This window comes from Myxine glutinosa, chromosome 8 (assembly GCF_964187855.1).
Source record: "Myxine glutinosa chromosome 8, kmMyxGlut1.1, whole genome shotgun sequence".
Lineage (NCBI taxonomy): Eukaryota > Metazoa > Chordata > Myxini > Myxiniformes > Myxinidae > Myxine > Myxine glutinosa.
In genome coordinates, this window is record NC_136268.1 from 64,532,536 (window position 1) to 64,604,624 (window position 72,089).

Here is a 72,089-nt window from a genome sequence, read left to right on the forward strand (position 1 = left end):
CGGCCATTGTGCGCCCGAAATTCCCAGAACCAGCTGTCTGCATCGATGCACCACATTATGGACCACATGCCTGTGGCCGAGCACCACTGATGGACCCCATGGGTTGGGGCATGGCCCCTCTGCTGGAACCGGCCATGAGGGCCCGAAATCTTGCTGGCGGACCTTGGCCACAGGGCACCGATGCCCCACAGGTGAACCACACGTAGTCGGCCCCTGTGGGCCATAAAAAAAACAAAAAAAACGGACACGTTAGGTGCATTCTTTTATTGCAAATAGGCCGCCAGCAAGGGAAGATGACAACACCAGGAAAATAATAATAACCAGCAGAGGGAGCCGAAGAGCAAGAGATCACCTGCAGGGTTAGGGGTTGTTGATTTTATTTTTATGGAACACTGATGAACTATGGTGACTGCACCGATTGGTGCTTGGGTGTGTATTGGTGCGTTTTTGGGTGCTTTAATGGTGCGTCGATGCAGAGCAGACTGTCTCCCCCCCAGAAGGAACAATCACAGGTCCTGGGTTAGTTTTGTAAATAAAAATAGCGTCATTGTAAATAATGCTTCCCACCGTCAGTGTATAGTTTGAAGACCATTCCGCAATTCGGTTAACTGTGGGCGTAAGTCTGTTAGGCAGGGTGCAATGGAGCAGCGGGACACATTTATTTATGTTTTAAAATTGTCGCACTCAGGGTCAGGTTAAAAGTAGAGGGAACTACACCTACGTGTCACACTAAAAATAAAAGTTGTAGGCCCGGGACGTGCCTAAGAGGAGGAGGGTGCAGTGTTGCGGAGATGAGGACTGTATTTTTTTGATTGTGTTGTATTATTATTATTATTGTTTATTCTGCGCCCCCCTACCTCCGGAGCTGTGTAAAGGTGAAAGGGCATCCCATAATTAGTCCACAAGCATACACATCAGCCAAATAATAGAATACCTCTGTTTGATAGTTATCTCTTATTATGTGTTTTTAGAGTAAGGCTGTGTCTCCCATTAATTGAAATACTCCATTGCACCAGTGAAAGAGATAGATTCCTTTCAATCCCACTCCCAACACTTCCATTCCCCCCTTTTCGTCAATTGCAATTCGCATTGCCAACTGCATGTTGGGCGGTTTTCCCTTCATCCGCCATTGACCACGAGGCAGGGTTGGGGAAGAAAGGCGGGTCCCCACCTCGTCAGAGAGGGGAGGAGTGAACCAGCCCCACTCGACCAACCATGAACAAGGGGTTTGGCTTGAGAGGGCGGGGAGAGAACGTTTGGGGGAGGTTCGAAAAGGTTGAGGGGCGGGGCCTATATAACCCACGGCGGGGGTGTTCCCAAGAGAGATGCACTTTGAGTTGAGACAAGGAGGGACGAAAAAGAGCTGGGTCATCAGAGCAACAGCGCGTAAGGAGGAGAGAACCCGTCACGCCAGACCCCCCCACCAGCGCATCGGCTCCACCAAGCAGCTCCGACCCGTGATCCCGCGCACACGACAGGCCCGGTGGCATCAGCGGCCGTCGAGGTCCAGCCCGACGTCTCGTGCGGGATCAAGCTCCAGCCAGCTCCGTGCCGTTTCCCCCCTCCAGCCACACACCTCCTGCCAGCAATCCACTCTGCAATTCCCCGCGTGAGTCAGTGTCTTTGTTTGTTCTGTCCTGGGAATAAGTTAAGTCTGTATAACTATAAGCTAGTATTTGCACTGTGTCACCTGCGTCTTATGTGCTTGTAAATAAACGTGACTGCTTTCTTTTTGCTTATGTGTGTAAATAGTCAATAAATTCAGTAGTATTTCCAAACCTTTCTTTGCCTTCGTTTTCCTCTTTGCAGTCGTCGTTTTAGTCTTTTCCCTCATTGAGCAGCTGCGGTGCGATACGGCCAAAGTTCTGGGTGAATCGGGTGAGTCAGGGATCCTGTAACGGTCGCGGCAATACCACCGCTCGGTAAATAACATCTTAATCCGCGATCAGTAACAATATATATATATATATATATATATATATATATATATATATATATATATATATATATATATATATATATATATATATATATATATATTGTTGCGGAAATGAGGATGGCATTTTTTTTTATTGTGTGTTTTATTATTATTATTGTCTATTCTGCGCCTCCTGCCTCCAGAGTTGTGTAAAGGTATAAAGGGCGTCCCGGTAGTTAATTCCATGAAACACCACATTGAAGGACACGATAAAACCCTTGTTCAGTAGCTTATATCCTTATTATGTGTTTTAGAGTAAGGCCTTGTCTTCCATTAGCATGACACTCCATTGCACCAAACCAAAGAGGTAGATTCCCTTCATTCCCATTCCCAAAAACCTCCATTTCCCCTTTCGTAATGGCCAAGCCTCAATTTGGCAATTACATCCCCTCCAAAGCCGCCATTGACCACGAGGCAGGGTTGGGGAAGAAAGGCGGGTCCCCACCTCGTCAGAGAGGGGAGGAGTGAGTCAGCCCCACTCAACCAACCACGAACAAGGAGTTGGACTTGGAGAGGGTGTGGAGAGAAACATCAAGGAGGTTCGCGAAGGTTGAGGGGCGGGGCCTATATAACCCGCGGCGGGACGTTCCCCAAAGAGAGTTGCAAAAAGGTCCAAGGCTGAGCTGAGCTGCGTGGTGAGGTGCAAAGCAAAGAGCTGGGTCGTCAGCAGATGAGCTTTTACGAGATGAGCTTTTATGAGAAGAGACATGAGATGGGCTGAGAAAGGAGAGGAGCTTTTACGAGAGATGAGCTGAGATCTGAGATGAGCTATGACAAGAGCTGAGTTGTGAGGTCCAAAAGCAGAGGTCATCCAGGGAAGCGCAAAAGCCTGCTATTCGTCACCTTGCTCGCCAGCGGCAGCGTCTACAGCAGCAGCAGCAGCATCCCCAGCAGCCACAACGCTCGCCAGCCATTTGGGGCCTGGACGGCGGTTTGGAGCAGGGGCCGCGGAGGAACGGCGGCTGCCCAACGTGCCGATTCGTGCTGCCGAACCAATTGGACTTTCCTCTCCTTCCAGCCAATTCCTATCATCATTCCCCGTGTGAGTCGTCTTTGTTTGTTCTGTCCTGGGTAGGTAACTAAGTCTGTATAAGCTAGTAATTTGCACTGTGTTACCTGTTTTTTTCATGTCCGCTGTAAATACCCGTGACTGCTCTTTTTGCTTATGTGTGTGTAAATAATAATAAACCCCGTTACTCTTCTGTACGTCTTCTTCTTCTTCCTCTTTGCATTCGTCGTCTTAGTCTTTTCCATATTGAGTAGCTGTGGCGCGATACGGCCAACGTCTGGGTGAATCGGGTGAATCGGGGAAGAACTGTTCGGCCGCGGCGCCTCCGCTCGGCAAACAACATCCTTAACCGCGGACCGTAACAATTGGTGTCAGGAGTGGGATTCGAGGCCCGAACCAAATTTTTAAAAACATCTAGGAAAAAATCTGGTCAAAATTTGGAGCTGCTGGAAATTTGTGTTGTTTTAAAGCAAAACCCGAATTTTGAAATCGCGCCATGGCTGGTCAAGGCGACGGGATGCCGGAGGGTGAGCTAGAGGAGGGGTTAGGAGTAACCCAGGATCAGAGGGACAAAGTAGAGGAGAACATTGGCAATGTGGTTGAGGGGGTATCAGGTGCACAAAATGGCGCTCTCGCGCACGTGGTTACAGCGGCACCAAATTTTGCCGCGCCCGTGACCGTAGCAGCGGGCTTTGATGTGGGGGACTTCATGGCGCAATTCACCGAGATGCTGAGAATAGAGGGGGAGAAATTGAGTAATAAAATGGAAGCAATAACGGACGAATTGAGGGCTGATAGTGAGCGATTGGGAAACCAAATTGAAGCAATAACCAACAGAATGGGTGACCGCATGCAAAAATGTGGGGAGACCATGGATCGCATGGTGGGCGAAAGGGTCCCAGGGGTGCACGAGGAGGTAACGCGGGTCGAGAAGCGCCGGTTGAACGAAGTTGAGAAAAGCACGGGTACAATGACGGGGGTAGAAATCGCGACCCGGGGTTTGGAAAAGCCGGCGACCGCTGAAGTAGAGGAGGGTGTTTTATTAAAGCCAGCGGTCGTCGAGGTGAATAAAGAAAAAGCAGTGCTGGGAATTAAAATTGAAGAGATGACGGAGGTAGCCCGGGAATTGCAGGGAGAAATGGAATATGTACAAAGTCCCTGCTCAAATCATGATGATGTACGCACTAACCAAATAAAGAGTTTGCAGGTGCGCGTGGAGAAGGGAATCCCCCAGGTGAGTCATGCTGTGTATTGTGCAGGTAGATTTTGTAAAAGGATGTTTAGCGACAAAAAAATTGTCGCGCGATTGGGATCGATATGGCACCCGGGCGTTGGTAAAGGGTCCCGTGTGAGTGGAAATGGCACGCGTGTGAGGAAAAAGTGTGCATCGGCGAGTGGGTGTGTTATAAAGTGTGGGAGTGAAACCGAGTGCGAGCGAGAATGCACGTCGGGGTGTACGGAGTGTACGTGCGAGGGTGAGAGTGACCCGGAGAGTGAGTTGGTGGTGGAGCGGGTGCGAGAATGCACGCTTGGAATGGTCGAGGGTGTGCGAGGAAGCACACCTGAGTTAGTGGTAGCACGAGTGTGGGAGAGCCCATGTGAGCGCGTTAGTGGGTGGATGCCAGAGTGCACGCCCATGGTGAATGTTACGGAGGACGTAACGGAGGAGAGGTGCGGACCGAGGTGTGCGAACGGCGAGTGTGCGCGAGAGGTGTGGTGTGTAACAGGGAGAGCGTTGGTGGAATGTACGGACGGCGTTGGAACGCCAGGTTTTGTGAGGGTGAAAGGGGTAGCGTATGCGTGTGAGCATGCAGGTGAAGCATCGACGGTAACCGGGTTAGCAGTTAGGGCGACGGATAGCCGAGGCGAGCACTCCGTGCGCGGTGCATTTTGTTTGCCGCGAGGACCGGCCGGGACCGTAAGCGTGTCGCTCTTCGGAGCGTCGCGCACGAATCGGGCCGGGCCCCGCACTGAATGGTCGGTGCCGCGTCAGAGCGGCGATCGGCGCGATTCCGGGGGAGGGGGGCCAGGTCGGAGGGATCAGAACGGTGCCCCTTGGTGGCGGGGGCGGGGTTACGACCGGGCGAGATCGAGCCATCGGGCCGGAGGCCGCAAGGATCCACGCCGAGATGGTGCGTGGAATCTCGGCCCAACGAAGCCTCCTCCCCAGAATCATGAATGCCGGACGGACTCAACCCGCAGGCGACCAAACCACCCGAATTCATTGCTCGGCTGTGCAGAGCCGAGCTGTGTAATAATGTAAAGACGCATCGAGGCTCCAGTGAAAGGACATTTGGTAGGGATAGGGAATCTGTAATTGGAAAATTTGTAATTGGCTGGAATTATAAAATATATATAACCACCTTTAGAGGCCATTTTTCCCCGCAAAGCGGGGGTTGGCCTTTTTCGGGAACCGTGGTTGTTGTTGTTTTTCGGTCCCCTTTTTGAAGCAATGTTTTACGGCCGGATGCCCTTCCTGACGCCAACCCTTTTTGCCGCCTTTAACGACAAACAGGGAATTACCAGTGAACTGGTACTCAATTAGCCGACCTCGGAAGGATGACAGGCTGAGTCAACCCCCCTGGCGTTAATTCAGCGATCGACCGGGATTCGAACCCAGGATCCTAGGATCCTAAGCCGGCACCCTAGCCGCTAGCCCAACACCAGGGCTGGAATTGGATGGACCAAATTGATAATGATAGTAGAAGATGCCCGATGTGGTGGGATGGCAACTCTGCCATCCCTCACAACGGGGTACATGAGCATTAGCTATGGGGTTTGGCAGTGAAAGCTCGCCGAGGGAGGGTTAGGATAAAATGATAGGGATCTAGAGAAGATGACCATAGGTAACTGTAGATTTAAGTAGCAACATTGGACAGGTAGTCGGGGACATAGAGAGGTTGAATGGTTTTTAATGACGTGGGATGTGCTTAGTTTAAAGGGAAGACGGGGAGCACCAAGTTAGCAGGAAACCAGGTAGATCAGATGATGCCGTGTGTTTGAGAATCTAAAGTGTCTGAAGCAGCGTATGAGGAATAATTGTGATTGTGAGTTGTATTGAGCGTGAAAGTGTATGGAGCAGTGCGTGAGGAACAATTGTAGTTGTGCATTGTATGGAATGAATGAAGAAGCCTGGGAGGAAGGAGGGTGCAGGTGGCACCAGGTGTGCAAGTGAACACTGAACAGGTGTATGGAGCAGTGTATGACTGAGTAGTGGTGATTGTGTGTTGTGTTGACCAAATGGTCCAGGGAGGAAGGAGGGTGCAGGAAGCACCAGGTGTGATGGCACAGGTGTGCAAATACAGGTGAGCATGGTTGTATGAAATAAATGGTATGGAATATATGGAGTATGGAATGGATGGTGTGGAGTGAGTATGGTGGAAACTGTGGAGTGGAGTGGTTGGTGCGAAGGGAGTGTATGGGGAGGATGGACCCCATCATGAATACCCGGGGAGGGTAGTTTAAGAGTTAGGTAGAGGGAGTAGGTAAATTGTGGTTGGATATTGGCATCTGTGGGGCATGTGGAAGAATGGTGTTTGGATGGGTGCATTAGTGATGTGGAAATGGCTGGGCGTATGGCCTGTTAGTGTGTGTAGTTGAATGGGCACTCCGCCACTGTTAGGATGTCGGCCAGGTGAGGCCGCAGGTGGGCTCTGGGAGCCGGTAGAGTTGTGGATGGGGCCCGAGGATCCGGAAGACGGACCCGGGTAGCCCAGTGCCAGAGGGCACCGAGTGGGGAGAGCGCCAGAGGGCCTTCCCCAGGTAGATAGGTTAGGGTAAGGAGCAGGTAAGCTCGGAGGCAACTGCAGTGGTGGAGGTGTGCAGGTGGGTAGACCTGCTGGGAGAGCCACACGACCCAGTCTTGAAATTGTGCAAAGGCACAGGGAGTTGAATCGGGGGAGTGAGACCCCAAATTGATGAAGCACCACAGTTTGGTCAATGGGAATTTGGTTCTTAAAACCGCATAGAGTAAGATTGCCAATGGATTGGCAGGGAAAGACCCCGGGTAGTGTAAAGTGTGTTAATGTCATTTAGAAGGTAGATAGGATGGAAATCTCCTTGCACCATCTACATCCAGTCACCTGAGGTGACAGGACTCCACACCGTGCCATGGTTTGTTGTACACCGCTCCTTTCCTATGCCACCTCCAGGCATTGCAAATCGTCATTGCCGGGCACCGAAGGGGGCTCGGCAGTGACGCACGCTGAAAGAGAGTACTCAGTTTTCACTCTGGTTTCTTGTTGTACACCGCTCCTTTCCTATGCCATCTCCAGGCATTGCAAATCGTCATTGCCGGGCACCAAAGGGGGCTCGGCAGTGACGCACGCTGAAAGAGAGTACTCAGTTTTCACTCTGGTTTCTTGTTTGTTGTACACCGCTCCTTTCCTATGCCATCTCCAGGCATTGCAAATCGTCATTGCCGGGCACCAAAGGGGGCTCGGCAGTGACGCACGCTGAAAGAGAGTACTCAGTTTTCACTCTGGTTTCTTGTTTGTTTGTTTTCTTTCTTGTTTGTTTTCTTTCTTGGTTGTCCGGACGATATCTCAGCCATCCTTTGAGCTAGGAAGCTGAAATTTCGGCACAGTCGTGAGCAAGTCCTTTGTCAAATACGGTATTTTTTGTTTTTTGAATAATCAATTAATTGAGGAGTTATTTAATTATTAGCGTTTAATTAAGTACTTATTTAATTAATTAAATTTCATTTCTCTTCTGACCATTATTAACTCAGGCACCTTTTGAGTTAGGAAGCTGATATTTGGACATGCCAATGACCAGGTGATTTGGCTGCAAAGGATATTTTTGATTTATTAATTAATCAATTAATCGATTAATTATTTAATTATTCGATTAATGACCCAAAAAAATTTTTTTTTTAAGTTACAGATTCTGATGAAATAGTGGTAGTTTATGTGTTCTCTGACCAAATTGATTAATAATTTAATTTTTTTATGATTATTATTTATTTATTTTCATTATTAATCATTTATTTATTTTCTTTCTCATTTGGCCAATATCTCAGGCACCTTTTGAGCTGGGAAGCTAATATTTGGACATAAGTGACCAAGTGATGTGGCTATCAAGGATATTTTTGATTTATTGATTAATCATTTCATCTATTAATTATTTATTGATTAATCGATTAATTATTTATTGAGTAATCAATTAATTATTTAATTTTTTATAAATGACTTATTTAATTAAATTTCTAAAAGATACATCTTCGGATGAAGCACTAGTGGTTTAGTTATGCGATTAGCCAATTGATTATGAAAATATTTTGTGATAATCTTTTATTGATTTTAATTATACAATTAATCAATCAATTAGTGTACACCTCTCCCTCCCAATGCAGCCTTAATGAGCTGCACTGCGGTATTGCCGGGCGCCGGAGGCGCCCCGGCAATGCCGCGCTGCAGCATATTTAATTATTTGGCATGGGGCGGTGTACTTTGAATGTATGTGTACTTGTTTGTTTTCTTGCTTGTTTTCTTTCTTGGTTGTCCGGGCGATATCTCAGCCATCCTTTGAGCTAGGAAGCTGAAATTTCGGCACAATAGTGAGCAAGTACTTTGTCAAAAACGGTATTTTTTTTTTTTGATTAATCAATAAATTGAGGAGTTATTTAATTATTAGCGATTAATTCAGTACTTATTTAATTAATCAAATTTCCTTTCTCTTCTGACCATTAACTCAGGCACCTTTTGAGTTAGGAAGCTGATATTTGGACATGCCAATGACCAGGTGATTTGGCTGCAAAGGATATTTTTGATTCATTAATTAATCAATTAATCGATTAATTATTTAATTATTCGATTAATGACAAAAAAAATTTTTTTTTTAAAGTTACAGATTCTGATGAAATGGTGGTAGTTTATGTGTTCTCTGACCAAATTGATTAATAATTTAATTTTTTTATTATTATTATTTATTTATTTTCATTATTAATCATTTATTTATTTTCTTTCTCATTTGGCCAATATCTCAGGCACCTTTTGAGCTCCGAAGCTAATATTTGGACATGAGTGACCAAGTGATGTGGCTATCAAGGATATTTTTGATTTATTGATTAATCATTTCATCTATTAATTATTTATTGATTAATCGATTAATTATTTATTGAGTAATCAATTAATTATTTAATTTTTTATAAATGACTTATTTAATTAAATTCCTAAAAGATACATCTTCGGATGAAGCACTAGTGGTTTAGTTATGCGATTAGCCAATTGATTATGAAAATATTTTGTGATAATCTTTTATTGATTTTAATTATACAATTAATCAATCAATTAGTGTACACCTCTCCCTCCCAATGTAGCCTCAATGAGCTGCACTGCGGTATTGCCGGGCGCTGGAGGCACCCCGGCAATGCCGCGCTGCAGCATATTTAATTATTTGGCATGGGGCGGTGTACTTTGAATGTATGTGTACTTGTTTGTTTTCTTGGTTGTCCGGACGATATCTCAGCCATCCTTTGAGCTAGGAAGCTGAAATTTCGGCACAGTCGTGAGCAAGTCCTTTGTCAAATACGGTATTTTTTGTTTTTTGAATAATCAATTAATTGAGGAGTTATTTAATTATTAGCGTTTAATTAAGTACTTATTTAATTAATTAAATTTCATTTCTCTTCTGACCATTATTAACTCAGGCACCTTTTGAGTTAGGAAGCTGATATTTGGACATGCCAATGACCAGGTGATTTGGCTGCAAAGGATATTTTTGATTTATTAATTAATCAATTAATCGATTAATTATTTAATTATTCGATTAATGACAAAAAAATTTTTTTTTTTAAAGTTACAGATTCTGATGAAATAGTGGTAGTTTATGTGTTCTCTGACCAAATTGATTAATAATTTAATTTTTTTATGATTATTATTTATTTATTTTCATTATTAATCATTTATTTATTTTCTTTCTCATTTGGCCAATATCTCAGGCACCTTTTGAGCTGGGAAGCTAATATTTGGACATTAGTGACCAAGTGATGTGGCTATTGTACACCGCTCCTTTCCTATGCCATCTCCAGGCATTGCAAATCGTCATTGCCGGGCACCAAAGGGGGCTCGGCAGTGACGCGCGCTGAAAGAGAGTACTCAGTTTTCACTCTGGTTTCTTGTTGTACACCGCTCCTTTCCTATGCCATCTCCAGGCATTGCAAATCGTCATTGCCGGGCACCAAAGGGGGCTCGGCAGTGACGCACGCTGAAAGAGAGTACTCAGTTTTCACTCTGGTTTCTTGTTTGTTTTCTTGTTTGTTTGTTTTCTTTCTTGGTTGTCCGGACGATATCTCAGCCATCCTTTGAGCTAGGAAGCTGAAATTTCGGCACAGTAGTGAGCAAGTCCTTTGTCAAATACGGTATTTTTTGTTTTTTGAATAATCAATTAATTGAGGAGTTATTTAATTATTAGCGTTTAATTAAGTACTTATTTAATTAATTAAATTTCATTTATCTTCTGACCATTATTAACTCAGGCACCTTTTGAGTTAGGAAGCTGATATTTGGACATGCCAATGACCAGGTGATTTGGCTGCAAAGGATATTTTTGATTTATTAATTAATCAATTAATCGATTAATTATTTAATTATTCGATTAATGACAAAAAAATTTTTTTTTTTTAAGTTACAGATTCTGATGAAATAGTGGTAGTTTATGTGTTCTCTGACCAAATTGATTAATAATTTAATTTTTTTATGATTATTATTTATTTATTTTCATTATTAATCATTTATTTATTTTCTTTCTCATTTGGCCAATATCTCAGGCACCTTTTGAGCTGGGAAGCTAATATTTGGACATGAGTGACCAAGTGATGTGGCTATCAAGGATATTTTTGATTTATTGATTAATCATTTCATCTATTAAGTATTTATTGATTAATCGATTAATTATTTATTGAGTAATCAATTAATTATTTAATTTTTTATAAATGACTTATTTAATTAAATTTCTAAAAGATACATCTTCGGATGAAGCACTACTGGTTTAGTTATGCGATTAGCCAATTGATTATGAAAATATTTTGTGATAATCTTTTATTGATTTTAATTATACAATTAATCAATCAATTAGTGTACACCTCTCCCTCCCAATGCAGCCTCAATGAGCTGCACTGCGGTATTGCCGGGCGCCGGAGGCGCCCCGGCAATGCCGCGCTGCAGCATATTTAATTATTTGGCATGGGGCGGTGTACTTTGAATGTATGTGTACTTGTTTGTTTTCTTGTTTGTTTGTTTTCTTTCTTGGTTGTCCGGACGATATCTCAGCCATCCTTTGAGCTAGGAAGCTGAAATTTCGGCACAGTAGTGAGCAAGTCCTTTGTCAAATACGGTATTTTTTGTTTTTTGAATAATCAATTAATTGAGGAGTTATTTAATTATTAGCGTTTAATTAAGTACTTATTTAATTAATTAAATTTCATTTATCTTCTGACCATTATTAACTCAGGCACCTTTTGAGTTAGGAAGCTGATATTTGGACATGCCAATGACCAGGTGATTTGGCTGCAAAGGATATTTTTGATTTATTAATTAATCAATTAATCGATTAATTATTTAATTATTCGATTAATGACAAAAAAATTTTTTTTTTTTAAGTTACAGATTCTGATGAAATAGTGGTAGTTTATGTGTTCTCTGACCAAATTGATTAATAATTTAATTTTTTTATGATTATTATTTATTTATTTTCATTATTAATCATTTATTTATTTTCTTTCTCATTTGGCCAATATCTCAGGCACCTTTTGAGCTGGGAAGCTAATATTTGGACATGAGTGACCAAGTGATGTGGCTATCAAGGATATTTTTGATTTATTGATTAATCATTTCATCTATTAAGTATTTATTGATTAATCGATTAATTATTTATTGAGTAATCAATTAATTATTTAATTTTTTATAAATGACTTATTTAATTAAATTTCTAAAAGATACATCTTCGGATGAAGCACTACTGGTTTAGTTATGCGATTAGCCAATTGATTATGAAAATATTTTGTGATAATCTTTTATTGATTTTAATTATACAATTAATCAATCAATTAGTGTACACCTCTCCCTCCCAATGCAGCCTCAATGAGCTGCACTGCGGTATTGCCGGGCGCCGGAGGCGCCCCGGCAATGCCGCGCTGCAGCATATTTAATTATTTGGCATGGGGCGGTGTACTTTGAATGTATGTGTACTTGTCAAGGATATTTTTGATTTATTGATTAATCATTTCATCTATTAATTATTTATTGATTAATCGATTAATTATTTATTGAGTAATCAATTAATTATTTAATTTTTTATAAATGACTTATTTAATTAAATTTCTAAAAGATACATCTTCGGATGAAGCACTACTGGTTTAGTTATGCGATTAGCCAATTGATTATGAAAATATTTTGTGATAATCTTTTATTGATTTTAATTATACAATTAATCAATCAATTAGTGTACACCTCTCCCTCCCAATGCAGCCTCAATGAGCTGCACTGCGGTATTGCCGGGCGCCGGAGGCGCCCCGGCAATGCCGCGCTGCAGCATATTTAATTATTTGGCATGGGGCGGTGTACTTTGAATGTATGTGTACTTGTTTGTTTGTTTTCTTGGTTGTCCGGACGATATCTCAGCCATCCTTTGAGCTAGGAAGCTGAAATTTCGGCACAGTAGTGAGCAAGTCCTTTGTCAAATACGGTATTTTTTGTTTTTTGAATAATCAATTAATTGAGGAGTTATTTAATTATTAGCGTTTAATTAAGTACTTATTTAATTAATTAAATTTCATTTCTCTTCTGACCATTATTAACTCAGGCACCTTTTGAGTTAGGAAGCTGATATTTGGACATGCCAATGACCAGGTGATTTGGCTGCAAAGGATATTTTTGATTTATTAATTAATCAATTAATCGATTAATTATTTAATTATTCGATTAATGACAAAAAAATTTTTTTTTTTAAAGTTACAGATTCTGATGAAATAGTGGTAGTTTATGTGTTCTCTGACCAAATTGATTAATAATTTAATTTTTTTATGATTATTATTTATTTATTTTCATTATTAATCATTTATTTATTTTCTTTCTCATTTGGCCAATATCTCAGGCACCTTTTGAGCTGGGAAGCTAATATTTGGACATGAGTGACCAAGTGATGTGGCTATCAAGGATATTTTTGATTTATTGATTAATCATTTCATCTATTAATTATTTATTGATTAATCGATTAATTATTTATTGAGTAATCAATTAATTATTTAATTTTTTATAAATGACTTATTTAATTAAATTTCTAAAAGATACATCTTCGGATGAAGCACTAGTGGTTTAGTTATGCGATTAGCCAATTGATTATGAAAATATTTTGTGATAATCTTTTATTGATTTTAATTATACAATTAATCAATCAATTAGTGTACACCCCTCCCTCCCAATGCAGCCTTAATGAGCTGCACTGCGGTATTGCCGGGCGCCAGAGGCGCCCCGGCAATGCCGCGCTGCAGCATATTTAATTATTTGGCATGGGGCGGTGTACTTTGAATGTATGTGTACTTGTTTTCTTTCTTGTTTGTTTGTTTGTTTTCTTGTTTTCTTGGTTGTCCGGACGATATCTCAGCCATCCTTTGAGCTAGGAAGCTGAAATTTCGGCACAATAGTGAGCAAGTCCTTTGTCAAATACGGTATTTTTTGTTTTTTGAATAATCAATTAATTGAGGAGTTATTTAATTATTAGCGTTTAATTAAGTACTTATTTAATTAATTAAATTTCATTTATCTTCTGACCATTATTAACTCAGGCACCTTTTGAGTTAGGAAGCTGATATTTGGACATGCCAATGACCAGGTGATTTGGCTGCAAAGGATATTTTTGATTTATTAATTAATCAATTAATCGATTAATTATTTAATTATTCGATTAATGACAAAAAAATTTTTTTTTTTTAAGTTACAGATTCTGATGAAATAGTGGTAGTTTATGTGTTCTCTGACCAAATTGATTAATAATTTAATTTTTTTATGATTATTATTTATTTATTTTCATTATTAATCATTTATTTATTTTCTTTCTCATTTGGCCAATATCTCAGGCACCTTTTGAGCTGGGAAGCTAATATTTGGACATGAGTGACCAAGTGATGTGGCTATCAAGGATATTTTTGATTTATTGATTAATCATTTCATCTATTAAGTATTTATTGATTAATCGATTAATTATTTATTGAGTAATCAATTAATTATTTAATTTTTTATAAATGACTTATTTAATTAAATTTCTAAAAGATACATCTTCGGATGAAGCACTAGTGCTTTAGGTATGCTATTAGCCAATTGATTAAGAAAATATTTTGTGATAATCTTTTATTGATTTTAATTATACAATTAATCAATCAATTAGTGTACACCTCTCCCTCCCAATGCAGCCTCAATGAGCTGCACTGCGGTATTGACGGGCGCCGGAGGCGCCCCGGCAATGCCGCTCTGTAGGATATTTAATTATTTGGCATGGGGGCGGTGTACTTTGAATGTATGTGTACTTGTTTTTTTTTTTTTTTTTTTTTGTGCAAATGTTTTGGATTGTGAGACGCATCATGACGTGGGGGTGACATTGTGTTGATGTTCCATCTCTCCCTCCTTATGAGGATTGATGATGAATTGGTGATGGCAAATTTGGATTAGTGGGATTGTGACGAATTTGGTAGAGGGGAAATATAGGGAGGACGAGACGTAGTGACGGATTTGTAAATGTGTAGGTTTTTTTTTGTAAATATGGGGTAAGGGGCAAGGGTAGAACAGGTAACAAGGGGGGGTGACGTACGGTAGGGATGAGCTTTTCTCCGCTCAGTCTCCAGACGCACCTCACCTTGCATTGCCTTTATTGATGTGTACCCTTGTGACCTTACCCCTCGCTAACCTGCCCTCTCTGTCTTCCTTCCCCGACCCATGGATCGTGCTCTTGTGTGCCCGAACCCCCGCAACCAGCTGCTTGCATCTTATGGACCACATGTCTGTGGCTGAGCACCACTCATGGACCCCACGGGTTGGGGCATGGCCCCTCTGCTGGAACCGGCCAGGTTGGCCAGAGGAAGATCTTGCTTGCGGACCTCGGTAACATGGCACCTATGCCATACAGGTGAACCCCCCATAGTCGGCCCCTGTGGGCCATAAATAAAAACGGACACGTTTTGTGCATTTTTTATTATTGCAAATAGGCCGCCAGTAAGAACATGAAGAAAGACAACATCAGGAAGAATAATGGCCAGCAGAGGGAGCCGAAGAGGAAGACCAGCACCAGGGGTTTGGTTTTTATTATGAACTGTGGTGACTGTGCACTCCGGTGCGTTTTGGTGCATTATAGTGCTTTGATGATAGTTGGTGCTGGTGCGTCGATGCAGCGCAGGCTGTCTCCCTCCCCCCCCCCCCCCAAAAAAAATAACAATCGCAGGTCCTGGGTTGCGTTTTGTAAATACAATCAGCGTCACTTGTAAATAATGCTCCCCACCGTTCATGTATAGTTTGAAGACAATTCCGCAATTCGGTTAGCTGTGGGCGTGAATCTGTTAGATAGGGTGCAATGCAGCAGGGGGACATACTTATTTGTGTTTTAAAACTGTCGCACTCAGGGTCAGGTTAATTGTAGAGGGAATTACACCTACGTGTCACACTGAGTAAAGTTTTATAGGCCCGAGTACGTGCCTGGAGGATGAGGGTGCAGTGTTGCGGTTTTGAGAATCCTGTGTTTTCTTTTGTGTAAATATCACCCTCTAAGTAGTGTCATGATTCCTTGTAAATATCTCCGTTTTGTGTGTGAAGGTCAAAGGTCGTCCTCTTAGTTAGTCCATATACATACACGCAGGCCACCATATACCCTTCTAAATAGTTATTTCCTTATTATGTGTATTAGTTTAAGGCTGTGTCTCCCATTAATTGACTCCTCATTGCACCGAATTGAAATAAGATAGATTCCCTTTCATTCCCAAAGCCTCGATTGCCAACTGCATTCGCCCTCCATTGAACACGCGGTCGGTTCAGAGAAAAAAGGCGCGTCTCCGCCCTCGTCATCGGAGGGAGGAGTGAGCCAGCCCCGATCAACCAACCAAGGGTGAGGGGTTTGGCTTGCGAGGGCGGAGAAAGAACGACCGGGGAGGTTCGCGAAGATTCATGGGTGTGGCATATATAACCCGTCACGGGAGAGCCCCACGAGCAGACGATTGAGGCAGCAGATGAGTGAGGGAGCCCCACGAGCAGTTCTGCAGAGGGAGTTCTGAAGTGAGAGTTCTGTGGAGGGAGGTGCTTGAAGGTTCATGAGAGTTGGACAGAGAAGGTACAAGGTCGGTGAGAAGGCACGAACGAGAAGCGTGATCCAGCAAGACTGAAAGAGAGAGACGTGAGGGGGTGCCTGTATTGCGGCAATAGGCCGAGACCCTCTAGGCCCTATTGCCGGTCAGTGAGACGCGAAGGGGAGCTGTGTTTGCCGGGTTTTCGCCTCGACCCCAAAGCGTGGATCGGAACGCGCGCTTGGAGCCGGACCTCGACGCCACCATCTACCTGGACCCTCCACTGCCGTCCCAAACCATTCCTGCCATTCCATCCTTTTGTGTACGTGAGTTTGTTTGGTGTGTCTTGTCCCTGGGTATAAGTAAGCTTGTATAAGTTAATATTGCACTGTGTCCTTCTGGTCCTTTCATCCTTCTGTAAATTATTTTCGTATCTTTCCTTCTCCTTGGTTCTTTTTGATTGTGTACATAAAAGTAGTAATAAATCCTGTTATTACCTACCTTCGTTCTTCTTCTTCATGCTCGTCCGGTCGTCCTCGTCTTTTCCCAATTGAATACCTGTGGCACGATTTGGCCAACGTTTCAGAATCGGGTTAGTGAATGATAATGACTCGAACTTCGGGTTGCTAAAACCGCTCGGCAACTAGACCATCTAAAACCGGGGTTCGAGCGGGAGTCCCTCCCCTGCTTCGCGGTCAGGAGTGGCACTCAGGTCCTTGGGACTTTTTGTAGACCAAATACCCTGGCTGCTCCCGACCGGAAGGATCGTTGGGACCCCCAGGACTCACGTCGGTCAGTCGCGGACAAGGGGATTAATCCCCCCTTCTTAAGGGGAAAAAGGCCGACGTAGAGATCCGTAACAATATATATATATATATATATATATATATATATATATATATATATATATATATATATATATATATATATATTGCTCCAAACCAGCAATATATATATATGATAAAAGCAAATGATAAAAGTGTTATAAACTGTTATATTCACAATCGCTATGAGTTCCCTATAACTTTTCTCATCATATTGAAAAAGACCAACAGCGACTATAACAAGCATCATCAAATGTGGAAAGGTTGCAGTTCATCGGCGTCACAGGCATTCTGAAGCGCACAGTTTGTGTCGGCTTCGGGCTTCAAGCCTACAGGTCTATAGGATAATTCCTTTATGGCCCTGTGCAATTGGAATAAATCGAAGCTATATAAACACAATGTATTATATATACACACACAAAATAACAACGTTTTGGCTTCATTACATAACCCGGGCTGTTATTTTTTCAAAGCATGGAGCATTAAATCTTTCCTCTTCTCCAATGGCTTGATCTCTGACCATCAATTTGGTTTCAGACCAGGTCACTCTACTCTGGACATGCTGCTTCTGCTGTCTCAACAATGGATGGAGGTCCTCAACGCCAAACAAGAAATTAGAGCTGTCCCCCTTGACATTTCACGTGCCTTCGATACGGTCTGGCACCCCGCTCTGCTCACCAAACTCTCCTCCTTTGGTATCCATGGAAATCTGCACGCATGGCTGGCGGACTTCCTCTCTAGTCGTAGTCAACGTGTGGCCCTGAATGGGTTTCTCTCATCTCCTCTTCCTGTTCAGGCTGGAGTTCCCCAAGGCAGTGTTCTGGGCCCTGTGCTTTTTCTGGTCTTCATCAATGATCTCTCTGACTCTCTTGAAAATCCTCTCTATCTCTTTGCTGATGACTCCACTCTCTGCCGCTCCATTCCTCATCCCTCAGATCGGCAGTCTGCAGCCTCCTCACTCTCTGCAGACCTGGACAAAATCACAGACTGGGCAAACAAGTGGAACATGTCTTTCAATCCTGACAAATCTCACACTCTTACGATGTCTCTCCGAAAAGACCGACTGGACAACCCTCCCATCTACTTTCTGAATAATCCTCTCCAAGAAGTTCTGTCACTCAAGCTTTTGGGTCTCACTATCTGCCATGATCTTTCCTGGGAAAACTACATTTCCAAGCTGGCCTCCAAAGCCAGTCGCCGACTGGGCATCCTCCGTCGTGTGAAGTCCTTCCTTGACACACCTGAGCTCCTCACCACATACAAGGCTTTCATCCGCAGCTCAATGGAATACTGCTCTCCCCTCTGGGCTGGTGCTCCTGCCTCACACCTAGCTCGTCTTCACGCTGTTGAAACCAAAGCGTTCAGAATCAATGGAATCTCCCGCGATGACGCTATCTCCGAGGGCCTTTCACTTACACACCGCAGGCAGGTTGGTGGTCTTTCCGTCTTCTACCGACTCCTCTCCGGCCTTGCTCCCCCAGCTCTCTCTGGGCTCTGTCCCCCAAATATTCCTGCAGGTCGCACAAGATCTGCCTGCAACCCTCTTATGGTTAAACTGCCAAAATCAAGACTCTCTGCTCACCTTCACTCCTTCATTCCTCTTTTCTCCCGCCTCTGGAACAAACTCCCTCACTCTCTTCAATCCCACTCCTCCCTCCAGGTCTTTAAAACGGCTGTTCACCACCATCTCTTATCTTCCCCAATCCAAAACCTTGATCTTTTCTACCCCCGCTAATTTCACCCCAAATCCACTTTTTTGAGGTGACTTTTGTCTTCTTTCCTGGAAGTCCTTGGTGTCCTTGCGTTTTATACCTATCCTGCCTCCCCCCAGGCCCTCTGCCTCCCACACATCTCCCGATGTCCCTGCCCTCAAATGTTGTGTTTGTGTGCTCCCTCCCCTTCTCTCCCCATCTTGTCGACTGCTCCCATTTTTATATACTTTGTTTACTTGTTTGTTTGATAAATGTTAGCTCTTTCACCAGCCTCGACTCTGTATACAAAAAAAATAAAATAAAAATAAAGCCAGCGTTCTGTGCCTATGGACCTCCTGCTGTAATCCTCATCCTAATGAAGCAACACTTTCACAGAAGGAAGGAAGAAAAGAAGGAAGGAAGAAAAGAAGGAAGGAAGAAATCCTGCCTAACGTTTTGACCCGTTCATGTTTAGAATCCCATTTAGCCCCGTTCCCGTCTCCCATTCCCTTAATGCAAACAATCCAACAGATGTAATACATAACTTTGTGTGCATAATTGTCTGGGTTGTGTTGAGTTTTGTGCATCCGTCATGATTGTATCGTATCGGCTTATTAAAAGCTGATATATTTGATTATTTGATTTTTATTTTACACCGTATTTTGATTGTATTTTATTACCGGCCAGGGACACCAGTAGCAATCCTTTTGGATTCGGATTCTACTTTTTGTGTGAACTTTTGTTGCTCCCGTGAACATCATTGTCTGTTCTGTGGTCTTGCTCTTCCACGAGCCTTGATGATGTATAAAAATAAAAATAAATCAGTATTCTTTTATTATGCATCTCTTTCTTAATATCAATTGTTTATTAATAACGTAGCGCCACAAGTGAGTAAGTTCGCGGTCCATGTAACGATGGTTATTGATACGGGTCCCAGCGGAGTGTTTCTATGTATGTCCAAACACGACACACATCTTCTTCTTCTTGCACTGGCAACGTAATTTGCTCCCCAAAATGTCTGTTTACGGTTTTGAACTCCAACCCTGTACCTTCACCTGATTATCTACCGTTGGAAAGGTAATCATCGATTTACTTGGTTGAAAAAACCGTTGGCATGGTTACGTGTTCCGTTTGAACACACGTGAAGATGAGTGGGGAATAGAGGGGAGATAGGGGAGGTGGCCGGGAGACAGGGGAAGTGGAGGGGAGACAGGGGAAGTGGAGGGGAGACAGGGGAGGTGGAGGAGAGTGGGGGAGAGAGAGGAGTGGGAGAGAGAGAGAGAGAGAGAGAGAGAGTGGGGGATGGAGGAGAGAGGGGAGGGATCCTATGCTAGCTTTTCCCATTGCTTGGAACGGGTACTCTTCCTCGTAATAGATAAATCACAGCTACCAGGTATGCAGATGTTAAGATTCATAGACTGCAGCTCAGTCGATCACCGATGGGAGATCGCATGTTGGCAAATCCCACAATGGGGAAGACCAACGAAACACATAACAAATATGTTCAAGGATAATCTTCGCACAATACAAATCGAGTGGTTGGACCTCATCATTGGATTTGTCACTAGCAGACTGTAGTGCAAAATATAAAATGGTATATGTGAAAATCACCTCCATGCTAATGACTTTGCACCAGATATTATCCCCCACATCCACCACCTCTGACGGAGAGTCAACATGAGAAGCCAACATGTTGGACTTGTGTACGAGGCCTGAAAAACAATTCACAAGTTAGAAACCACAGGACTTCTTATAAATGTATTTGCTAGCTCACTTCCTCTGCTGCACCCTTTTTCCTCCTCCACTATTTTATACTTTTTCTCTCCCACCCCTTCCAATCTCCCAAAATTATTATAAAATAAAAACAAATTAAGAACTCAAAAATTTCAATACACCAGGTCGCAAAAACAATGTAGCAAAGAAAAATATACAGGCAACATGAGGATACAAAGTGCTGCAGAGAGAAATAATACCTAGCCTACACAAACACCTTCTTTAAGCTGCACCTCACCTATCTCCAACACCCTGTTCCCCTCAATTAAATCAAATAAATAAACTGATAGATTGAATTCATGTGGTATTGGTAAAGTAGAGGCATTATGGGCCAAATGACTTCATCCTGAATCTAAGTTCCTCGTAATCCTTGCACCTCATGATATGGGGTGGTCCACAAAGTGAGGACACATCTACAATTGTGATTGAAAAGTTGTAACGTGTATAACGCACAGCGTAGCCACCATACATGAATGATGTTATTACGTCCACCAGCAAAGGTAGGGAGGGTGACTGTGACACTCTGCCAGGACTAATAACAACACCTGACAAAGGGCAGATAAGCTCCCTTCGGGAGCCAACGGCCATCCAGAAAGGAGAATGTGTGTCCTAAAAACACCAATCCTGATTTGACCGGTTTGTGGCAACTCAGGTAGCTGAGAGGGGCCTTAATGCAAGGTGGATGCGCTAGGATTATCCAACAGCAACCATCAAAAGGCTGATCAGCTATTATTAGCCAATGACAACCCTAAAACTACACCTCTGGGGGAGAGGGTGGGTACACAGTGTCTCTGAAGCCGTGGAAGGCATGTACCTCGTCTGGTGGATTACAATGCAGTCCAATTCTTCCCTAACAACTTTTGTACCATTTTCATGGTATAAGTGGGCATTGATATTTGTTGTCAGTGCACAATTGTAAAAAAAGATATGCTAGATTAAGCATCTATATCCCACAAGGGAATAATATATATACAAATAATAATTTCGGACCTAGACATTTGCGAGGGATATGTTCCTGGAAAATGCAGCGAATGTTGAATTCACTAATGTGGGGGCATTGTTTCAATAGGAAAAGGGGGGATAGGTCCTCGGCGGTTCACAATTCATAAAGGAAAATCAAAATCCCGTGGAAAACCGCGAAAAACCGTGAATACGGGAATACGGGAAGCACAGGGCCATCCACGAATGTTGAAGCAAATGATAAAAAACGAGAACATACCCGTGAAAAGAATGTCAAATCACAAATGTCGAATCGCATGGTGGGAGATGGTTTATGTGCACGCACAGTTGCTTTATGCATGACGTGTGGAAAATGACTTTAGAACTGTTATGTGCGTGGCTGGTTGAAAATGGTTTATGCGTGGCTGGATGTGGTTTCATGCGTGACGTATGAAAGATGCTTTTAGAAGTGTCATGTGCATGGCCGGTGGGAGATGTTTTATTTATGCTCCCACAAAAAAAACACGAATACGCGAAGCACAGAGCCACAAATGTAGAATCAGGCCACATTTTATCAACAGCGAATACGCGGGGTCCATGAATGTCGAGGTCCCACAGTACACATCTCTCAAGCTATCTTAGCAGCCTTGCTTTCTGTTCAGTAAAACAAAACAAAATGAACAAGAACGGCACTCGGTAGAGTGCATACCTCCACCAAGGTGAACAGTTTATGTTTTGTATCCACCGATAGGTCGGATCTGGATCCGGACCTGAACCAAAATCTAATCGGCTTGTTCTTGTCACCTTACCAACTCATCCACCTAGTTTTGTCTTAAGTTGTCCACAACTTTTTGAAATATCCTCCAATATATCATTTTATGCCCAATCACTCAATGGTGAAGAATCACTTTAAAAGTTAAAAAATCAGTATCGGATCCGATGTTCACCAAAATAGAATCGATTCATCCTACTCACGTACCCAACATGTCAACCAAGTTTCGTCTGAATCTGTCCACAACTTTTTGAGACATCGTGCTATATATCATTTTTTGCCCAATCTCGCAATGGTGAAGAATCAGTTTTAAAAACCTCAGATCCTGATCCAGATCTGGATCTTCACCAAAATTGAATTATTTCATCCTTGTTCCACACCCAACTTCTCCACCAAATTTCATCTAAATCTGTCCACAACTTTTTGTGATATCATGTTCACAAACAGAAACAGACAGACAAACAATCAGACAAACGGGGGTGAAAACATAACCTCCATCCACCTTCAGTGACGAATGTAATAAAAAACAAAATGTGCAAACCGGGTTAATATAGATATCAATTGACACAGATGGACTATGGAAAGTGTTTATTCATCTTAGCAAGTCTACTGTAATTAAATGTCAGATTCTCCTCCAAAGGCTAGCGGCCTTTGTCAATTGTCCAAAGGCTTTGTCAATTGGGCTAGCGGCTAGGGTGCTGGCTTAGGATCCTAGGATCCTGGGTTCGAATCCCGGTCAATCGCTGAATTAACGCCAGGGGGGTTGACTCAGCCTGTCATCCTTCCGAGGTCGGCAAATTGAGTACCAGTTCACTGGTAATTCCCTGCTTGTCGTTAAAGGCGGCAAAAAGGGTTGGCGTCAGGAAGGGCATCCGGCCGTAAAACATTGCTTCAAAAAGGGGACCGAAAAACAACAACAACCACAGTTCCCGAAAAAGGCCAACCCCCGCTTGCGGGGAAAAATGGCCTCTAAAGGTGGTTATTCTCCTCCAAAGAAGAGCATTGGATTACCTTGCTTCCAAAACCCAGGAATACGAACAAAAGCTCCATAAGCTGTCACCGTTGCAACCTGATAAAACAAAGGAATAGAAACAATATTCCTCATCAGTATTGTAGTGAGAACCTATTGAATGCCACTAATAGGCAAGTTCAAAGTCGAGAACATAACATCCAATATTTTGTTGTGTTTATGGAAATAAGTTATTCACCTCTCCTTGGAAAACCGAATAAAGCTCTGGCAAGTTGTCCATCGCAATTCCTTTTCAGATTGCTGTTAAGAGAGGAAATCATAAATTTTTATAAACGATAAAAACTTTATTTCAATGAACTTTACACGTACACACAAATATGCTCAAATAATCTATAAACAAACACAATTTACTTTCTGCAAAATCAACGGGGTCCATGGGATTTAATCGTTGATATATTTTGTGAAACATTCCTCTGCAAGCCTCTAATAAAGGCCTTGCTATTGACAGGTTGTTGTTGGGCTAGCCTGTATTTAGTGCGCGATTTGAATACGAGCACAAAACGTGCATGAAAATAATGTTTTGACATCATATTAAATTGCAACACTCTACCCAAAAACGTGGACTAGAGGTACACATGCTCGCTTATTAAATGTCTAGACTGGGTTTGAATCTCGCCAGAGCGATAAACTGTTTTTCTGGTGTTTCTTACTTTGCTGATAAAACACATCAACGTTTGAGTGGCATTAAACACAGTGCAAAAGTAACTCCAACTCAAGGAAGTTCATGTGATGAATGGGGAAAAACGTTCCCTGTTGTTTAACTAGACAAGACCATTACAATATTAGGGTGTGGGTTAGTAGAAAAAGCAGGTTAAATGGAATAATAATTACCATTAATATGTACAAATGCAACAAAAATGACAATATAATGTGGAAAACACCTAATGCCAATACAAATCGATATTATTGAGCAAATCCATGCTACAATGAATTATATGATCAACAAATAAAAGTGACCCCTAATTAGTGGGTGGATTAACCCACGTGCGCCACGTTTTTTTTAAAAACCAGAAGTGTGTTGGAGCAGCCAAAGATTCATGTTCGTTCGTATGTAGCACAAGACTGCGGGATAGCATCAATGGCTGTTGGCGTGACTGTGCCACCGATGTTGTGCCCGATGCTGGCGAGGGCAGGAATTTGGCCATGGTGCCAGGGATAGCTCGCTTACTCTTCGTGAAGGACACCACGGGATCTTTAACATCCACTAAAGAATGCCTGAAGATGGGATGCCCAGTTTAATGTCCATTGAAGGGAAGGCACACACATTGATGAATCACAATGCATGCGAAATATCAGGACGACAGTATATATGTATATATATATATATATGTGGTCACCTCTCTTACCAAGGCCCTCTCCCCCGATTGCTCAGTTTGGCCGGGCGGCCAGCTCAAGGAAGAGTCCTGGTTGTTTCAAACTTCTTCCATTTAAGAATTATGGAGGCCACTGTGGTCTTGGGAACCTTCAAGGCAGCAGAAATTTTTTTTGTAGGCTTCCCCAGATCTGTGCCTCGACACAATCCTGTCTCTGAGCTCTGCAGGCATTTCCTTCGACCTCATGGCTTGGTTTTTGCTCTGATATGCATTGTGAGCTGTGAGACCTTATATGGACAGGTGTGTGCCTTTCCAAATCATGTCCAATCAATTGAATTTACTAAAGGTGGACTCCAATCAAGGTGTAGAAACATCTCAAAGATGATCAAGAGAAATGGGAAGCACCTGAGCTAAATTTCAAGTGTCTCAGCAAAGGGTCTGAATACTTATGTGAATACTTATGACCACATCACCCCCGTCCTTTACAAGCTTCACTGGCTCCCCATCCCACAGAGAATCCAGTACAAAATCCTCCTCTTGACATACAAAGCCCTCCATAACCTGGCCCCATCCTACCTGGCTGACCTCCTCTCCAGACACACTCCCACCCGCAACCTCCGCTCTGCTGGTACCAACCCCCTGACCCCCTCCATCCGGACTAAATTCAGATCCTGGGGGGACAGAGCCTTCTCCATCGCTGCTCCCACCCTCTGGAACTCACTACCTCACACCATCAGAGACTCCTCCTCACTCACCACATTCAAAACATCACTAAAGACCCACCTGTTCAACACTGCATTCAACATTCAACCCACAGCATTTAACCCCTGACTATCTCCTCTTCTCCTTCTCCCTCCTTTTGCTTTAAATATTTCCCTATTGATTCTTGTCTTTTTGCAATTGTTGTTTTCATGTATTGTTATGCATTATGTTTTCCACTCTGTCAAAGCGCCTTTGGGCTTCTGGAAAAGCGCTATACAAAATAAATGAATTATTATTATTATTATTATTATTATGTAAATGTGATATTTCAGTTTTTTTCTTTTTAATGAATTTGCAAAACTTTCTAAAATCCTGTTTTCTCTTTGTCATTATGGGGTGTTGAGTGTAGATTGATGAGGGAAAAAATGAATTTAAACGATTTCAGCATAAGGCTGCAACATAACAAAATGTGAAAAAAGTGAAGGGGTCTGAATACTTTCTGAATGCACTGTATTTCAAAAAGTTATGGAGCAGTTCTGCCAAAAGTTGGTGGATGAATTGGTTAGGTGACAAGAACAAGCCCATTAGATTTTGGTTCAGGTCCGAATCCAGATCCGACTTATACAAGTGGGATATATAGCCCAAGTATAGCCCAAGTGGGATACAAAACCTAATCTGTTCAGCCTGGCAGAGGTTTCCGCTCTACCGAGTGCAGTTCTAGTTATAATGAGTTTTCTAAAGGAAATTCACAAATCTCCACAGCAATTAATACTTTAAAATTCGACGCAAAAATGTAAATGTTACTCGTTGCACCAGCATTGTAGGGAGTGTGTGGTACATGAAATTGGAACCATGATTATGAATTGTGCACAACAACCAAAAGATTTACAGATCTTGACATTGACAATTCACGTTCCGTACCCTCGTCGTTGTTCGTGTCCACCTTATCTTGTTTATGAGTTCGCTCGTAAATAAGAAAGTATTTTTATGCCTCAGCCGACAAAGTTACCGGAGGCATTATGTTTTCGGGTTGTCCGTCCGTCCGTACGGGCTAAACCTCGTTTTTCTTAACAACCATATGTCCGATAGAGACGAAACTTTCAGGGAAGGAGTGACACACATGCAGAATGTTTTTATGATAATTGTGGTCATAGGTCACGTAGTATGGCAGCCATCTTGAATTAAAAGCAAATAATTAAAAAATTATTTATCGGAAACCGCTGAATGGAAAAATTTGAAACTTGGCACATTGTCAAGTACTTCCAATGCGGAACAAAAACATGATAATGATGACATCATAGGTGAAGTGGTATACCAGCCAAAAATGTTAATTTTTTAAAAAATCCCTTCTCTGAAACTGCTTCACCAATCGATGTGAAACATGTCATGGCTGGTGAAAATGTGATACTTTAAAACAGCTGAAGGGATTTAAATCAAACTTGTTCATTTTTAGGACAGTGAACGAGGGCATCTATCTACCCGTTGTTGCCATGTTGGTCTATGCGGAGGCATATTGGCGACACAGGCGCATTGCTCTAGTTCATACATGTATTTGGTGAAGGACTTAAAAAAGGAATTACAAAAACAAAACCCACAAAATGGACATATAACTTCACGAGTAATATTAATATTAATAATACGTCACGACTCGCCAACCATAAGCAGGATCATTGTCAAACCAAGCGGCCTCTACGGCGTCAATATTGGGGCTTTTCTCACACCACGAAAACAGTTGAAGAGTACAGTTTGTTACGTAAACAAAGAAATTGTGAAATTACTGAGTAAAACAATCCGTGTTAAACCTAGGCCTCGTACTGTTAAACCTAGTAGTAGTATAGTAGTATATGCCACGTCTCACCAATGTCCAGACCGCGATCCATCTGACTGACTCGTCTGGAGATCAATCACCCATCATGACACAACATTAAACTTTAAATGCCCCAGCAGTATGCTATGGCAGATACACCTTTACACGTTCACATTGACATTGACATTCTACATTTGGTGTTTTTGCTTTTGGTATTATTTCTCATGTTAATTATGTTTCTGTAGCTAATTAGGACCCATACAGGCCAAATAACGACGTTTGTCTTGGAATTGCATTTCAAAGACAGTTGACAAAAAGGAATAAAAAATTGGTGCCATTCAAACCAATCTAACTTGCTATACACCTCCAAAAACATTGTATTTGTAGGCGTATGTAAGTTCGAAAAGGTATCTTCGAAAAAGAGCAAATTTCAATGAAACATATAAACTGCGATATCTAAATGAACAAATTTTGCCAAATAATGAAGCATGTATAACAGTTATTTGAAAGAGGGGTGCAGTATTTGAAGCCGAAGGTTACACATCTTCAAATGTCTTCCTCATTTTTCACACTTTATTTCTTTTAAGAGGATACGATTTACGATTTTCAGCCTTCAGGAAATATTAGCAAAAATAATTCTATCTCCTAAAGAGCTATTATTTTATGTAATTTTACATATTTTTACGTGACATTTTTATTCCTACATTTACTAAAATTTGTAAAAATCATATTTAAAATAATTATGGCGATATTGTTTTGGACGGTGTATTATCAAAATCTAAACTGTTTTCAAAAAAAGTCCAATATACAGTAATGTGATTTGAAGCACGGTATTCACATAATATATTACATTTAAACACAAGTTGAAGTTAACACGCATGTTAACATTACTGTTAAACTTTAATATAATGTATTTAATTTTTGTTTTCATTTGATTGATCTTTCGGCATATGTCTTTGCTCAGCGCTGGTGCTAGGGAAGGCCTATTGAGATTTTGTGGATTTTAATCTTTGAAACATGATCGAGCAAAAGCGAAAGGCACAAGATCTCGCCCTAATTGCGGCTGCGCCCGTTAAAAGGTCGCGACATGAAATGGTGTCTGCGGCGAGAGCTCGGAGTTTGGTGTCAGTGGTACGGACTATGCCTACGAACTATGTCTACGAACTATGTTGTTAAAACTAACTGGATCTTCGTCCTTCGGCCATACAGGACTCTTATTTATATTATTTTAACATCATTCTCAGCCTTCGCATTCCGCGTTGTGAACTTGTTTTCTTACTTCACCCCACTCTTACTCTTAGTCTTATTAATTCCTTGATTCCCACCCCGCACTTCATTCATTTATCGCCTTGCTCCCCAACATCATTCATCTCTTGCCTTGCTCCCCAACATCATTCATCTCTTGCCTTGCCCCACACTTCATTCATTTATCGCCTTGCTCCCCAACATCATTCATCTCTTGCCTTGCTCCCCAACATAATTCATGTCTTGCCTTGCTCCCCAACATCATTCATCTCTTGCCTTGCTCCCCAACAGCATTCATCTCTTGCCTTGCCCCCCAACAACATTTATCTCTTGCCTTTCCCCCAACATCATTCATCTCTTGCCTTGCCCCCCAACATCATTCATCTCTTGCCTTGCTCCCCAACATCATTCATCTCTTGCCTTGCCCCCCAACATCATTCATCTCTTGCCTTGCCCCCCAACATCATTCATCTCTTGCCTTGCTCCCCAACATCATTCATCTCTTGCCTTGCTCCCCAACATCATTCATCTCTTGCCTTGCTCCCCAACATCATTCATCTCTTGCCTTGCCCCGCACTTCATTCATTTATCGCCTTGCTCCCCAACATCATTCATCTCTTGCCTTGCCCCGCACTTCATTCATTTATCGCCTTGCTCCCCAACATCATTCATCTCTTGCCTTGCTCCCCAACATCATTCATCTCTTGCCTTGCTCCCCAACATCATTCATCTCTTGCCTTGCCCCCCAACATCATTCATCTCTTGCCTTGCTCCCCAACATCATTCATCTCTTGCCTTGCCCCCAACATCATTCATTTCTTGCCTTACCCCACAACATCATTCATCTCTTGCCTTGCCCCCCAACATCATTCATCTCTTGCCTTGCCCCCCAACATCATTCATCTCTTGCTTTGCCCCCCAACATCATTCATCTCTTGCCTTGCTCCCCAACATCATTCATCTCTTGCCTTGCTCCCCAACATCATTCATCTCTTGCCTTGCCCCGCACTTCATTCATTTATCGCCTTGCTCCCCAACATCATTCATCTCTTGCCTTGCCCCGCACTTCATTCATTTATCGCCTTGCTCCCCAACATCATTCATCTCTTGCCTTGCTCCCCAACATCATTCATCTCTTGCCTTGCTCCCCAACATCATTCATCTCTTGCCTTGCCCCCCCAACATCATTCATCTCTTGCCTTGCCCCCCAACATCATTCATCTCTTGCCTTGCTCCCCAACATCATTCATCTCTTGCCTTGCTCCCCAACATCATTCATCTCTTGCCTTGCTCCCCAACATCATTCATGTCTTGCCTTGCTCCCCAACATCATTCATCTCTTGCCTTGCTCCCCAACATCATTCATCTCTTGCTTTGCTCCCCAACATCATTCATCTCTTGCCTTGCTCCCCAACATCATTCATCTCTTGCCTTGCTCCCCAACATCATTTATCTCTTGCCTTGCTCCCCAACATCATTCATCTCTTGCCTTGCTCCCCAACATCATTCATCTCTTGCCTTGCCCCCCAACAACATTTATCTCTTGCCTTGCCCCCCAACATCATTCATCTCTTGCCTTGCTCCCCAACATCATTCATCTCTTGCCTTGCCCCACACTTCATTCATTTATCGCCTTGCTCCCCAACATCATTCATCTCTTGCCTTGCTCCCCAACATAATTCATGTCTTGCCTTGCTCCCCAACATCATTCATCTCTTGCCTTGCTCCCCAACAGCATTCATCTCTTGCCTTGCCCCCCAACAACATTTATCTCTTGCCTTGCCCCCAACATCATTCATCTCTTGCCTTGCCCCCCAACATCATTCATCTCTTGCCTTGCTCCCCAACATCATTCATCTCTTGCCTTGCCCCGCACTTCATTCATTTATCGCCTTGCTCCCCAACATCATTCATCTCTTGCCTTGCTCCCGAACATCATTCATCTCTTGCCTTGCTCCCCAACATCATTCATCTCTTGCCTTGCTCCCCAACATCATTCATCTCTTGCCTTGCCCCGCACTTCATTCATTTAACGCCTTGCTCCCCAACATCATCTCTTGCCTTGCTCCCCAACATCATTCATCTCTTTCCTTGCTCCCCAACATCATTCATCTCTTGCCTTGCCCCCCAACATCATTCATCTCTTGCCTTACCCCCAACATCATTCATCTCTTGCCTTGCCCCACAACATCATTCATCTCATGCCTTGCTCCCCAACATCATTCATCTCTTGCCTTGCCCCCCAACATCATTCATCTCTTGCCTTGCCCCCCAACATCATTCATCTCTTGCCTTGCCCCCCAACATAATTCATCTCTTGCCTTGCCCCCCAACATCATTCATCTCTTGCCTTGACCCCCAACATAATTCATCTCTTGCCTTGCCCCCCAACATCATTCATCTCTTGCCTTGCCCCCCAACATCATTCATCTCTTGCCTTGCCCCCCAACATCATTCATCTCTTGCCTTGCCCGCAACATCATTCATCTCTTGCCTTGCCCCACAACATCATTCATCTCTTGCCTTGCCCCCCAACATCATTCATCTCTTGCCTTGCCCCCCAACATAATTCATCTCTTGCCTTGCCCCCCAACATCATTCATCTCTTGCCTTGCCCCCCAACATCATTCATCTCTTGCCTTGCCCCCAACATCATTCATCTCTTGCCTTGCCCCCCAACATCATTCATCTCTTGCCTTGCTCCCCAACATCATTCATCTCTTGCCTTGCCCCGCACTTCATTCATTTATCGCCTTGCTCCCCAACATCATTCATCTCTTGCCTTGCTCCCCAACATCATTCATGTCTTGCCTTGCTCCCCAACATCATTCATCTCTTGCCTTGCTCCCCAACATCATTCATCTCTTGCCTTGCCCCCTAACAACATTTATCTCTTGCCTTGCCCCCAACATCATTCATCTCTTGCCTTGCCCCCCAACATCATTCATCTCTTGCCTTGCTCCCCAACATCATTCATCTCTTGCCTTGCCCCGCACTTCATTCATTTATCGCCTTGCTCCCCAACATCATTCATCTCTTGCCTTGCTCCCCAACATCATTCATCTCTTGCCTTGCTCCCCAACATAATTCATCTCTTGCCTTGCTCCCCAACATCATTCATCTCTTGCCTTGCCCCGCACTTCATTCATTTAACGCCTTGCTCCCCAACATCATTCATCTCTTGCCTTGCTCCCCAACATCATTCATCTCTTGCCTTGCTCCCCAACATCATTCATCTCTTGCCTTGCTCCCCAACATCATTCATCTCTTGCCTTGCTCCCCAACATCATTCATCTCTTGCCTTGCTCCCCAACATCATTCATCTCTTGCCTTGCTCCCCAACATCATTCATCTCTTGCCTTGCCCCCCAACATCATTCATCTCTTGCCTTGCTCCGCAACATCATTCATCTCTTGCCTTGCTCCCCAACATCATTCATCTCTTACCTTGCTCCCCAACATCATTCATCTCTTGCCTTGCTCCCCAACATCATTCATCTCTTGCCTTGCTCCCCAACATCATTCATCTCTTGCCTTGCTCCCCAACATCATTCATCTCTTGCCTTGCTCCCCAACAACATTTATCTCTTGCCTTGCCCCCCAACATCATTCATCTCTTGCCTTGCTCCCCAACATCATTCATCTCTTGCCTTGCCCCGCACTTCATTCATTTATCGCCTTGCTCCCCAACATCATTCATCTCTTGCCTTGCTCCCCAACATCATTCATGTCTTGCCTTGCTCCCCAACATCATTCATCTCTTGCCTTGCTCCCCAACATCATTCATCTCTTGCCTTGCCCCCAACATCATTCATCTCTTGCCTTGCTCCCCAACATCATTCATCTCTTGCCTTGCCCCGCACTTCATTCATCTCTTGCCTTGCACTTGCTCCCCAACATCATTCATCTCTTGCCTTGCCCCGCAACATCATTCATCTCTTGCCTTGCCCCGCAACATCATTCATCTCTTGCCTTTCCCCGCAACATCATTCATCTCTTGCCTTGCCCTGCAACATCATCCATCTCTTGCCTTACCCCCCAACATCATTCATCTCTTTGCTTGCCCTGCAACATCATCCATCTCTTGCCTTGCCCCCCCAACATCATCCATCTCTTGGCTTGCCCCCCAACAGGCCAACATCATTCATCACTTGCATTGCCCCGCAACATCATTCATCTCTTGCCTTGCCCCGCAACATCATTCATCTCTTGCCTTGCCCCGCAACATCATTCATCTCTTGCCTTGCCCCGCAACATTATTCATCTCTTGCCTTGCCCCGCAACATCATTCATCTCTTGCCTTGCACTTGCTCCCCAACATCATTCATCTCTTGCCTTGCTCCCCAACATCATTCATCTCTTGCCTTGCCCCGCAACATCATTCATCTCTTGCCTTGCCCCGCAACATCATTCATCTCTTGCCTTGCCCTGCAACATCATTCATCTCTTGCCTTGCCCCGCAACATCATTCATCTCTTGCCTTGCTCCCCAACATCATTCATCTCTTGCCTTGCTCCCCAACATCATTCATCTCTTGCCTTGCTCCCCAACAGCATTCATCTCTTGCCTTCCTCCCCAACATCATTCATCTCTTGCCTTGCCCCGCAACATCATTCATCTCTTGCGTTGCTCCCCAACATCATTCATCTCTTGCCTTGCTCCCCAACATCATTCATCTCTTGCCTTGCTCCCCAACATCATTCATCTCTTGCCTTGCCCCGCAACATCATTCATCTCTTGCCTTGCTCCCCAACATCATTCATCTCTTGCCTTGCTCCCCAACATCATTCATCTCTTCCCTTGCTCCCCAACATCATTCATCTCTTGCCTTGCCCCCCAACAACATTTATCTCTTGCCTTGCCCCCCAACATCATTCATCTCTTGCCTTGCTCCCCAACATCATTCATCTCTTGCCTTGCCCCGCACTTCATTCATTTATCGCCTTGCTCCCCAACATCATTCATCTCTTGCCTTCCTCCCCAACATCATTCATCTCTTGCCTTGCTCCCCAACATCATTCATCTCTTGCCTTGCTCCCCAACATCATTCATCTCTTGCCTTGCCCCGCAACACCATTCATCTCTTGCCTTGCCCCCCAACATCATTCATCTCTTGCCTTGCTCCCCAACATCATTCATTTCTTGCCTTTCCCCACACTTCATTCATTTATCGCCTAGCTCCCCAACATCATTCATCTCTTGCCTTGCTCCCCAACATCATTCATCTCTTGCCTTGCTGCCCAACATCATTCATCTCTTGCATTGCCCCCCAACATCATCCATCGCTTGCCTTGCCCCCCAACATCATTCATCTCTTGCCTTGCCCCCCAACAGGCCAACATCATTCATCACTTGCATTGCCCCACAACATCATTCATCTCTTGCCTTGCCCCGCAACATCATTCATCTCTTGCCTTGCTCCGCAACATCATTCATCTCTTGCCTTGCCCCGCAACATTATTCATCTCTTGCCTTGCCCCGCAACATCATTCATCTCTTGCCTTGCTCCCCAACATCATTCATCTCTTGCCTTGCTCCCCAACATCATTCATCTCTTGCCTTGCTCCCCAACATCATTCATCTCTTGCCTTGCCCCGCAACATTATTCATCTCTTGCCTTGCCCCGCAACATCATTCATCTCTTGCCTTGCTCCCAAACATCATTCATCTCTTGCCTTGCTCCCCAACATCATTCATCTCTTGCCTTGCCCCGCAACATCATTCATCTCTTGCCTTGCCCCACAACATCATTCATCTCTTGCCTTGCTCCCCAACATCATTCATCTCTTGCCTTGCTCCCCAACATCATTCATCTCTTGCCTTGCTCCCCAACATCATTCATCTCTTGCCTTGCTCCCCAACATCATTCATCTCTTGCCTTGCTCCCCAACATCATTCATCTCTTGCATTGCCCCCCAACATCATCCATCGCTTGCCTTGCCCCCCAACATCATTCATCTCTTGCCTTGCTCCCCCAACATCATTCATCTCTTGCCTTGCTCCACAACATCATTCATCTCTTGCCTTGCTCCCCAACATCATTCATCTCTTGCCTTGCTCCCCAACATCATTCATCTCTTGCCTTGCTCCCCATCATCATTCATATCTTGCCTTGCTCCCCAACATCATTGTTGATGTTGTTTCATCATTTTCATCATTTCATCAATCATCATTCCTCCCCAACATCAGCAAAGGACTTCTGTGACTCAATGGGATTGACACAATCTGTCAATTTCCCGACCCGGATCTCAGCCAATGGAGTATCTTCTCTTCTAGACTTGGTTATGACTAACTTCCCTGCTCATGTCTGCTGCTCTTCTTCTGCTCCAATCGGTTCTTCTGATCATGTGCTTGTCAAAGTGGACATCTCTCTGGCCATTCTCAGAGAGCCTCCTCAGCGTTGACGAGTCTGGCATTTCACTCAGGCCGACTGGGACGGTCTTCAAGCAGCCATCAATCGTCTGGATTGGTCTCCCATCTCCACTGCCTCTGACATCAATTCTTCCTGGGAATTCTTCCAAAGCAAACTGATCTCTCTCATGCACAGATTTATCCCATCTCGCCTTCAGTTGTCTTACCCTTCCTCCCGTCCATGGTACACTGAATCTTGTGGTGAGGCAGTTGCCCTGAAACAACTTGCCTTTGCCTCTTGGAAGGCTAATCCAACTGAAGGAAATCTCAGTTCCTTCCACCAAGCTCGGAACAAGTGTGTGTCTACCCTCAGGAGTGCCAGGAAGCACTATCTCTCCTCACTCAAGAATGAACTCTCAAACCTGTCTCCTTCCTCCAAATCCTGGTGGCGTCTGGTCAAATCCGTTTCTGGTGTTTGTTCCCCCTCCATCCCCTCCCTTACCTCAAATGGCCACACAGTTGACATCGCACGTGACAAAGCCGAATGCCTCAACTCTGTGTTTGCCTCAAAATCCTTAGTCCCAAACCCATCTCTCTCTGTTCCCACCTTTCCCAGTCGAACCAAACTGCTCCTGGACTCTGTGACCTTCTCTCCTGACAAGGTGGAGGAGTTTTTGTCAAACCTCGACTCTGATTCTGCAACTGGACCAGATGGCATCAGCCCACGGGTCCTAAAATCCTGCTCTGCTGCTCTATCTCACCCTCTCTCTGTTCTTTTCACCCTATCCTTTGCTCAAGGTCATCTGCCAGCATCCTGGAAATCAGCAAACATTACCGCTTCACACAAAAAAGGTGCAAAAACAGATCCTTGCAACTACAGACCAATCAGCCTGCTCCCAATTATCAGCAAAGTCATGGAATCCATCATTGCTTCGGATATGAAATCTTTCCTCTTCTCCAATGGCTTGATCTCTGATCATCAATTTTGTTTCAGACCAGGTCACTCTACTCTGGACATGCTGCTTCTACTGTCTCAACAATGGATGGAGGTCCTCAATGCCAAACAGGAAATCAGAGCTGTCTCCCTTGACATATCACGTGCCTTCGATAATTGTCTGGCACCCAGCTCTGCTCACCAAACTCTCCTCCTATGGTATCCATGGAAATCTCCATGCATGGCTTGCGGACTTCCTCTCTGGTCGTAGTCAACGTGTGGCCCTGAATGGATTTCTCTCATCTCCCCTTCCCGTTCAGGCTGGAGTTCCCCAAGGCAGTGTGCTGGGCCCTGTGCTTTTTCTGGTCTTTATCAATGATCTCTCCGACTCTCTGGAAAATCCTCTGTATCTCTTTGCTGATGACTCCACTCTCTGCCGCTCCATTCCTCTTCCCTCAGATCGGCAGTCTGCAGCCTCCCCACTCTCTGAAGACCTGGACAAAATCACAGACTGGTCAAACATGTGGAACATGTCTTTCAATCCTGACAAATCTCACACTCTTACTATGTCTCTCCGAAAAGATCGACTGGACAACCCTCCCATCTACTTTCTCAACAATCCTCTCCAAGAAGTTCTGTCACTCAAGCTTTTGGGTCTCACCATCTGCCATGATCTTTCTTGGGAAAACCACATTTCCAAGCTGGCCTCCAAAGCCAGTCGCCGACTGGGCATCCTCCGTCGTGCGAAGTCCTTCCTAGGCACACCTGAGCTCCTCACCACATACAAGGCGTTCATCCGCAGCTCAATGGAATACTGTTCTCCCCGATGGGCTGGTGCTCCTGCCTCACACCTGGCTCGGCTTCACGCTGTTGAATCCAAAGCTTTCAGAATCATTGGAATCTCCCGCGATGAAGCTATCTCTGAGGGCCTTTCACTCACTCACCGCAGGCAGGTAGGTGGTCTTTCTGTCTTCTACCGACTCCTCTCCGGCCTTGCTCCCCCAGCTCTCTCTCTGTGCTCTGTCCCCCAAATATTCCTACAGGTCGCACAAGATCTGCCAGCCACCCTCTGATGGTTAAACTGCCGAAATCTCGGCTCTATGCTCACCTTCACTCTTTCATTCCTCTTTTCTCCCGCCTCTGGAACAAACTCCCACACTCACTTCAATCACACTCCTCCCTCCAGGCCTTCAAAACAGCTGTTCACCACCATCTCTTATCTTCCCCCATCCAAAACCTTGATCTTTTCTACTCCCACTAATTCACCCCAGATCCACCTTGTTTGAAATTCCAACTTCTTTCCTGGAAGTCTTGGCAGTGTCCATATGTTTTATACCTCTCCCACCCCCCCCCCCCCTTCCCATGCCTCCCCCCCAAAGCCCTCTCCCTCCCACAGTTCTCTTGATGTCTCCATGTCTCTCGGTCCCTGCTCTCAAATGTTGTGTTTGTGTCCTTCCCCCTCTCTCCCCATCTTGTCTACCGCTCCCGAAGTTATTTGTTTTGTGTGTCTGTTTGTCTTTCTGTGTGATTAATGTTCGCTCTTTCACGAGCCTCGATCTTGTATACAAAAAAAAAAAAAAAAAAAAAAAAATTTCATCTCTTGCCTTGCTCCCCAACATCATTCATCTCTTGCCTTGCTCCCCAACATCATTCATCTCTTGCATTGCCCCCCAACATCATTCATCTCTTGCCTTTCCCCCCAACATCATTCATCTCTTGCCTTGCCCCCCCCCCCCTACATCATTCATCTCTTGCCTTGCTCCCCAACATCATTCATCTCTTGCCTTGCTCCACAACATCATTCATCTCTTGCCTTGCTCCACAACATCATTCATCTCTTGCTTTGCCCCGCAACATCATTCATCTCTTGCCTTGCCCCGCAACATCATTCATCTCTTGCCTTGCCCCCCAACATCATTCATCTCTTGCCTTGCCCCCCAACATCATTCATCTCTTGCCTTGCCCCCCCCCCCACATCATTCATCTCTTGCCTTGCCCCCCCCCCAACATCATTCATCTCTTGCCTTGCCCCCCAACATCATTCATCTCTTGCCTTGCCCCCCCCCCCCCCAACATCATTCATCTCTTGCCTTGCCCCGCAACATCATTCGTCTCTTGCCTTGCCCCACAACATCATTCATCTCTTGCCTTGCCTCCCAACATCATTCATCTCTTGCCTTGCCCCCCAACATCATTCACCTCTTGCCTTTCCCCCCAACATCATTCATCTCTTGCCTTTCCCCCCAACATCATTCATCTCTTGCCTTGCCCCTCAACATCATTCCTCTCTTGCCTTTCCCCCCAACATTATTCATTTATTACCTTGTCCCACCACAACTTAATTCATTTCTTGCCTATCTTACCTCCCCAACATCATTCATTTCTTGCCTTCCACCCCCACCCCCTCCTAACTTCATTCAATTATTGCCTTGCACCTCCTCCAACTTCATTACTTGCCTTGTTCCCCTCCCCCAACTTCATTCCTTTGTTGCCTTGCCCCTCTCCCCCAACTTTATTCATTTATTACCCTGTTCTCCCACAACATCATTCATTTCTTGCCTTGCCTCCCAACCTCATTTCTTGCCTTGCCCCTCCTCCCCAACTTCATCCAATTATTGCCTTGCCCCTCCCCTAAATTCATTTCTTGCCTTGCTCCCCTCCCCCAACTTCATTCAATTATTGCCTCCCCACCCCCCCTCCCAACTTCATTCAATTATTGCCTTCGTCCCCCCCCCCAAATTCATTTCTTGCCTTGCTCCCCTCCCCCAACTTCATTCAATTCTTGCCTTGCCCTCCCCCAATTTAATTTCTTGCCTTGCTCCCCTGCCCCAAATTCATTCAATTATTGCCTTCCCCCCCCTCCCAACTTCATTCAATTCTTGCCTTGCCCCTTCCCCAAATTCATTTCTTGCCTTGCTCCCCTCCCCAAACTTCATTCAATTCTTGCCTTGCCCTCCCCCAATTTAATTTCTTGCCTTGCTCCCCTCTCCCAAATTCATTCAATTCTTGCCTTACCCCTCCCAAAATTCATTTCTTGCCTTGATCCCCTCCCCCAAATTCATTCATTTCTTGCCTTGTTCTCAATCCCCAACTCCCAGGGTGACCGGCTCTCATTGGAAAAAAAAATAATAACATATAGATCAAGAAAGAGCAATCAGATTGCAGACACTCGCCAGGATGTGCTTTGTGTTTTTAAGGCTTTTGTGTTAAAACAAATATGGCGGGCGGACCAACATGACCGTTGACGGCATCATTTTTTTTCTCCACCAATTTATCCATAGATAACGCTCAAGAAATTTCATCTTGATCGGATGAAGTTTTGTACTTGTCGAATTATGACATCATAACGGAGGAACCTATGACATCATCATTAACATGTTATTCCCCATGGAGAGTTCTTTTCAATGAGCCATGTCTCATTTTTTTTTTCTATGCAGCGCTTTTAGAGATATGGAGGTGCAAAGTTTTTTGGTTTTTCCAAGATGGCGCCCATACCGCGTGAGCTATGACATCATTAATTATCATTTAAAAAAGTATACAGGGGGATATGCACATATGGTGAAAATTCCTGTCAATCGGACCAACGGTTGCAGAGAAATAAATTTCATCTTATCGGATGAAGTTTTGTACTTGTCGAATTATGACGTCATATTGGATGAAGAAGGATTGTCAGATCCTTCTTTGACAGATCTTGATCTGACGGTATCTTGTTACGACTTTTACTTCCTCTAGTAAAAGTCATAACTTTACGACTTTTACTTCCTCTAGACAGTCAAGTTCGCTCATCTTTTTGGCGCACCGGCACGAGCTGAGAACGGCCTGTGCAGGGGCTGATCCGAGGATCTCACCAATCCCAGGTCCGATCGGTAGTAGCAACGGGCGGTGTGTACAAAAGGCAGGGACGTGATCAATGCGAGCTGATGACTCGCGCTTACTGTGAATTCCTCGTCTTTGGGATACTATCTCAAGCCCCAGTCCCCATTACGGATGGGGCTCAGCCGTCTACCCGAGGCTGACGGCGAAGGGCAAGGTACACGCTGGCCCATCCAGTGTAGCATGCACGTGGCCCCGGACATCGAAGGGCATCACAGACCTGTTCTTGCTCCATCTCGCACAGCTTGCAGCCGCTCGTCCCTCTAAGAAGTTTAGTCCGCCAGCCACACCAGGGTCGCGGAACTAGTTAGCGTGTTGGAGTTTCGCTTATCGGAATCAACCAGACGGATCGCTCCACAAACTAAGAACGACCATGCACCACCACCCACAGAATCGTGAAAGAGCTCTCAGTCTGTCAATCCTTATTCATTGTGAATGAAGAGTTCTTTACAATGAGCCATGTCTCAATTTTTTCTATTCAGTGATTTCGGAGATATAGAGGTGCAAAGTTTTTTTGTTTTTTCCAAGAAGGCGCCCATGCCAAGTCATAATTATCATTTTAAAAAATCTACAGGCAGAGGTGCACCTTTGGTGAAAATTTCCTGTCAATCGGACCAACGGTTGCAGAGAAAAACATTTATTCTGTGTGGACAAACAAACAAACGGACCGAAATGCAATACTCTGGTGAGGGTAATAAACTGTTGTCTCAATGCAATCTCTTCACATCCATAGGTGAAAGACAGCTTAGAAACTTGGAGTACTTCAAAATAATTTAATACTTGCATTATTTGCGAACTGGTATCTCCACCTAGGTCATACTAATACTATCCTCTTCAACGAATGTATCAAACAAGCCCAGCTACGTACGCCACTGTTAGACTTTCGGTCTTTATTTTAATGATTTGAACTGGAAGTTTGAAGTTGAGTGCATTGTGCTTCCACAGGGCCCCCCTCGGACATCGAGCCTCCAGGCTCCCATCATGTTGCTCACAGGCCATGAGAGCGAGGTGTTTTGTTGCAAATTCCACCCGAATGGCTCAATACTGGCATCTGCTGGTTTTGACCATATAATCCGTAAGTACTTTTTTATTCCTATCTATAACACAATAACCTAACAAGAAAGAGCAATCAGAGATTGCAAGCCCGCGCCAGGACCTGTTTTTTGTGGTTTTTAAGGCTTTTTGTTAAAACAAACATGGCTGCCGAGCCACGTGACCGATGACATCATTATTTTTTTTCTTCATCAATTTATCCCTCTGATGCTCAATAAATTTCATCTTGATAGGATAAAGTTTTGTACTTGTCGAGTTATGATGTCATAATGGAGGCACCCATGACATCATCATTGACATATGTTATTCCCCATGAAGAGTTCTTCACAATGAGCCATGTCTCAATTGTTTCTATTCAGCGCTATCGGAGATATAGAGGTGCAAAGTTTTGGGGTTTTCAAAGATGGCGCCGATACCACGTGATCTATGATGCCATAAGTGATCATAAAAAATATACAGGTGGAGTTGCACCTATGGTGAAAATTTCCTGTCAATCGGACCAACAGTTGCAGAGAAAATCATATTTATTCTGTGCGGACAAACAAACAAACAAACAAATGAAAAATCACTCATAGAGTGACACTTGGCAAAACAGAACAAAGTAGCATGGCACTCAGTGGGGCATCCTTTTGACCTCAAAAATAATTAGTGGTTGAATTCAGTGACCTGATGTGCAAACCGTCTTCAAAGTTTAAGTTAATCGGATGAAAATTGACAATTTTAGAAATTCGGCCTATGTTGACCTTTTGGCCTATGTTGACGTCAAAAATTGTTGGTGGTTGCTTTCAGTAAGGTGATATGAAAATCCTTTTTAAATTTCAAGCCAATTGGATGAAAATTGACGATTTTAGAAATTAGAATTTTTTTTTGACCTTTGACCTATGGTGATCCCAAAAATAGTTGGTGGTTGAATTTAGTTTGCCGATATGTAAATCCCATTTAAAATTCAAGTGAATCGGATGAAAATTGAGGACTTTAGAAATTTTAAATTGTTGTTGACCTTTGGCCTATGTTGATCTCATCAATAGTTGGTGGTTGAATTCAGTTCGCCGACATGTAAATCCTCTTCAAATTTCAAGTCAATTGGATGAAAATTGAGGATTTTAGAAATTTGAAATTTTTTTTTTTTTTTTTTTTTTTTTTTGTATACAAGATCGAGGCTCGTGAAAGAGCGAACATTAATCACACAAAAAGACAAACCGACACACAAAACACAAAAAACAAGGGGAGCGGTAGACAAGATGGGGAGAGAGGGGGAAGGACACAAAAGAGAGGGGGAAGGACACAAACACAACATTTGAGAGCAGGGACATCGGGAGGACTTGGGGGGGAGGTGGGAGAGGATTAAAACATATGAACACTGCAAGGACTCTGGGGTGAATTACCGGGGGTAGAAAAGATCAAGGTTTTCGATGGGGGAAGATAAGAGATGGTGGTGAACAGCTGTTTTAAAGACCTGGAGGGAGGAGTGGGATTGAAGGGAGTGGGGGAGTTTGTTCCAGAGGCGGGAGAAAAGGGGAATGAAAGAGTGAAGGTGAGCAGAGAGCCTAGACTTTGGCAGTTTAACCAGAAGAGGGTTGCAGGCAGATCTTGTGCGACCTGAAGGAATATTGGGGGGACAGAGCACAGAGAGAGCTGGGGGAGCAAGGCCGGAGAGGAGTCGGTAGAAGACAGAAAGACCACCAACCTGCCTGCGGTGAGTGAGTGAAAGGCCCTCGGCGTTGACTACATCGCAGGAGATTCCAATGATTCTGAAAGCTTTGGCCTCAACAGCGTGAAGCCGAGCAAGGTGTGAGGCAGGAGCACCAGCCCAGAGGGGGGAACAGTATTCCATTGAGCTGCGGATGAAAGCCTTGTATGTGGTGAGGAGCTCAGGTGTGCCAAGGAAGGACTTCGCACGACGGAGGATGCCCAGTCGGCGACTGGCTTTGGAGGCCAGCTTGGAAATGTGGTTTTCCCAAGAAAGATCATGGCAGATAGTGAGACCCAAAAGCTTGAGCGACAGAACTTCTTGGAGAGGATTGTTGAGAAAGTAGATGGGAGGGTTGTCCAGTCGGTCCTTTCGGAGAGACATTGTAAGAGTGTGAGATTTGTCAGGATTGAAAGACATGTTCCACTTGTTTGACCAGTCTGTGATTTTGTCCAGGTCTGCAGAGAGTGAGGAGGCTGCAGACTGCCGATCTGAGGGATGAGGAATGGAGCGACAGAGAGTAGAGTCGTCAGCAAAGAGATAGAGAGGATTTTCAAGAGAGTCAGAGAGATCATTGATGAAGACCAGAAAAAGCACAGGGCCCAGAACACTACCTTGGGGAACTCCAGCCTGAACAGGAAGAGGAGATGAGAGAAACCCATTCAGGGCCACACGTTGACTACGACCAGAGAGGAAGTCCGCCAGCCATGCGTGGAGATTTCCATGGATACCAAAGGAGGAGAGTTTGGAGAGCAGAGCAGGGTGCCAGACCGTATCGAAGGCACGTGAAATGTCAAGGGAGACAGCTCTAATTTCCTGTTTGGCGTTGAGGACCTCCATCCATTGTTGAGAAAGCAGAAGCAGCATGTCCAGAGTAGAGTGACCAGGTCTGAAACCAAATTGATGATCAGAGATCAAGCCATTGGAGAAGAGGAAAGATTTAATATCTGAAGCAATGATGGATTCCATGACTTTGCTGATAATTGGGAGAAGGCTGATTGGTCTGTAGTTGCTGGGATCTGTTTTTGCACCTTTTTTGTGCAAAGCGGTGATGTTGGCTGATTTCCAAGCAGATGGCAGATGACCTTGAGCAAAAGAGAGGGTGAAGAGAACAGAAAGAGGGAGTGAAAGTGCAGAAGAACATGATTTTGGGACCCGTGGGCTGATGCCGTCAGGACCAGTTGCAGAATCAGAGTCGAGGGTTGCCAGAAACTTTTCCACCTTGTCAGGAGGAAAGGACACAGAGGCCAGGAGCAGCTGGGTACGACTGGGTACGGTGGGTACAGAGAGGGATGGGTTTGGGACACAAGATTTAGAGGCAAACACAGAGTTGAGGCATTCAGCTTTTTCACGTGCGGAGTCAGCCGTTAAGCCGTTTGAGGTGAGGGAGGGGATGGAGGGGGAACAAACACCAGAAACAGATTTGACCAGACGCCACCAGGATTTGGAAGAGGGAGACAGATAAGAGAGTTCGGTCTTGAGAATGGTGAGATATTGTTTCCTGGCTCTCCTGAGGGTGGACACACACTTGTTTCGGGCTTTGTGAAAGGAAATGAGATTTCCTTCCGTTGGATTTGCTTTCCAGGAGACGAAAGCAAGTTGTTTCAGGGCAACAGCCTCACCACAAGATTCCGTGTACCATGGACGGGAGGAAGGGTATGACAACTGAAGACGAGATGGTATAAATCTGTGCATGAGAGAGAGCAATTTACTTTGAAAGAATTCCCAGGATGAGTTGATGTCAGAGGCGGTAGAGATGGGAGACCAGTCCAGATGATTGATGGCTGCTTGAAGACCGTGCCAGTTGGCCTGAGTGAAATGCCAGACTCGTCGACGCTGAGGAGGCTCTCTGAGAATGGTCAGAGAGATGTCCACTTTGACAAGCACATGATCAGATGAGCCGATTGGAGCAGAAGAAGAGCAGCAGACATTTTCAGGGAAGTTTGTCATAACCAAATCCAGAAGAGAAGATGCTCCGTTGACTGAGATCCGGGTCGGGAAATTGACAGATTGTGTCAGTCCCAGTGAGTCGCAGAATTCCTTTGCTGAAGAGCCATGGCTGGTGAGAGAGGTACCCACACCCAGCCAACTGGCATGGTGACAATTGAAATCACCACATATGAGGAAGAGAGAGTTGGGATGGGTAGATAGAAGTTGGTCCATATTATCAGACAGTGAGATGTAGATGGAGTCATCGCTGATTGGTGGACGGTACAACACACATATGAACAAAAGGTGGGAGCGAAGGGGAAGCCGTAGCCAAAGGTATTCCTGGGGGTGAGGTGGAGAGAGGGCAGTGGAGGGCGAGTGAGGAAGAGAGTTTTTTATAAAGATAGCAACCCCACCTCCAGGACGAGGCTCAGGTCTATCATACCGGAGGAGGGAGTAACCTGGGAGAGATACCAAGGCATCAGAGACATCATGAAGGAGGAAAGTTTCTGTTAAGCAGATCACATCTGGTTTGTCAGAAGCAACCTGTATGGAGAGGTCAGTCAAGTTTGAGCGAAGGCCCCGGATGTTTGAGGTCCATACCGTTAATGAAGAGGAAGGGGGAGCATCGGGTCCAGAACAGGGGGGGGAGAGGGGTAGGGTAAGATGTGGAAGAGGAGGAAGAGGTAGGGAGAGCTGTTGAAGGTGTGTCAGAGATTTCAGAATAGCTTGGAGAAAGGAAAGAATGGGGCGGACAAAAGGTTTGATGGAGATTGGGTGAGGCACAGTGAGGTGTTATTTGAGGAGGGGGAAGAGCAAGGCAGAAGGTTTGGGGAGATGAAGGTGAAAGTTGGAAGGAGGAAGAAGCAGGGAGGATGCTTTGAGGAGGAGGGGTGAGAGGGGAGTCTAGGAGGGGAGGAGCGAGGGAGAGTCTCGGAGGGGAGGGGTGTGGGGGGAGTTTCGGAGGGAGGGGAGGGAAGGGGCAAGGGGGGAGATTTGAAAGGGATGGGTGATGGGGAGGATTTGGAGGGGAGGGGTGAGATTGGATTTTGAAAAGTGTACGATTCATGGGAAACGAACATTTTTTGCAAAATGAGTTTGAGACCTTCGAGTCAAAAATACGTTTGAGGACACTGGAGGAGGGATGGAGTTCTGGATAGTTTAGGGAATGTTGAAAGGAGGAACTGTAAGAGATGGTATTATATATATTTTTTGGAATGAATAGATTTGGTGAGCAAGACGAAAGCATCCTTTTGTAGGAAAAGAAGAAAAGGGTGTTATAATATATGAGAGAAAATAGTTGTTCAGGGGAGAGATTATACATTTCTAACCGCGTGATCGCGAACGAAGAACGAACGAACAAAAAGAACAAATAAACGAATAAGACCTGGGAAGGAAATAGTTTTTTGGGGTTTTTTTTTTTTTTTTTTTTTTTTTTTTTTGTGAATACAGATATTAAACAAGGAGGTACGGGGTGAACGACTGGGACGAAACAGTGAACGAAAATAATTTCAGCGCATTCGACGAATCGCTGAGAGAAAAACAAACCACAAGGTCGGAGACGGTACGGTAGTCCAAGCCTACGAGTACTAGGCCGCAGAATACTCGATACCATTAACCGACGATTGTGTGTACATGTACGAAAAATTAGCACCGAAAATTTTCCAAAAGATACGCTATAGGTACATACACCGAAAGATAGATACAGTCTCGACAAAAACACGATTGAGAAATATCACTTAGCTTCGAAAGCGTGAGCGCATGGAGCAGCTTCGAAAAAAACAATGTTGAAAAAAACAATGTTGTTGTTGACTTTTGGCCTATGTCGACCTTTTGGCCAATGCTGATCTCAAAAATAGTTGGTGGTTGAATTCACTTCGCCGATATGTAAATCCTTTTCAAATTTCAAGTCAATCGGATGAAAATTGAGGATTTTAGAAATTCGGAAAAAGTGGCTGACCTTTGGCCTATGTTGACCTTTTGACCTATGCTGATCTCAAAAATAGTTGGTGGTTTAATTCAGTTTTTTTTTGTTTTTTTGTATACTGAATCGAGGCTCGTGAAAGAGCTGACATTTACTTCACAAACAAATCAACCAGACAAACAAAATATATAAAAAGAGGGAGCGGAAGACAAGAGAAGGGGAAGCACACAAACACTTGAGAGCACACAACATTTAAGAGCAGGGAGATGTGTGGGAGGGAGAGGATTTGGGGGGGAGGAGGCGTGGGAACGGGGGGGGTGGGGGGGGGGGTGGGAGAAGTATGAAACACAAGGACACCAAGGACACCAAGGACACCAAGGACACCAAGGACACCAAGGACACCAAGGACACCAAGGACTTCCAGGACAGAAGTTGGTATTTCAAAAAAGTGGAATTGGGGTGAAATTAGCGGGGATAGAAAAGATCAAGGTTTTGGATGTGGGAAGATAAGAGATGGTGGTGAACAGCTGTTTTAAAGACCTGGAGGGTGGAGTGGGATTGAAGAGAGTGAGGGAGTTTGTTCCAGAGGCGGGAGAAAAGAGGAATGAAGGAATGAAGGAGTGAAGGTGAGCAGAGAGTCTTGATTTTGGCAGTTTAACCATAAGAGGGTTGCAGGCAGATCTTGTGCGACCTGTAGGAATATTTGCTGGACAGAGCCCAGAGAGAGCTGGGGGGGCAAGGCCAGAGAGGAGTCGGTAGAAGACGGAAAGACCACCAACCTGCCTGCGGTGAGTGAGTGAAAGGCCCTTGGAGTTAGCTTCATCGCGGGAGATTCCAATGATTCTGAATGCTTTGGTTTCAACAGCGTGAAGACGAGCTAGGTGTGAGGCAGGAGCACCAGCCCAGAGGGGAGCCGATATGTAAGGGGAGCTCAGAGGGGAGCTCAGTTAGCCGATATGTAAATCCTATTCAAATTTCAAGTCAATTGGATGAAAATTGAGGATTTTAGAAATTTGAAATGGTTGTTGACCTTTGGCCTATGTTGACCTTTTGGCGTATGCTGATCTCAAAAATAGTTGGTGGTTGAATTCAGTTAGCCGATATGTATATCTTATTCAAATTTCAAGTCAATCGGTTGAAAATTGAGGATTTTAGAAATTTGAAAAAAGTGGTTGACCTTTGGCCTATGTTGACCTTTTGACCTTTTGACCCCAAACATATATAGGATTTTGTCAGACCACAAACTCTACCATTTGGTGAAGTTTCGTGAAGATCGGTTTAAAATTGTGACCTGTAGGCAAGTATAAGTGAGCGGACAGAAACAAATACACACACACAAACCGGAGTGCTTTTTTATACACAAATTTGAAATGTTTTTTTTTTTTTTTTTGCCAAGTAACAAACAAACAGACAGACAGACAAACTGACTCAAATGCCATTCCCTCCCCCCTGGCGAGGGTAAAAAGTTATGGATGGATTTGGACGAAACTTGGTGGACAGGTTGGTTGTGTGACGAGGATAAATTGTTTTGATTTTGGTGAAGATCTGGATCTGGATACGAGAAATATTTTAAGTGATTTTTTACAATTGAGACATAGGGCCAAAACGATATAGAGCACAATATCTCAAAACGTGGATGGATCATGATAAAACTTGGTGGATGAAATGGTAGGTGGCAAGAACAAGCTGATTCTATTTTGGTTCAGGTCCGAATCCAGATCTGGCCTATCAGTGGGATACAAAACATAAACTGTTCAGCCTGGCAGAGGTATGTGCTCTACCGCTTGCTGTTCTAGTTTGTCCTGTGTTCCCTGAATGAGTCTGCATGTATGTAAGATTTTGCTTCATTGTTCGGCATGAGCCCATAACTGTAACTCAAGTAGTCGATTGGATTCAGCTCTTCCTTTTTGTCTTGCAGGTTACTGTTTCCCTCTTTCCTTTTATAATCAAACCTGCATTATTTTTACCTACGTCGTTGTGATTTTTGAGACACTGTGGCACCTGCAGCGTCACTAACTTATTGTTTGGAAATATAAGTGCACTAAACTCTAGGTGCGCAACCTAAATTAAATAATCCTAATTACCCAGCGACCGCAATTTTGTGCTGACGAGTTGTATCACCTCTCACTCACACTCACTCTGTGGAGGCTTACCGAGCTAACCCTTTATGAAGACTGGTGCCATTTTTACGGTGTAGCCCATAGGGCAAAGCCGTCGAGAACAGTGTTTGTCTGTCCGTATGTATGTATGTATGTATGTCCATCACAAACGTACACCAATCAGAGCTGAGGATCTGGTCACATGACAAGGGTGATGTGATGTGATTATGTCTGTGATGTCATTAGAGCGCACAACGGCTGACTCCACACACCGCCATTATGATTTATATGCAGTTCAGGCCAAACATATTGTCAAACCTGTCATATCTACCTTTACGTTTTTCATTCAGTGTGAAACACAAACACACCGATTGTTAAAATGACCATCAAATATCGGAAGCATTGGCATTACGGGTCTTCCGACGATACAGTACGTATAGGCCTTAGGCTTCATGCCTTCATGCCTCATCTTCAGGCCACTTCAGCCAAATTAGCCCAGGTTTCTTAATATATTTGTATCGTTTCCGTAATAATAATAATAATAACGTTAATTATAATAATATAGTAAATATAATCCTAACACTGTTATTCCTCGTTATTCCATCTCCATCCCTTTGTCGTGACTGCAAAGTTACTGGAGTGAAGCGGTCTATGGTTGGTTCATTGTTGACTCGAACATATAGAATAAACCAGTGTCTCAATGCAATCGCTTCACTTCCATGGTGACAGACAGCTTAGGCCTTAGAGACTTAGAATACTTCAAAATAATTTCATACTTGCATTATTTACTAACTGGTATCTCCACCCAGGTCATACTATCCTCTTCAACTGAAGTGTCAAACAAACCCAGCTACACCGCTGTTAGACTTTCGGTCTTGTTTATATAAACATACAGTAATACCTCGCTGAACGCTGCCCTGTAGAATGCTGATTCGTTATAGAGCTCTTTGGCCTGGAGAAAATGTTTATTAAAAAAAAAAAAAAATGAAGAAAATCTATGAACCACTGCACACACACACACACACACACACACACACACACACACACACACACACACACACACACACACACACACACACACACACGTTTGGCCATTGTTTTTTACTGCATATGCACACACTCTGAGCCAAGCAGTGGTTTACTCTGCCTTTATTTTTACAGGAGGATGAGGCTCATCCTGCCTCATCTCCTCCCACCCCCTCCCTCCCCCAATTGTTCTTTTCATCGATGGTTGTACACCTTTTATGTCTTTGTTAACTCTTACAGATGTTATCATAAAAATATTGTACTCTGCCCCTCGTTATTCCATCTCCAGGCGCTGCACGACGTCATTGCCGGGTGCCGAAAAGGCGTAGTCAGTTTTCGCTCCGTTTGTTTTGGTGTCTTTCTTGTTTGTTTGTCTGGGCGACATCTCAGCCATCCTTTGAGCTAGAAAGCTGAAATTTGGGCACAATAGTGAAGCAGTACTTTGGCAAAAACAGATTTTTTTTGGGATTAATCAATTAATTGATTAATTACTCAATTATTATCGATTATTTTATCGATTATTATCGATTCAATAATGACTTATTTTCTTTCTCTCGGTGCCCCAGAAATTTTATGCGCTGGTGAATATGTTATTTATTTATTTGGCATAGGGGCGGTGTACTTTGAATATACACTACATGGCCAAAAGTATTAGTCAGGTTCACTGTTTTTTCGTTCAAAATCATGGTAGATTAGCAAACCTATACACTTTTGGAAACGTTATTACATGGAAAATCTGAAAATCAATGTTTACATTTGCCAATTCCGACCAATTCGACCATTCGACCAATTGTTTCGATCGACCATTCGACCATTCGACCAATTTGATCGATTCGATTTGATTCGATTCATCGAATTCGATTCGATCGACCATTCGACCAATTCGATTTGCCAATCAATTTGACCGACCTTTGCTTGTGTGGAATGGACTATGAAAACGATGCGGACTATATTGTCGGATACGACACACAGGACAGTGATGACGAACTCTAAATGGCATATTCTGTAATCGTGTATGTTTGATGCCATTGACTGCCTGTGTATATTTTGTCATTGACTGCCTGTGTAGATGTGAAGTTATACTGACTACATGTGTATATATGATTTTGCTGACTGACTGTGTATGTTTGGTGATATGAATTATTGTGACACATTTTGATGTTATTAACTGCCTGTACAAAATGATAACATGTATTTGATTATGCAACTTATCGCGAATATAAAGACAGTATTTTGCAATTCAAAACCTTTGATTCGTGTCTTACCATTCCCCATAGCACTAATTTGATACTTTCATTGGATTCCTTGTCCCTGAAAATATAGGTTTAGTATATTTTAAAAAGTTTTTAGGGTAATTAGAGGCAGAACTAGAACAAAATATGTATTTTACAGTGGCCATTTTGAAAATCCAAAATGGCCGCCATACAGGTATCTCTCCAAATGTAAACATTGATTTTTAGTTTCCTTATGCTATAACCTTTCCAAAAATGTATATGTTTGCTCATCTACCATGATTTTGAACGAAATATAATTTATTGACATAGTGAACCTGACTATATGCTGACACCCCTTCTAATTAGTGGATTCGACTGTTTCAGCCACACACATTGCTGACAGGTATATACACTATACAGGGTGAGTCAATGGAATGTGGCGGTTTTCAGAAAGCAGCTGCAGCTAAAGGCACGCTGTGGTGGGGGAAACCTTGTGTGTCACGTGATCTGAAAGTTACGCAGTTTCTCCTGTCAGTGTAGCGAGAGACAGTATGGAGAACTGGTCGGTGCCACAACGCGTGTTCGTGTTAAGGGCATTTTTTGAATGCAAATCGGTAGTGCAGGTGCAGAGAAGATGTGGATGTGAGGTTGGTGTTGCACGGCATGGTAATTCTCCACAATAACACTTTAAATCAACAAATGCTGGCAATGTTAGAGTTTCCTGGTGACGAGGACATCGATGGTGAGATCTGGTTCCAGCAGGATGGCGCGCACACATCTCAGGCATCGATGGAAGTTTTGCGATCCATGTTTCCCGGGCACGTCGTCTCCCGATTTGGAGATATCGACTGGCCACCTCGGTCCCCTGATCTAACAGCTCCCGACTACTTCCTATGGGGATATTTGGTCAAAAGTTTATGCCACCAAATCTTGCACCATCATGGCATTGAAACAATGCATCACTGAAGAAATTCGAGCAATTGACACAGGTTTATTGCGACGGGTTATCGACGATTTCAGGTCAATTACATGAATGTATCCGTTTTGGTGGAGGCCCCTTAAAAGATGTTATTAAAAAAAAGAAAGTACAGATTCATAAACTGTATTGTACTGCTGTTTTTCAACTGAAAGCGTTTTGCTTTTTATTCAACCCAGTTCTCCACAGTAACGCTGAAAAAAAACCGTCACATTCCATTGACTCACCCTGTATAATCAAGCACACAGCCATGCAATCTCCATAGACAAACATTGCCAGTAGAATGGGCTGTACTGAAGAGCTCAGTGACTTTCAACATGGCACCGTCATAGGATGTCACCTTTCCAACAAGTCAGTTCGTCAAATTTCTGCCCTGTTAGAGCTGCCCCAGTCAACTGTAAGTGCTGTTATTATCAAGTGGAAACATCTGGGAGCAACAACAGCTCAGCCGTGAAGTGGTAGGCCACACAAGCTCACAGAATGGGACTGCTGAGTGCTGAAGCGCATAGCGCGTAAAAATCGTCTGTCCCCGGTTGCAACACCCACTACCGAGTTCTAAACTGCCTCTGGAAGCAACGTCAGCACAACAACTGTTCGTCGAGAGCTTCATGAAATTGGTTTCCATGGCCAAGCAGCTGCATACAAGCCTTAGATCACCATGCTCAATGCCAAGCGTCGGCTGGAATGGTGTTAAGCTCACCGCGATTGGACTCTGGAGCAGTGGAAACGTGTTCTCTGGAGTGATGAATCACGCTTCACCATCTGGCAGTCTAACGGACAAATCTCGGTTTGGCGGATGCCAGGAGAACGCTACCTCACCGAATGCATAGTGCCAACTGTAAAGTTTGGTGGAGGAGGAATAATTGTTTGGGGCTGTTTTTCATGGTTCGGGCCCCTTAGTTCCAGTGAAGGGAAATCTTAACGCTACAGCATACAATGACATTCTAGACGATTGTGTGCTTCTAAATTTGTGGCAACAGTTTGGGGAAGGCCCTTTCGAAGCATGACAATGCCCCCGTGCACAAAGCGAAGTCCATGCAGAAATGGTTTGTCGAGATCGGTGTGGAAGAACTTGACTGGCCTGCACAGAGCCCTGGCCTCATCCCCATCGAACACCTTTGGGATGAATTGGAATGCCGACTGCGAGCCAGGCCTAATCGCCCAACATCAGTGCCCGACCTCACTAATGCTCTTGTGGATGAATGGAAGCAAATCCCTGCAACAATGTTCCAACAGCTAGTGGAAAGCCTTCCCAGAAGAGTGGAGGCTGTTATAGCAGCAAAGGGGGGGGGACCAACTCATATTAATGCCCATGATTTTGGAATGAGATGTTCGACGAGCACATATGGGTGTGATGTTCGGGTGTCCACATACCTTTGGCCATGCAGTGTAGCTTTTCTTGTGTTCCTTTTATTCATAAAATAATATGTTTACCATTTATATTATTATTATTATTATTATTATTATTATTATTATTATTTTTGTTATTATTATTATTATTATTATTATTATTATTATTAGTGCTATTACTGATAACCAAATGAAGCCCTCATATACCGCTGCATGCATAAGAAATAATCGTGTCAGGAATGCATTTCCATATAAACAATGGTATAATGACCCCTTTTAGTGCATTTTCGCTTAGCAATCGCTTTTCCAGAAACAGACCCTGAACACTAAGTGAGGAATTACTGTATGCTGGGAATGATAAGTTTACGTCAGGGTTATGTTTTTGAAAACGCCACTTAAACTGATACGACGTTAACTGATAAACTATTTCCAATAAGAATTAACTACAATACAGGAGATACTGTACATTCCAGCACTCCAATACTCCATATGTAAATTCTTAATAAATCACAAATTATGCAACTCGATGAGGAAGAATAATACTAAACAATAGAGGAAAGTAAGCACAACATCTAATTAGACAAAAATAAAAATTACATATACAGTGCATTCAGAAAGTATTCAGACCCCTTCACTTTTTTCACATTTTGTTATGTTGCAGCTTTATGCTGAAATCGTTTAAATTCATTTTTTCCCTCATCAATCTACACTCAATACCCCATAATGACAAAGAGAAAACAGGATTTTAGAAAGTTTTGCAAATTTATTAAAAAGAAAAAACTGAAATATCACATCGACATAAGTATTCAGACCCTTTGCTATGACACTTGAAATTTAGCTCAGGTGCCTCCCATTTCTCTTGATCATTTTTGAGATGTTTCTACACCTTGATTGGAGTCCACCTGTGGTAAATTCAATTGATTGGACATGATTTGGAAAGGCACACACCTGTCTATATAAGGTCTCATAGCTGACGATGCATATCAGAGCAAAAACCAAGCCGTGAGGTCGAAGGAACTGCCTGTGGAGCTCAGATACAGGATTGTGTCGAGGCACAGATTTGGGGAAGCCTACAAAAAAAATTCTGCTGCATTGAAGGTTCCCAAGAGCACAGTGGCCTCCATAATTCTTAAATGGAAGAAGTTTGGAACAACCAGGACTCTTCCTAGAGCTGGCCATCGGCCAAACTGAGCAATCAGGGGAGAAGGGCCCTGGTAAGAGAGGTGACCAAGAACCCGATGGTCACTCGGACTGAGCTCCAGAGATCCTGTGTGGGGATGGGAGAAACTTCCAGAAGGACAACCATCACTGCAACACTCCACCGATCTGGGCTTTATGGCAGAGTGGCCAGGCGGAAGCCTCTCCTCAGTGAAAGACACATGAAAGCCCACAGAATCTTGTTTCTCACAGTCTGAGAGTCCTTTAGGTGCTTTTTTGCAAACTCCAAGTGGGCTATCAAAGATCATTTTTATTTCATTTATTAAAATGTTTCCTTCATCTATGAATTTGCATCATGTTTTCCTGTTTAATATGGCATTCATAGCAGTTACCTTGGAAAGTTTATCTTCCATTGTGCATCTTTCTTGTGCGTTCTTTTTATTTTGTTTTATTCCATTTTCGTGCAGTTTTATGGAATGTCTTCGGAGACTGTGAAAACTATGCCAATCTGCGGGGCCATACTGGAGTCATAATGGATCTGCATTTCAACACTGATGGCAGGTTAGAGAAAGTTCACGATGGGCAGGATCATTTGGGATTTTCAAAACCACTGCCACCATAAATGTGTTATGAATCGATGTACAAAAAATAAATATTTGTTGTACCAACACAAATAGCTTTGTTAATGGCACCAATTATTCCCACCTTGAGTTGTTGGTCAGGGGACGTTTTTTGTCCGAACCTTTCAAGAACTGGCTGGGCAGGCCTGACATTTGACTGGCAGGAATTTGTAATTTGTTCAGGGAGCCGGCGGTAACTCACCAACTCTTTGCAAAAAGACACCATGGAATCTATAATGTCCACCAACTACTGGGTCTGGCAGAGGTGTGCTCAGAGTTGGTGGCCTTCGACGGACAGTGTGCACATTTGTGGATTGGCCTGCATGCAAAACATTCGGGTGAGAATTTAGAGCTAGGTTGAGATTCGCTCCTGGGCCAGCTTAGCGGCAATTGTGCATACCTTTAAGCTATCCTACCAGCTCTTTGTTTAAACACAAAACAGGATTAGTGAGAGAAGTCTGCTTGTTTGAGAAACAGGGTATATTGAAAAGTGATTAGTTACAGATCCATCGTTGGTTACATCTCCCTTTTGGGCGATGTACAGATGATGCAGGAAAACATTTTTATGAACTGCACCCCACCACTTCCTGTCCTGGTCTTCCAACTTTATTTTCGTTATCCATCATGTAGAACACAAATCATCTTGTTGGCACTTTGAAAAATCTTCCCTTCAACAGTACTTGGACAAAATATTTGTCCAAATCACTCATCCTCTCAGCATTGGGGAATATAGAGATTCAGACAAAATGGCGGCTCAGGAAATATAGATCGTGTTTGGAAATGCAAAGCAAGAGTTTAAAATAACCTTTCCGTGTCCTTTTTCTCAAGTCGTGTTCACCAGACTTTTCCTCTGCAACTTCCTGCAAAAGCTGAACATGATCCTTGGTCTTTTTAATTTGAGAATTCTTTGCTCTATGTCCTGTTTATCATATGTAATGACTCTTGTCTATTTCCTTTCTTCTTCTATCCAGTTATGTCCTTTATCCTAACCCCCGTTATCCCCCTGTTGACCCCCCCGGTTAGTTATTCTAACCCCCGCTCTAGCAGGGAAAATGGCCTTAAAATGCATGTTGTTGTTGTTGTTGTTGTTGTTGTTGTTGTTGTTGTTGTTGTTTGTTCTATCCAGTTATGATGACACACTTTTTGTTGGAGTTGAAGTCGTATCTTTCTTTCGACTTGTATTGGGGCCTCTTGGACCGATTATATAATTGCCGGCGGGCTACGGTGTAAACCACCATCTTTGAGCGGCTCTAAGCAATATGCCCGACACTTGAGTTTGATGCCGCTATTTTGCAGTCTAATTTGCACTCATCTTGTCTAGCCATCTGTTTACTGCATCTTCGGACAAAACTGTGGCAGTGTGGGACAGTGAAACAGGCGTACGACTCAAGCGGTTGAAAGGTCACTCGGCGTTCGTCAACTCGTGCTACCCAGCACGTCGTGGACCCCAGTTGGTGTGCACGGGGAGCGATGATGGCACCATCAAGGTTTGCTTTGATGTTCATAGTACTGCAGTTCTCTCCTGTCCGAGATTGCATTCAATATCACATTGTAGCAGTTATTCAGGATATTAATGTTGTTTTCTTTGTCACCTCTGCGCCTCTCTTCTCCACCGCCCAGCTTTTTGACACGCGTAAAAAAGAAGCCGTGCACACCTTTCAAAACACCTACCAAGTGCTGGCTGTCACTTTCAATGACACCACTGACCAAATCGTTTCAGGTGGTATTGACAATGTTCTGAAGGTGAGGTGATGATCTTAGTCAGGTTCACTATGTTTTTTCGTTCAAAATCATGGTAGATTAGCAAACCTATACATTTTTGGAAACGTTATTACATGGAAAATCTGAAAATCAATGTTTACATTTGCCAATTCCGACCAATTCGATTCGACCAATTCGACCAATCGACCAATTCCATTCGACCAATTCGACCATTCGACCAATCGTTTCGATCGACCATTCGACCAATTCGATCGATTCGATTCGATTCATCGAATTCGATTCGATCGACCATTCGACCAATTCGATTTGCCAATCAATTTGACCGACCTTTGCTTGTGTGGAACGGACTGTGAAAACGATGCGGACTATATTGTCGGATACCTCACACAGGACAGTGATGACGAACTCTAAATGGCATATTCTGTAATCGTGTATGTTTGATGCCATTGACTGCCTGTGTATATTTTGTCATTGACTGCCTGTGTAGATGTGAAGTTATACTGAGTGCATGTGTATATATGATTTTGCTGACTGCCTGTGTATGTTTGGTGATATGAATTATTGTGACACATTTTGATGTTATTAACTGCTTGTACAAAATGATAACATGTATTTGATTATGCAACTTATCGCGAATATAAAGACAGTATTTTGCAATTCAAAACCTTTGATTCGTGTCTTACCATTCCCCATAGCACTAATTTGATACTTTCATTGGATTCCTTGTCCCTGAAAATATAGGTTTAGTATATTTTAAAAAGTTTTTAGGGTAATTAGAGGCAGAAATATAACAAAATATGTATTTTACAGTGGCCATTTTGAAAATCCAAAATGGCCGCCATACAGGTATCTCTCCAAATGTAAACATTGATTTTTAGTTTCCTTATGCTATAACCTTTCCAAAAATGTATAGGTTTGCTAATCTACCATGATTTTGAATGAAATATAATTTATTGACATAGTGAACCTGACTATCTGTGCTCCATATTGCTTCAAATTTGCATGTGTGTCACAGTACAGGCTATACGTGTATAATCACCCCACTCATCCCTGTCCCCCCCACTTCCCCTCCACACTCTTTCAGACGTGGGACTTGCGGCAGAACAAGCTTGTTTATACCATGAAGGGTCATTTGGATTCTGTAACTGGTCTTTCTCTGAGTCCTGATGGCTCATACGTCCTTTCAAATGCCATGGACAATACCGGTAAGCTTCTCTTCATGCGAAAAAGTCCCCTCGATGGAGTGAGTCGGTGGCTTTTGCAAAGGGCCCCCGAAGCATAGTCGGTACTCCAAAATAGACTGCATTAGTTTTTTGGGAGTTAATTTGGCCCTTTGTGTCAGGCAGAGATTATTTTCGAAATAATAATGGTGGAATTTTTCCGAAGCAGTGCCAATGCAGTTCAGTCAAGCACCTGATACTTTACCACCTTCAGAGCAAGATGTTGAGGAATCGTTTGTGGAGAGAAACAAGTGAAGACGTAGCAAACATTGGAGCATGGTTGACTGCCAATCAGCTGGGTCTTTTACATCTAGATTACCTTGACATTAATCTGTTACCTTTATAACAGCAAAGGTTTTATTATTGGCCTTTAAAGATGAAAAGCAAAAATACGGAAATTTCATAATTTTCGTTTTGTTTTTTTTAGAACAAAACTTCTTAAAACACGATTATTTTGATTAAAACTGCTGTAAACTGCGCAGAGAGCTTTTAGCTACTGTAACACGAGTAATCCATTTTATACTGGAATATGTACTGCCCATCTATGGCTCCAAATTTGAAAAAACCAGGTTGGTTCATGGTCTGTTTTTTGTTTTTCAATGGTTTTTGTCGAAATATTAAGTTTTTTTTTTTTTTTGCAAGTTATGCTGAATAATTGTTCTGCCAAGATCTAGCATGCTAGAAAAACTTTGAAAGCTTTTCTTTTCCCTTGAGGGGTATGAGTGGGAGGACACAAAGCCCACCTGGTCCAATGCAGTGACCAAATGATATAATATACTTTTTAGGCTAGGCTCCATGTGTTTGTATTCCAGTGCGGATTTGGGACATTCGCCCATTTGCTCCACAAGAGAGATGTCTTAAGATCTTCCATGGAAATCTGCACAACTTTGAAAAGGTTAATATATGCTGCGTTGTGCGCTTTTGTACAAGCTGTTTCATCAACAATCTGCTTAACGGTCAACTGGATTCCGTACCCACCCACCTCCAACGCTTACTCCCGCCCACCCACCTTTCCTCCTCCCACCACCCACCTCATCTCCAGCCCGCCTCCTCCAGTCCACCCACCACACCTCCTTCCCACCCACCTCACCTCTTGTCCACCCATCTTTCTTCCTCCCGCCCACCTCACCTGGCCGAAGTGAGCTTTGGTAATCTATGGTCACCATATATCGTCTCTTCTCTGCAGAACTTGCTCCGATGTTCTTGGTCTACGGATGGTAGTAAGATTGCAGCTGGTTCAGCAGACAGGTACATTGAGAATATGCGTTTCGATAAATTGGTGCTCTGTGTCTTGTTATTGAGTTGTGATTGTTTAATGATAAAAATAATTATGTGGATTTTGTTTCACATCTGTATATATAGGATTTTAAAAGTGCTGGCAAATTTGAACCAAAAAGACTCCTTCCATCTCTCCTTTCTAGATATGTCTACATCTGGGACACGACACTGCGGCGAATCTTGTACAAGCTCCCTGGGCATGCTGGTTCAGTAAACGAGGTTTCCTTCCACCCTGACGAACACATTGGTGTGTGCCACATGTGTCCATATTATGGCATTTGAGATCTGTGACGATGGTTTTTGTGATACTTGCAGTTTTATCATTGTTTTAACATGTGGGGATTTCTACAGTAATTAGTCTTCGAACCTGGAACCAAAACACTTGCAGTGCATTCCTAATTTACTTGGAACAAATCTCATTTATTTCCCTGGGTGATTGACCTCACAGTTCAGAATGTGACTGAGTTCTTTCAAGACTCATCTGCGTTGTGCAGTCATAAAGTAATTTCCTTTCTTGTAATAACGAGCTCCTCCACTTCGGTACATCTTCACTTACTCCACCTGTATTTTGGTGATGTTCCAAGTCGTGCTCTACTCTTGTGCCCCACAGTGCTCTCTGCATCCAGCGACAAGAGACTCTACATGGGAGAGATCCAGTAAATGACAGACTTTACAAGCATCAGGATAAGTGTGAAGCCGCCAGGGATTTTCCTTTTTAAAATCCTCCAGTTAAGTACTGTTAGGATCACGTGCTGATAAAACTTTCAACGTTTTACCATGACTGCTAATATTTCTTTGTTTCGCATTTTATATATGTATATTAATATTAATAAAAAGAGCAAATCTCTTTCTATATTGTGCATTGAGTGGTTGTCTTTGCTTTAGTCTATATACAGTGCATTCAGAAAGTATTCAGACCCCTTCACCTTTTTCACATTTTGTTATGTTGCAGCCTTATGCTGAAATCGTTTAAATTCATTTTTTCCCTCATCAATCTACACTCAACACCCCATAATGACAAAGAGAAAACAGGATTTTAGAAAGTTTTGCAAATTTATTAAAAAGAAAAAACTGAAATATCACATTGACATAAGTATTCAGACCCTTTGCTATGACACTTGAAATTTAGCTCAGGTGCCTCCCATTTCTCTTGATCATCTTTGAGATGTTTCTACACCTTGATTGGAGCCCACCTGTGGTAAATTCAATTGATTTGACATGATTTGGAAAGGCACACACCTGTCTATATAAGGTATCACAGCTGACGATGCATATCAGAGCAAAAACCAAGCCATGAGGTCGAAGGAACTGCCTGCAAAGCTCAGAGACAGGATTGTGTCGAGGCACATATCTGGGGAAGCCTACAAAAAATTTCTGCTGCATTGAAGGTTCCCAAGAGCACAGTGGCCTCCATAATTACCTTCGCAAAAGCGGAAGGTTATGTTTTGATCGCTGTGTATTTATTTGTATGTCTGTGTGTGTGTGTGTGTGTGTGTGTGTGTGTGTGTGTGTGTATGTTATTCGCATAACTCAAAAAGTATTCAACCGAATTGCATGAAATTTGGTGGGATGATTGGTTATTATACGGGACACATTTGATTAGATTTTGGGAGCAATCGGGTCAAAGGTCAAGGTCAAGGTCACGAAAAGGTCAAAATCGTATTTTTGTTCTGTTCCCTACACTCCCATGCCAAGTACAGAACAGTAGCTGCGGCGAAGGTATGCGCTCTACCGAGTGCCCGTTCTAGTTCTTAAATGGAAGAAGTTTGGAACAACCAGGACTCTTCCTAGAGCTGGCCGCCCGGCCAAACTGAGCAATCGGGGGAGGATGGCCTTGGTAAGAGAGGTGTCCAAGAACCCGATGGTCACTCTGGCTGAGCTCCAGAGATCCTGTGTGGGGATGGGAGAAACTTCCAGAAGGACAACCATCACTGCAACACTCCACCGATCTGGGCTTTATGGCAGAGTGGCCAGACGGAAGCCAAACAGTTCAATCTTGGTTTAATCAGACCACAGAATCTTGTTTCTCACAGTCTGAGAGTCCTTTAGTTGCTTTTTTGCAAACTCCAAGCGGGCTTTCATGTGTCTTTCACTGAGGAGAGGCTTCCGTCTGGCCAATCTGCCATGAAGCCCAGATCGGTGGAGTGTTGCAGTGATGGTTGTCCTTCTGGAAGTTTCTCCCATTTCCACACATGATCTTTGTGTCCATGATCTCTATCTCCACACATGATCTCCCATCTCCACACATGATCATGAACATCGGGGTCTTGGTCACCTCTCTTACCAAGGCCCTTCTCCCCCAATTGCTCAGTTTGGCTGGGTGGCCAGCTCTAGGAAGAGTCCTGGTTGTTCCAAACTTCTTCCATTTAAGAATTATGGAGGTCACTGTGCTCTTGGGAACCTTCAATGCAGCAGAATTTTTTTTTGTAGGCTTCCCCAGATCTGTACCTCGACACAATCCTGTCTCTGAGCTTTGCAGGCAGTTCCTTCGACCTCATGGCTTGGTTTTTGCTCTGATATGCATTGTCAGCTGTGAGACCTTATATAGACAGGTGTGTGCCTTTCCAAATCATGTCCAATCAATTGAATTTACCACAGGTGGACTCCAATCAAGGTGTAGAAACATCTCAAAGATGATCAAGAGAAATGGGAGGCACCTGAGCCTAATTTCAAGTATCATAGCAAAGGGTATGAATACTTATGTCAATGTGACATTTCAGTTTTTTCTTTTTAATAAATTTGCAAAACTTTCTAAAATCCTGTTTTCTCTTTGTAATTATGGGGTATTGAGTGTAGATTGATGAGGGAAAAAATGAATTTAAACGATTTCAGCATAAGGCACTGTACATAACAAAATGTGATAAAAGTGAAGGGGTCTGAATACTTTCTGAATGCACTGTATATGATTATCTTGGGGTTTAGTTAATTTCATTTTGGAGCATATTTCCTCCGGGATAATTTTTCTTTTTGGTATATTTAGTCCAGGTTTGTGGAATAGCTCGTAATAGTACACTGAACGGATCAGGACGCATCAAGACAAAAGGAACAGCAAAGAGAGAAGGAAGGGGGGGGGGGGGGGGGGGGAAACACCAACAGCCAAGTTGAAGGCCTAGATAGAGGGAGAACAATGGGTGTGGTGAGGAATGGGGGGGGGGGGGGGGCAGGAGAGGATGCATAGGGTGGGCAAGATGGATACAGTAGTAAACACCAGGGAAAATGGAAATTTGGAAGGAGGAGTGGTTGGGGGTGGAGGAGGAGGTGTCATGAGGGAAGATCATGGTTTTGGATTGGGGATGATCAGATGGTGGTGAACAGCTGTCTCGAAGAATGAGATTGAAGAGAATGTGGAAGTTGGTGCCACAGGCAGGCAAAAAGAGGAAAGAATGAGTGTAGGTAAGCAGTGATTCAGGATTTAGGTAGTTTCACTCGAAGGGGGTTTATAGTGGACTGTGTGCCCTGCAGACACCTAGGGGAAGAAAGCATGGAAAGAGCAGAGTGTTCAAGACCAGAAAAGATGCAGTGGAAGACAAAGAGATCACCAACCTGTCTTTATGGCAAAGTGATAGACCCATAGACTCGGTTTCATCGTGGCAGATTCCAATAATATTGAAGGCCTTGGTTTCTATGGCATCAAGATGCGAGGCAGGGGAGAGCAGCGCTCCATCAAGCTGAGGATGAAGGCCTTGTAGTTACATATGTGTTCAGGTGTTCCAAGGAAGGACTTTGTGCGACGGAGGGTGCCCAGTCGGCGTCTGGCTTTGGAGGGCAATATTGAAATGCGGTTTACCCAAGAAGGATCATGGCGTGTAGGCATTTCTTGTGGGCATTTAAATGACTGGGGATTGTTAAAGTAGATGGGGGTGGTGGGGAGTTGCCAGTGGGCTCTTTCGGAGGGAGACAGTGACAATCTGCTTGAGCGGAATTTCCATGTGGACGAGAATTATGACCGAGTCTTCTCTCGACTTGAATCTGCAGAAAGGTTTCATGACAAATTGGTGAAAAACTGCCTTGGTAGCCTGCTGCGTCTGAAGACATGAAAGGAAGGGTTATTTCCTCTTCACTGGTTTCACTACCAAGAGGGTAACCCTCTATTTTTTTTCGGTCTTCCCACCATGGCCAGTTTTGCATGGAAAAACAAACGTGGGTCATCATGCTCGTTATTATCTCAGCCACCGAAGGTGGATGAAGGTGATGTTTTCACACCTGTTTGTCTGTGAACAAGATATCTCAAAAAGTTGTGGATGGATCCGGCCGAAAATTGGTGGACAGGTTTGGAGTGTGACAAGGACGAATTGATTAGATTTGAGACATATTGGGATACAAAACGTAAACTGTTCAGCCTGGTGGAGGTGTGCATTTGACATACAAGGAAAAGACGTCCGAGACCTTTGGAATCCTTGTCAATCCCTAACAACTGCCGCTCGCCTGCTCATCACTTCCGGTTGTCACCAGCGCCGGAAACCCAAGATGCAACATATTTACACACTAAAGGAAAAAGGATACCGCTACAGGACTCCCCCTCCTAATGCATTACTCGAACTAAAGGAACAAACAAAATAATAAGTGTTGCTTGTCCATGTAAAATGCACAATAAAGGTCACTGTACACTAGCTCAGCAGTGGAGCATCCAAGGTCGTCTTTTAGAGCAGCTTGTGCACAAGCAAGACCACAGGTACGATGTCCGTCCAGTGCATGGAGTTGTGATGTGCTTTCAGGGAAGACTTTGAGTTTTTATTTTTTTGTATACAAAATCGAGGCTCATGAAAGAGCTAACGTTTATCACACAAAAAAAATCAAACAGACACATAAAACATATAATAAGGGGAGCGGCACACAAGATGGGCAGAGAAGGGGAAGCACACAAACACAACATTTGAGAGCAGGGACATCGGGAGATCTGTGGGAGGGAGAGGGCTTGGGGGGAGGAGGAGTGGGAAGGGAGCTGGGGGGGGGGTGGGGGAAGTATAAAACACAAGGACACTCCAAGGACTTCCAGGAAAGAAGTTGGTATTTCAAAAAAGTGGATCTGGGGTGAAATTAGCGGGGGTAGAGAAGATCAAGGTTTTGGATGAGGGAAGATAAGAGATGGTGTTTTAAGATAAGAGATAAACAGCTGTTTTAAAGACCTGGAGGGAGGAGTGGGACTGAAGAGAGTGAGGGAGTTTGTTCCAGAGGTGGGAGAAAAGAGGAATGAAGGAGTGAAGGTGGGCAGAGAGTCTTGATTTTGGCAGTTTAACCATAAGAGGGTTGCTGGCAGATCTTGTGTGACCTGTAGGAATATTTGGGGGACAGAGCACAGAGAGAGCTGGGGGAGCAAGGCCAGAGAGGAGTCGGTAGAAGATAGAAAGACCACCAACCTGCCTAAGGTGAGTGAGTGAAAGGCCCTCGGAGTTAGCTTCATCGCAGGAGATTCCAATGATTCTGAAAGCTTTGGTTTCAACAGCGTGAAGCCGAGCTAGGTGTGAGGCAGGAGCACTGGCCCAGAGGGGGGAACAGTATTCCATTGAGCTGCGGATGAAAGCCTTGTATGTGGTGAGGAGCTCAGGTGTGCCAAGGAAGGACTTCGCACGACGGAGGATGCCCAGTCGGCGACTGGCTTTGGAGGCCAGCTTGGAAATGTGGTTTTCCCAAGAAAGATCATGGCAGATAGTGAGACCCAAAAGCTTGAGTGACGGAACTTCTTGGAGAGGAATGTTCAGAAAGTAGATGGGAGGGTTGTCCAGTCGGCCTTTTCGTAGAGACATAGTAAGAGTGTGGGATTTGTCAGGATTGAAAGACATGTTCCACTTGTTTGACCAGTCTGTGATTTTGTCCAGGTCTGCAGAGAGTGAGGAGGCTGCAGACTGCCGATCTGAGGGATGAGGAATGGAGCGGCAGAGAGTGGAGTCATCAGCAAAGAGATAGAGAGGATTTTCAAGAGAGTCGGAGAGATCTTTGATGAAGACCAGAAAAAGCACAGGGCCCAGAACACTGCCTTGGGGAACTCCAGCCTGAACAGGAAGGGGAGATGAGAGAAACCCATTCAGGGCCACACGTTGACCGACCAGAGAGGAAGTCCGCCAGCCATGCGTGGAGATTTCCATGGATACCATAGGAGGAGAGTTTGGTGAGCAGAGCCGGGTTCCAGACCGTATCGAAGGCACGTGATATGTCAAGGGAGACGGCTCTGATTTCCTGTTTGGCATTGAGGACCTCCATCCATTGTTGAGACAGCAGAAGCAGCCTGTCCAGAGTAGAGTGACCTGGTCTGAAACAAAATTGATGATCAGAGATCAAGCCATTTGAGAAAAGGAAAGATTTCATATCCGAAGCAATGATTGCCTGGTTGCAATATTGATTGCAATATTGCCTATTGCCTGGCCTCTAAGAAGTTTGTGGTGGAAACGCTCCACCATGCCATTTGCTGCTGGATGGTAAGTGGTGGTTTGCACAAGGTCAGTACACAGGAGTTGTCAGTTCGCGAAATAGAACCGATTCAAACTGGCGACCACGATCTGTAGATTGTCAGTGAACCTGCTGTAGACTGTAGATGGTGGAGCTCCATGTCCTCCTGTTGTGCTGCTGCCAGTGATTAAAATCGATGGCCAGTGTGTTGGTTGAAGAAATCGTCAATACCTCGATGAGCAAAAGAGAATTGGCTGCAGAGTTCATGATTCCATTGATGTGCCGGATGTTGCTGGTGAATTGCAACATATAACAGAGTTGGCGAAGTGTGCGAGGAGAGCGAGAGTCTGTATGGGTGAATGGCAAAAAATTAAAGCTTTGTGGTCAGGACAGAGAATTGCCTGGCCTCTAATAAGTGGTGGAAATGCCTGATGGAGAGAGGTATCGGCAAGTAATTCCCAGTCGAAGGCACTGTACTTGGGCTCTGGTGGCTTCAGTGTTTGAGAAAAAGGTGAATGGACACCAGTCAGCATCGATGAACTGGTGAATGGCTGTGCCCACTGCAACCTCAGACGCGTCTACCATCAGGCATGTTGGAGCCTCTGGCTTTGGATGAATTAGGAGTGAGGTGTTGGTCAATGTATCTTTGATGGTGTGGAAGGCTGTCAAGGTGGGCTCTGCCCATCTGAGCACTTCAGGGTGCTTACCAGATGTGAGTAATTTGTTCAGCGGCTTCACTGTTGTGGCTGCGTTTGAAATAAAATCGGTGGAAAAAGTTGATGAGGCCCAAAAACTCTCGCAGTTTGCGTTGAGATGAAGGCAACAGAAAATCCCGAGTAATCCGCTCCATCTCCTTGAGTGGATGGATGCCTGAGCAGTTAACACCATTGCCGAGGAACGGCACACCGAATATGCAATTGGTGGGATTGATGACTGCCGAAATCCTGCAAACGGGTAAAAAGGAGACATGGGTGTTTCTGATGTTCTTCTGCGGTTGCGCTGGCGATTAGAATATCATCTACAGTGCTTTCAGAACGTATTCACACCACTTGACTTTTTTCACATTTTGTTGTGTTACAGCCTGAATTTAAAATTGATTAAACTGAGGGGTTTTTTGTCACTGATCTACACATAATACCCCATAATGTCAAAGTGGATTTTTTTTTAGAAATCTTCACAAAATAATTAAAAATTAAAAGCTGAAATGTCCTGAGTCAAATCAGCCCCTTTGCTATGAGACTCCAAATTGAGCTCAGGAGCAACCAATTTCCTTTGATCATCCTTGAGATGTCTCTACAACTTGATTGGAGTCTACCTGTGGCCAATTCAATAGATTGGACGGGATTTAGAAAGAAACACACCTTTCTATATAAGGTACCACACTTGACAGGGCATATCAGAGCAGAAACCCTACCATGAACTCCAGAGAACTGTCCGTAGAACCGAGATAGAATTGTGACGAGGCATAAATCTGGGGAAGGGCATAACACAATTTCAAGAGTGTTGAAAGTTCCCAAGAACAAAACAACAAAAGAACAAAAGTGAGCTCCATCATTAGGAAATGGAAGGAATGGGAACTACCCAGACTCTCCTAGAGCTGGCCGTCCAACCAAACTGAGCAACCCAGCAAGGACCTTGGTCAGGGAGGTAATCAAGAACCCAATGAGCACTCTGACAGAGCTACTTGGCTGAGATGGGAGAACCTGCTGGAAAGACACCAATCTCTGCAGCACTGCAGTTTGAAGAGTGGCCAAACGGAAGCCATTCCTGAGAAAAAGATACATGACAGCATGCCTGGAGTTTGCAAAAAGGCATGTGAAAGATTCTGAGAGCATGAGGCAAACGATTCTGTGGTCTGATGAGATGAAAAATGATCTGTGGCCTGAATGCAAAGCGCTGCGTCTGACGGAAAGCAAGCATGGCTCATCACCCATCTAGGACCATCCCTAAATGATCTCTGGCCTAAATGTAAAGCGCTGCGTCTGACGGAAACCAAGCATGGCCCATCACCCATCTAACGCCATCCCTACCTTGAAGCATGGTGATGGCAGCATCATGCTATGGGGATGCTTTTCAGCATCAGGGACTGGGGGACTTGTAAGGATAGAGGGAGCAATGAATCGAACCAAACACAGAACCTGTTTCAGAATGCAAAAGACCTTAGACTGCAGTGAAGATTTATGTTCCAACATAAAATGACCCCAAGCCACATTGATACTCCAGGACAATGGCCCCAAGCATACAGCCAAAGCAACCCCTGGAATGGCTTCAGAACAAGAATGTGAAAGTCCTTGAGTGGCTCAGCCAAAGCCCAGACTTGAATCCCATTTAAAATCTGTGGAAAGAATTGAAGATTGTTGTTCACCGATGCTCCCCATCCAACTTCATTGAGCTTGAGGAAATCTGCAAGGAAGATTGGGAGAAACTCTCCCAATCCAGATGTGTAAAGCTGATACAGACATACTCAAGGAGACTCGAAGCTGTAGTCACTGCCAAAGGCGCTTCTACTAAGTATTGACTTACTACTAAGTATTGACTCAGGGGGTTGAATTATTGTGTAAATTACAATACATATTAATGTATTTCATTTTTAATTATCTTGTAAGAACTATTGTAAATACAATTCCACTTTGACATTATGGGGTATTGTGTGCAGATCAGTGACAAAAATCTTGATTTAATCAATTTTAAATTCAGGCTGTAACACAACAAAATGTGAAAAAGTGAAGAGGTGTGAATACTTTCTGAAGGCATGTATATACACGTAGCAGAAGTGTAATCCCCATAGCACCTGATCAAGAAAACGTTGAAATGTTTGTGTGGCATTCTGCCAAACGGCACCCGAAGGAACTCAAACAGGCTGAAATGCGTGGTGACTGCAGTCTTCGGATGTCCTCTGGATCCATGGCAATCGGATGGTACGCACGAACAAGGCCGACCTTAGAGAATATTTTCGCCCAATGGAGTGTAGCAGTAAAATCCTTTGTCTGTGGAATGGGGCAATGGTCTGGAATAGTCACATTTTTAAAGAACTAGTAATCTCCACCAATTCACAGATGTCTTTTTGGGTACCATGTGTGGCGGTGAAGACCAACAGCCGGACAATGCTCTGATGATTCCCCTTTGTAGTATGTAGTCAAACCGAGGTTATCAAGGTTCTGCAAACCCACATTTTGTTTTTCATTCGAATCCTAATTCTTAACTCCGTCTCCCATTGCTCCGAACTCCTCTCGCTGCTCCTTAGAAGGTTGTGGCATTGAGTAACTCGCCGTGCGTTCTGGCAGGTGAGATGCGTTTGTATCCATTATCATTTTTATGAATCATATATAAAAGCTTCAGGCAATTCTCCAACACACAAGGCTTTATGCACTGCCATTTTGAGCTTGCCGTACATTCCGTGGCATTTTCTGCCCTTGAAGGACCCCGGACCCCTGTTCTTGTAACCACAATTAGTTTATTGTAACTCCCACCGGTCCTTCAGACAAAACTCTGTGGCATGGTTGTGGTCGTGGACAGGGTCGATCTGCTGCTGTTTAAAAATTAAGCCTGCATGAATATTTGATGGTTTTGGTTTGGGATAATGAAATTCGTGCTTTACGGTTGGTAAAAGACACCTTTTATTTTTAGAAGGTTCATGCTCAGGTGCTGGATAAAACAAAAGTTGTTTGTTTCATAAAAATTCTTTAAGTCTTGTTACCTGCACATCCATATGTTGTATGCTGTTGCTACTATTAAATTGTTTGACAATCTGTTTAAAACCTTAGGGCAAAGAAAGAAGTGATCACTTGGATTTAAAGACCTTTTTGGGAAAGTTCTTGGCCTCTAAAAGTCATTTCCTGGAGCTGCATAAACTTTAATATCCATGCACAGTGCAGCAGTTTAGTAAGTACTGACACAGTGGATGCAGGCAGTTGTAAAATCTTAGGTACAGTAAGTAGATGCAGGGAGTTGTGAAATCTTAGTTACAGTAGATGCAGGGAGTTGTAAAATCTTAGGTACAGTAAGTAGATGCAGGGAGTTGTGAAATCCTAGGTACAGTAGATGCAGGGAGTTGTAAAATCTTAGGTACAGTAGATGCAGGGAGTTGTAAAATCCTAGGTACAGTAGATGCAGGGAGTTGTAAAATCTTAGGTACAGTAGATGCAGGGAGATGTAAAATCTTAGGTACAGTAGATGCAGGGAGTTGTAAAATCCTAGGTACAGTAGATGCAGGGAGTTGTGAAATCTTAGGGACAGTAGATGCAGGGAGTTGTGAAATCTTAGGTACAGTAGATGCAGGGAGTTGTGAAATCCTAGGTACAGTAGATGCAGGGAGTTGTAAAATCCTAGGTACAGTAGATGCAGGGAGTTGTGAAATCTTAGGGACAGTAGATGCAGGGAGTTGTGAAATCTTAGGTACAGTAGATGCAGGGAGTTGTAAAATCCTAGGTACAGTAGATGCAGGGAGTTGTAAAATCTTAGGTACAGTAGATGCAGGGAGTTGTGAAATCCTAGGTACAGTAGATGCAGGAAGTTGTAAAATCTTAGGTACAGTAGATGCAGGGAGTTGTGAAATCTTAGGGACAGTAGATGCAGGGAGTTGTGAAATCTTAGGGACAGTAGATGCAGGGAGTTGTGAAATCTTAGGTACAGTAGATGCAGGGAGTTGTGAAATCCTAGGTACAGTAGATGCAGGGAGTTGTAAAATCTTAGGTACAGTAGATGCAGGGAGTTGTGAAATCCTAGGTACAGTAGATGCAGGGAGTTGTAAAATCTTAGGGACAGTAGATGCAGGGAGTTGTGAAATCCTAGGTACAGTAGATGCAGGGAGTTGTAAAATCCTAGGGACAGTAGATGCAGGGAGTTGTAAAATCCTAGGTACAGTAGATGCAGGGAGTTGTGAAATCTTAGGGACAGTAGATGCAGGGAGTTGTGAAATCTTAGGTACAGTAGATGCAGGGAGTTGTAAAATCCTAGGTACAGTAGATGCAGGGAGTTGTAAAATCTTAGGTACAGTAGATGCAGGGAGTTGTGAAATCCTAGGTACAGTAGATGCAGGGAGTTGTAAAATCTTAGGTACAGTAGATGCAGGGAGTTGTGAAATCTTAGGGACAGTAGATGCAGGGAGTTGTGAAATAAACATCTAAGCTCTGTGCAAGTCCTCAAAATGCATTTCCCCTCTGGCTGCCATTGTGGCAGATATTAAATAGTGACTGTGCTTGGGCTGGGATAATTCCCACAAGCATACAACTACCAAGAACCCCATGAGTACTGGCCTTCATTCACTACGAAAGGGTCAATTTACCTACCATGTCACATTGATAATGGTGTTTAGAACAAAAACAAAACATTAAAAGGCTTCATCATAACAAGTTTACGTCAGATCCCATAACTTCTTGGCGACTTAGACTGAAGTTTCCTGCTCGTTCATATCCAGTTCGTCATTGATGGCTTGCAATGAGTGCAGTCTCATCTGTGATAATGTACGGGTGGGTCTTTTGATACCGTGGGGTCCTATGACCCCCCCAACCGTTGGTTCTTGTGATATTGTGGGGTCCTGTAATACTGTGCAGATACTGTGTAGTCTTTGAGCTAGACCCATAAAATGGTGGGTAAGGGGTTCAGGCTCAGTCGAGGTGACAAAGGTTCACCTACTATTGATAGGATATACCCCAAGGTATATTGTGAAGTATGATCCTTAACAAAAATGAGTAACTTTGTTACACGAGAAAGATTGCGACCCATCCAAATTTTTAGGTCCTCGTTTCGCACATCATGTAATATCTTGCTTCTGTGTTTTTTTACATTTTGACAAACTTTTTTTTCTTTAACAGGCCATTTACAGGTTTTTGCAGTGACATTAATGACTATGCGGAATAAAAATAGGTTTGTCTACAGATTTGCTAGGAGTTAAACAATCAATACATTTAATGCATACAACTTATTTTTGTTCATCCTCTGCCTATATCCTATACTCTGGTTCATAAACTACCATAATGTTAGAAAAATGGTTAGAGTTAATCTTTCTAAAGACATACAATACATGCATGCCAGCACAGGCCCCTGAGCAAACAACCTCGCAGAACTCCTCTCTTTTGTAACTTTTTGAAATGACTTTCTTTAATGAAGATCCTAAATTAGAACAGCAACAAGCTCATAAACAAAGCAAACTCACAGCAGCTGCCAAAAAGTAAATAAATGAAGTATTAACAAATCTATTATGTAAGTTGAAGATCATGTCTGTCCATGCACCGGCGGCGCTTTCGGTGCTGCTTTTGCTTTTCTAGCGTGAGTTTGCATCTTGGCCCAGCTATAAACTGTCACACTGGTGTTTTCCAGCAACGTGACTCATCAATATGTGTGCCGTCCCTCCAAAACAGGGCGTTCCATCACCAACATTAGTTGGTAGATGCTAAAGATCCCACGGTGTATTTCACGAAGAGTCAGCAAGCTATTGCTGGCACTCTGGGCAAATTACAAATTCCTGCCCTAACCTTAGTCGAACGTCACGCCTGACCGGCTGATTCGTGAAAGGCTTGAGCCAGAACCTCCCAGATGAGCCGACGAGGGATTTTGCTGTGCTGTATAAAACTAGAGCTTCCAGGGAAGCAGAACTCAACTGAACTGACTGGACAACTTTAAAGTTTGATCAAAATCCATAAATATTTGTGGACGTTAAAGTCTTAACGTCGTTTCGGAGCTGAAAACAATATGGCGGCCTATGGCGGCCATTTTGTGACGGATCGGGTTGGAATGCAATAGCAACCTACCTTGTGTGGTAAGGGTTAAACATTCTAAGTTTGATCAAAATCGGTTAATATTTGTGGACGCTAGAGTGTTTACGTCGTTTTCATGACCAAAAACAAAATGGTCGCCTAAGTCCGCCATTTTTCAACGGATCGGGCTGAAATGTAATACCAACCTGGTCCTTGGGGTAAGGATGCTGCATGTCAAGTTTGATCAGAA

General features: G+C 43.7%; 2 protein-coding genes across 2 annotated transcripts in view; one reads left to right on the forward strand and one right to left on the reverse strand.

Annotated features, from left to right (window-relative positions):
- Positions 1-27,316, reverse strand: part of ZCCHC17 (zinc finger CCHC-type containing 17) — a 55,331-nt gene extending 28,015 nt beyond the window's left edge. The window contains exons 1-4 of the mRNA XM_068124585.2: positions 27,151-27,316; positions 23,456-23,517; positions 23,259-23,316; positions 20,375-20,475 (exon numbers count right to left, since the gene is read on the reverse strand). Coding sequence (XP_067980686.1) covers positions 20,375-20,475; positions 23,259-23,316; positions 23,456-23,497 — 201 coding nt within the window. The 5' untranslated portion in view covers positions 23,498-23,517; positions 27,151-27,316. The remainder of the gene's footprint in view (positions 1-20,374; positions 20,476-23,258; positions 23,317-23,455; positions 23,518-27,150) is intronic.
- Positions 27,317-28,032: 716 nt separating this feature from the next.
- Positions 28,033-59,611, forward strand: SNRNP40 (small nuclear ribonucleoprotein U5 subunit 40). Its single transcript, XM_068124590.2, has 10 exons — positions 28,033-28,230; positions 40,447-40,576; positions 54,388-54,481; positions 55,862-56,027; positions 56,161-56,283; positions 57,347-57,467; positions 58,295-58,377; positions 58,669-58,730; positions 58,904-59,007; positions 59,371-59,611. Exons 1-10 carry the CDS (start codon positions 28,117-28,119, stop codon positions 59,418-59,420), a joined length of 1,047 nt encoding a protein of 348 aa, XP_067980691.1. The 5' UTR covers positions 28,033-28,116; the 3' UTR covers positions 59,421-59,611.
- Positions 59,612-72,089: the final 12,478 nt, after the last annotated feature.

Bases quoted from the DNA above. Each gene is read 5' to 3' on its own strand.
- SNRNP40 (XM_068124590.2), top strand. From the start codon at position 28,117: ATGATCGAGCAAAAGCGAAAGGCACAAGATCTCGCCCTAATTGCGGCT. The intron at 58,378-58,668 runs GTTAATATATGC...TCTTCTCTGCAG, and splicing joins ATCTGCACAACTTTGAAAAG to AACTTGCTCCGATGTTCTTG. The intron at 58,731-58,903 runs GTACATTGAGAA...TCTCCTTTCTAG, and splicing joins GCAGCTGGTTCAGCAGACAG to ATATGTCTACATCTGGGACA.